The 72089-nt window shown below is 46.4% G+C and overlaps 2 protein-coding genes and 2 pseudogenes across 2 annotated transcripts; 3 read left to right on the top strand and 1 right to left on the bottom strand.

Annotated features, from left to right (window-relative positions):
• Positions 1-5172: 5172 nt before the first annotated feature.
• On the top strand, positions 5173-7662 carry LOC147971039 (uncharacterized; annotated as a pseudogene).
• Positions 7663-33571: 25909 nt separating this feature from the next.
• Positions 33572-40226, top strand: LOC125508323 (transcription factor LHW). Its single transcript, XM_048673006.2, has 10 exons — positions 33572-34330; positions 34894-35040; positions 35145-35226; positions 36132-36173; positions 36267-36326; positions 36727-38430; positions 38567-38668; positions 39151-39291; positions 39399-39524; positions 39707-40226. The coding sequence occupies exons 1-10, from the start codon at positions 34239-34241 to the stop codon at positions 39866-39868; spliced, it is 2658 nt and encodes an 885-aa protein (XP_048528963.1). The 5' UTR covers positions 33572-34238; the 3' UTR covers positions 39869-40226.
• A 4028-nt stretch (positions 40227-44254) lies between these two features.
• LOC125508322 (uncharacterized) lies at positions 44255-60888 on the bottom strand. Its single transcript, XM_048673005.2, has 6 exons — positions 60468-60888; positions 48917-48999; positions 46116-47717; positions 45818-46030; positions 45607-45731; positions 44255-45366 (listed from the first exon to the last, which is right to left on the bottom strand). Exons 1-6 carry the CDS (start codon positions 60468-60470, stop codon positions 44498-44500), a joined length of 2895 nt encoding a protein of 964 aa, XP_048528962.1. The 5' UTR covers positions 60471-60888; the 3' UTR covers positions 44255-44497.
• Positions 51616-51760, top strand: LOC125511801 (small nucleolar RNA Z247; annotated as a pseudogene).
• Positions 60889-72089: the final 11201 nt, after the last annotated feature.

The following is a 72089-nucleotide window of genomic DNA, read 5'->3' as shown; positions in this document are numbered from 1 at the left end:
AGTTCGCCTTGAATAAAACTCTTCCAGCAATGCCCAACCTTGGTTTTACCATTTGCCACCTAGCCTCTTTTTCCCTTGGGTTTCCGGAGCCCGAGGGTCATCTTATTTAAACCCCCCGGGCCAGTGCTCCTCTGAGTGTTGGTCCAACCTAGAGCCCCTTGCAGCGCCACCTCGGGGAAACTCGAGGGCTGGTTTTAGTTGTACAGATTGCTTATCCGATTGTGCCCTGAGAACAAGATATGTGCAGCTCCTATCGGGATTTGTCGGCACATTCGGGCGGTGTTGCTGGATTTGTTTTAACTTGTCGAAGTGTCTTGTAGACCCGAGATACCGAGTCTGATCGGAACGTCTCGGGAGAAGGTATATCCTTCGTTGACCGTGAGAGCTTGTCATGGGCTAAGTTGGGACTCCCCTACAGGGATTTGAACTTTCGAAAGCCGTGCCCGCGGTTATGGGCAGATGGGAATTTGTTAATTTCCGGTTGTAGATAACTTGAACCTAAACTTAATTAAAATGAATCAACTGTGTGAGTTACCGTGATGGTCTCTTCTCGGCGGAGTCCGGGAAGTGAACACGGTGTTGGAGTAATGCTTGCCGCAGGTTGTTCTCTAGTTATTCGTTCGCGCTTTGCCTTCTCTTCTCGCTCTCTTTTGCGAACAGGTTAGCCACCATATATGCTAGTCGCTTGCTGCAGCTCCACATTTACCTTGCCTTACCTATAAGCTTAAATAGTCTTGATCGCGAGGGTGCGAGATTGCTGAGTCCCTGTGGCTCACAGATTACTTCCAAACCAGATGCAGGGCCTGATGACTCCATTCCAGATGACGCGCTTGAGCTCAAGTGGGAGTTCGACGAGGACTCACGCCGTTACTATGTGTCTTTCCCTGATGATCAGTAGTGGTGCCCAGTTGGGGCGATCGGGATCGTGTCGCATGTTGGGTTGATCTTTTATTTTGGCACCGTAGTAGGGCCATGAGTGATTGGATGATGTAATGCTATTTATGTACTTTGTTTGACGTGGCAAGTGTAAGCCAACTATGTATCTTCCCCTTTTATTATCTATTTACATGGAATGTTGTGAAGATTGCCTTACTTGCGACATTGCTTTCAATGCGGTTATGCCTCTAAGTCGTGCTTCGACACATAGGAGATATAGCCGCATCGAGGGCGTTACATAAAGTATCACGAAGCAAATGGAATAACACATTAACCAAAGATTCACTCGAATGTCATTCGTGTACTCATAGGGATCGATATGGACGTCCACGATTCCGCTATCGGTCATTGAACAAAGGGGTTTGTCCATGTCTATGTTTTACCGAACCTACAGGTTCACAAGCTTAAGGCAATCACGGTATGCTGACTGTTAGTAGGACGGGAGTAACGAGGATTTATTTGTGAAATATTTTTGTTAATATTCTAAATAGTTTCGAGAGGAACAGGAAGCGTTTATGGGTCATCGGAAGGGTTTCAGAGTTTATGGACAATATCGGGTATTACCGATAAATAATATATGGGTGGAAAATATTTTTGGAGATGTTAAATTAATAATAAAAGACTCTAATAATAGTTAGGAGGCTTTTATATTTAATTAAATATCAACAAGCCTTAAAATGCGAAAAGGTGGAAGGAGAATTGGGCCACAAGGGCCCAATGGGGGAGGCGCCCCCTTTTCCCACTTGGGGAGGGCGAATTGGAAAAGGGGGGATTCCTCCTTCCCCTTGGGCCGACGCAAGGTGAGGGAAATCCTTCCCCTTGTGTGACGCCCCCCTTCCCCCTCAACCTATATATACTAGACGGGTTTTGCACTTTTGAACGCACAAGTTTTTGAGCCTCCTCTAGTTCTTTAGTTCTAGTTCTATTTGGTCAATTAGAGCTTGAACTAGATCCTCTAATCCTCATAATTAGAAGCCCATTGTGGTTATATTCTCCTCCCTCTAATTCTCCAACGATGATTAGCTCTGAACGGTGAAGCGCCGCTGATCGTGAAGACCGTATGCTTGCAACTTGTAGAGAGGCCGTGCTTTTGGCCTTTCATTCGAGGGACTATTCGTGGGTGGTTCGCGGGATCGTTCATCTACGGTTATGAGGGACTCTAAGTATGATCTACACTGACCCATCTTCTTCCGCTGCAACTTGGACTCAGTAATGATATGATCCAAATCATTCAACGCATGTTCATAATGTTCCCTGTTGATCGTAGGGCGAATATTTTTTGTTTTCTACTATGTTTCCTAACAAAATGTCTCCTTCAACACGTTCAAGAAATTGAAGTGGTTCAACTTGTATGTTGAGGCGCGAGGGCCTCAAAATTAGCTTTCTTGTGGTGCAAGATGTGCACACGAAGGCTGAAGACCGAGGAAATTTTGACTCAAGCAAATTAAGACCAATGGTATTGCTAGTAATTCTTCTCATTATCCCAATTACAGGATGACCTAGGCGATCATGCTAGGTTTGGGGCACGTTAACATTGTGAAAAATTACTTTGTATGCAACAAAGTCAACGGGTTTGATATATCATATAGTACAACCAGACGAAAAAGAAGGAATTTGTTTTCATATACCTGCTTGGCTGCTTGCCAAAACATATCCATGATCTTTGGTGGAGAGTAGATACTCTTGTTTGTTTTCTTCATGAGTTTCGACGTGAAAACCCTTTTTGTGGATATCTCGATAACTTATCAAGAGTATGTGATGAGTCGGAATACATTAAAGCATTCTCAATTGTCATATGTGTACGACCTGGGAGGATAAATATGACACGTCCATTGTCATCGAATATCGTATCGCATCCATCAATAGTTAAAATATATTCATTCCCCTTTTTTAGACTTTGTAAATGTTTCGTCTCCCTCAGGTTGGAGTTTGTGGTGGCGCAGTCCACAACGCATAATCCCCTTCCATCGGATTGCCCCGTAGAGAACTTGAGCGATTTCTCTCTTTCTGTTTTTTGTGCTCTCGACAGAGCGGTTGATAATGTGTTCAAAGGCAAAAATGAGAGAAGTAGAATGGCAAATGAACCGTTGAGATAGTTTATTACAATATATACGCCCCAAAATTATGCGATGGCACAAATTAGCGTCGATTGCTAGCGAAGCGACACTGCATCTTTTTAGGGATATCACGCAGGTCGGTTCTGACCAGAGAATATTCAACTTTAGTTAACCGAGTTTAATTAAGTTGTAACATAAATCCCACAAAATGGTGGTGTGGGAGTTTCTTTAACATGGTACAAAAGCATATGCTACACACATACACTCACCTCTATGAATATACACACGCACACTTTATCCCTACGAGCACCTTCGAGATACAGGCGACACAATATCTTGAGATTCACGAAGTCACAACAAGCATCTCATAGTCAACGAAAATGTCTCCTCCCATTGAATGACATCGCCGAAAAGCCTGCAATAAATTCAGGAAAATATGAGCACCAATGTCAAGTCTATGGATTAAACTCTGGTAGGCTGGTTTCGTCGCAAAGAACCTAAGCATTTGAGCTACGCTCAGTTTACGGTGTAGGTTGAGATGGGTATTATGTTTCGTTCACACCCCAAATTAGACTATATGATCATTTCCTCTTGCGTGAACATCCGTCTAAAGTTCAACACCCACTAGAAGGGTTGGGCACGCTTCGCTGCATCGTTTGTTGTTGTGATTTCACAAAGATAAATTTTGGTTTGGCGCTTCGGGAAGATGGTGAAGTGTTTCTTTTTGTAATGTAGTGTTTTGGTGGGTTTTTTGGCGGTGCGATTCTCTGTTATCTGCTAATCAATTCTCTGTTATCTGCTAATCAAACCATACTTATATGGAGAAGTTTCTTACGATGGTGACCACATGTACTATATTGATGCTAAATTGCACATGTTGGCGTTTTTTAGGTGATGAGAGGATGCGCGGGACTGATGTGTTTTTAAAGTCTGACTGTTGTTGATTAATTTGAGAAGTGCTACTTTAAAATCATGAATCAAATCTATAATTGAATATCTCAACTGAATGAATGAGATAGGTCCTAGAGAACTGATTGACCTGGTCAAAATCATGATGTATCACTAGGTGAAAAGGATTTATTTTTTTACGAAAGGGGATGTATCACTAGCCAGACCTCCTGGACGGAGATGACAATATATTTCTTTGGATTTCATGCCATGTTACAATTAGTTAGTTTTAAAAGTTATGTTGAAAATTGATTAGATTTTGGAAACTAGGCAGACATGCACAACTTTTTCTCTTGCAAACATGCAAAACTTTGCTGGCTGGTATAATATTCAAATTGGTTACCTCAAAGGCATTTTGGTACTGCAGACAAGTTATAGTACCCAAATAATTTTTGGTCGACGTTCTTAATTTATCCCATGAGCTCACCTCAACTTAGTGCACCAGCTGGATGAGCTGCCAATGACACTAAACCACGTCACTACAAGGATGAAGTGACCATCTAATCTGGCTTCTCATAAGAGCCAAAGCAGCTTTCTCTTATTGCAAATGATGTGACTAAGCTCAATAAACGTTCCTTTCAGAGAGAAAAAAGAACTCTGCATACGCCTCTACTTTTTTGCTGATCAATTTTATATGTGATTTTCTGATCTAGTGGAGCTATTCTAGAAGCAACACATCCACATCAAAGAAGAGTAGGATTAGTTTGCAAGCCTCCACTAAGGAGTCAGCATAATCTTGGATTAGTATTTCGCCTATCTTGGGTTAGGCCACCTCTCATTAAATAAAGGAATGCCACACGTTCAAGAATGGAACGTGTGTTGCCATTATAAAATGAAGATTCAGCGAAAAGGGCTTGTCCCATCATAAAGAATTACAATTAAACTGGAAAACTATCATTTTCGTGAGAACGACATGTGATCTCTGCAATGTGCGTGCGTGCGTGCGTGCGTGCGTGCGTGTGTGTGTGTGTGTGTTTTGGCGAGGTAGAATGTGTGGTTTCTCACGCAAAAGATTCACCTTAAGAGACCGGATCTCTTTCTTCATATAATACCACCGGAGTGAAAAATACCATTTTTTTTAAATACGGAAAATATTACACCTTCGAAGTCAGCGCCACCCCGCTCCCCGCTCCTAGCCCCCTGCTCCTAGCCTCGCCGGTGGCCGCTCCGGCCCCGGCGTCCACCTCCCTGCTCGCCTGTCGGTGTCATCCACGACGCCCACGATCTGGCCATGGCTCTCGCTGATCTAAACTTCGACGTGGGGCAAGATTTCGTCGCTGAAGTTTGGAGGAAATGGGGAGTCCCAATCAACTATGAAGCTGATAAAGATCATGAGGAATTCTTCCTAGTGGCTGAATTTAAGAGATTCCAAATCCGTCTCACCAATGAATCTGTAAGCACCATCCTTCTTGCTTTCTTTGGTGGTCGTGCATCTCTTTTTAAGGTCGAGCGCTTGCAAAATTGGTCGTTTAAATTTTCGGTCTCATCTAAAGAGGTGGGTTTTTCAATCATCAAAGGAGGTAACATCTCAACAGCCTTACTCCATATCAACTTCCTTCTTTGGGGCAATGGAGGTCCGAACTCGAGCTGGGAACTTGATCAATACCTCCAAGAAAAAGAGGATGAGTGGACTCACATGTTTCACAAGCATCCCCGCAAATCTTATCTGCAAGCTCTTAGATCTCCGGCGATCTATTCGGATTCAGTCCCCAGGAACATTGGTTCTCCTAGGACCCATGAGAATTTTCCAAACCGCACGCCATCTTCGGTGCCTGCTCGATCATCGGACATCAATGCCTTCAATGGGCACGTTAATGCCACAAAGGCGGGATCCTCGCAAGTTCAAAAATTGTTTTGCGTCTGTTGCCTCCTCTCGGGCCATAACAGGCCCAGCTGTACGAATCGCGTTAAGTGTCGGTCTTGTAAACGTTGGGGCCACATTGCCAAGGATTGCCACTCCTCGGCCCTTCATCAAAGCCCACCACATGCTCCCAGCCCGGTAGCCCACCGGACGATTGAGTTTCCAAGGCAAGATTACACTATTTCCGTGATTGTGACAACACAGCCATCCCATCAACCGACCAACCAGGATCCTCCAGTTAATGCTCCTCCGCGCCCTTCCCCGATACACAGCCACCATCATCGGACTACCCAAAACTCCATATCCCAGCGTCTCCTAGCTGCGGTCATCCAGCCTGCGCCGCCCAACCCCTCCCCTCTGTCGCCACCAAATCCTTCAGTTCTGACCACCAACACCACTTCGCCCATGGCCACATTCCCCTTTGATCCGACACCTTTCCTTCCTCCTAACCATCAGAGCATTTAGGTGGCGGGCCAACCCGCTAGGGTTCGTGTCATTACTGGTGCGGCCCCTGCCACGCATGAGGACTGGGCGATTGCCACCATTGTGCCGATGCCAAATCTGCCGGTCGCCTTCAACACCATTCATGAGGTACTCATTGATTTTCTGACAGAGAGAGGACTGGGGTTTTCTGACATTGAGCCTTGCCCATTCGGACAAGCTTATGTTAGATTCAACAGTGTCTTCGATAGGGATGCTCAAGTCACGAATAGTCCACATCTCTTCACAGATGTTCATGTCATCTTCCAGAAACACAATCAAGGGCTAAATTGGAGAAGTTTGGTTCTAAATAGAGATGTTTGGATTTTGCTCTGTGGTTATCCTTTTGATAGAAGATCTATTCAGGAATTTAGCAATGCATGCAACAAATTTGGCAAATTTCTTATGTGGGATAGAGTTAGAAGCACTAGGGCCAATCTCATGGTCCAGGTCAGAGTCGAGAAGTTATCAGACATTCCTGTCAGTATTGTGTTTGGGGAAGGAGATAGATTTCAGTCTGGCTCACTTACTGTTCCTGTAGTTATTCTGCATCACCAGATTCTTGGAGCTATTCCACCTGATGAAGATCCCATCCCACCTCATAGGAACCCACATCCAGTCCCTCCTCAAGTGAATTTTCACCCCAATCAGCATAATCACTTCATGGGCCCACTCCAGCAGCATGAGCATGATGATCTTCACCCCCAAAATGATCTGCGTGAGGTTAACCTGCAGTTGGCACTTAATAATGCTATTGTAAACCAAGCAGTGGAAGATCCTGAAGTTGATGAGGCATAGGAGGCACCCATGCCTGGTTGGGGCCGTTGGGCTATGCCCATTGACCAAGAACTGCACCAGGGTGAATTTTTGGCTCTCAATGACATTATGGAACCCTTTGATGATGCACCTGCAGATGAAGGAAATGTCAACAACAGTATTATTGTTTCAGATGGTCCTGTTGATCACTCAGCTAATTCTTCAGAATCAGCCAATGGTCCCTTGGCGCCAGTTTTACTTGGAGTTCCAGATTTGAATGTGGCCATTGAGCCCAATGGGCCTGGCCCATTACCACAGGTGCCTGCTCTCCATGCTTTGCTCCAACAACCTGAGCCCGTGGTGGAAATTAAGCAACCTGCTCTGTTGAGGCAACCTATTATTGACTGGAGCTCTTATCTTATCTTTATTCAAGAAAGGGAGGTACAAGAGGACAGATCTTTGGATCCTATGCATTTAGAATATCAAACTGCTGTCAAGTTGGCACTAAACAAGGAAAATTCACCTCAGGGTTCAGAACAGGCTGCACCATCTACTGTTCCTATTCCCATTCCTTCAGAGTTGGCTACTGCTGATGCAATTGCACCTATGATCAGTCAAGCATAGGATTATGTACTTGAGAGAGTCATTCCCCCACTAGAAACTGCACGTGAGATTTCTGAAGATCTATCTGCTCCACCTGGTTTCCCTGTTCCTGAGTACATTAACTAGGCTCATACTATATGCTCAGGGACAGTCCATAGGACTGACAAGACTGTTCAGGATGCACCACAGGACATTGCCACTGCAATTCAGACAGAGGTGGATCTTCTTGGAACTTCATGAGCTAAGATTTGGAGAACCCACTTTGCTCCTTCTCCTCACAGCAAGGAAACTATTCAGGTTTCATCTGACTGGGTAAATTTTTTGGCAGTTAATTTCTTATCAACAGAGAAGTTTGATTGGGCAAAGACTTTTGTTACCTCCAAAGTATGGACTATCATTGTGCAAGGATCCACTTGTCCTACCTCTCTACCTTTTGTTATCCCTGAGAAATGCCCAGATCCTGTCAATCTCACAGGCTCTTCATTTCTGTCTGTCGGCGTTCTGGGAACGGGGGTCCCCAGACTTGCCTGCCTCCGGCGTGGCTCAAAGGGGGGCCCAGCACGGCCCATCTTCATCAACATAGACCCAAGACCCACGCGAGGGGCCAAGCCTCGCGGGGCGGACGACACGGAGCTTCCTCAGGCACGGCCTCATCAGGCTGGCTCGCGAGGAGGCGGAGAGATCAAGGCGGGGTACCTCATGAGGTGCCCGTGACGCAAGCCGTGACGACCAAGGGCGCCAGGCGGGCGCCAGCCCGCGCAGTGTCCTCCTTTCCTCTTTGATGCAAAGGGAGCAAGCACAGGCGAGAGCATCAAGCAAAGGCACCCGTTTCGGTGCAACGAGACCAAGACCAGTCCAACGGCAGGGAGGAAGTCATTGTGGATCCCAAGCCAGCGTCACCACCAGAGTCTTTGGTAGGCGAGGATCAACTTTAGTCAGGATAAGTGTACCAGATGTTCCCCTTCAAAATGGCCAATTGTTGGCGCCCTTCCCGCTCAATATTTGGGAAGAGGCCTAGGGCCTTTGCCTATAAATAGGACCAGCCACCCACAGGGTAGGGGTTTTTTTCGATCAATCGGTGGGAGATCGAAATCAGAGAGAGAATCAAGAAGAGAGAGAGAGAGAGAGAGAGAGAGAGAGAGAGAGAAGGGTGACTGAAGTCCTCCTAGCAGTTCGTCCCCCCCCCAGCCAAGAACAGACCCTTGCGAGGCTGTTCTTCCTTGTATTGCTCATCATCATCAGCCCAAGAGGCAATCCACCACACCACACACTGGAGTAGGGTATTACACCACAACGGTGGCCCGAACCAGTATAAACCCTGTGTCTCTTGTGCTATTCTTTCCATAGCTTAGATCTTAGCGAGGCGGAGGGGTGCAGGTAGGTAGGAGGCGAAATCTCCGCGCGCACCCCAGTGTTCGAACCTCAAGGGTCTTCCGGAACCCGAAATCCGACATTTGGCGCGCCAGGTAGGGGTGCGCCGGAATCCACCTTCTACCGCTTCGTGCCCCGTCGTGTCGTCATCGCCATGTCCGGCGACCAGGCGGGCAACCCAGATCCATGGGCAGCGTGGCCCGCCCACGCAGAGCCGCTCGCCTCAGGGGCCCCGTGCCCCAGGCAGCTCGCGGTCCGCAGGGTGCTGCGGGCCGCGGGCGACACGGACAGGCTTCGACAGCTCTCACACCGTGGCAGGCGCAGTCGGCAGCAACTGCCTCCAATCACGCCGCGACCATGACACCGTACACCCGCCGGGAGCAGGCGAACTCGAGGGCCGCGCTCATGGTGGCCCGAGAGCTGCTGCAGTGCAGGCTGCTGGAGGGCGGCCGCGACGTGCTGCTGGAGCGGGTGGCAGAGCTCCTGGGCTTCGCCGCCTCGGGGGCTAACCCCTTCTGCACCCAGCTCTCATCTCAAGCCCAGGGCGGCCCGCGCGGGGGCTCCGCACGCGCCCGCGGACTCCAAGGCTACTCCAACGCCAGCGAAGCTGTCGGCACCGGTCCGGCGGCGGCGCCACCCCTGCTCCCGGTCTGCGAAGAAGAAGGACTCGACGCGACCCACGGCCCTAGTGGACAGCCGCACTACCACCCCACGGTGGGCGCGTCAAGCAGAGCTGCGTGGCACGCGGAGCACTACGGCATGGCCTTCGGGATGACGGCGCTAGAAGAATACGTGCCCCCCATGATGGACCAAGGACACCCTCACGAGGGCGAACAAGGCTCGCTCCTCAGCCCAAGCTGGGGGGACGAGGCGACAGAAGCTGAGCCCTTTCAGGAGTCCCGGGACGGTCCCACTAGCCACGCTGGAGGCAACGATTATCGGGTGCCGCTAATTCCTCAGGAGCAGGCATACGCTAATCATGGATCGCAGGAGGTGCAGGTCGCCACAGCGAGCAGCTGCCCCGCTCCTACAGTCTCCTACCCCTCGGGAGGAGGGCGCAGGGGGCTGCAGGAGAGGGGCCGAGATCCGACATCACCACCGCGGCGTTCGAAGCAAGGTGTTCTCAGGAGGCAGGCCCTCTGCTGGGGAGGTGCCTCAGGGCCTGCCCCTGACGGAGGACCCATGGTCGTCGGGGGAACCGTTGGCGACCGCTCTACCCCATCGGCGGCGTCCTGGTTTTCGGTCGTTGTTGATGGCACTAGAGTGTGGCGCAAGGCGGGGCCCTCGTCTGGCGATATGAAGCAAGGCCGGTACCTATGAAGACGGCCCAGTGCCTGTGAAGCTCGCCGCCCCGTGACACTCTCACGTAATAATGAGTGGGGCTGTACACGCCCCGGAGTCTCAGGGGTGCCGGCCTCAGGCCCTGGGGCTCCCTCCCACGCCCAGTGGCAGCACTTAGCTCCGCGTTGGTGAGAAGACGTCCAAGACTAGATTAGGTGCCGGACGCGGCCTTTTGTCTGTTTTCGTTGCTTTTCCCTTTGGTTGTCACTTTCCCCCGCTGGATTCAAGTTGGATTCAAATTTGAGATTTGTGTGTGTTCGGGGAAGGGGTGCTTAGTCTCGTTCGAGCAATTTCTCGCGTTTTGGTTACCACTTCGCCTCAGCTGTCTCCCCTCGTGATCCCCTCGCGAGCCGGGTCAGGCCTAGCTTGCGCGCAGCCCAGACTGCCACCGCCGCGTCCTCTCAGGAGGGTTTTTTACTGCAGATCCTACGGATTCGATCAGGGAACACTCGGGACACCACAGCCTCCCACAGGCTACCTCAGGGCCCGCACGGGACAAAGGTAAACTAGCCGACCAGCGCGTCGCTTAAGCCAACCACTTGGCGCGGGTGCATGGGCAATGTAGCGTCTACTAATACGATGAACACAAGTTGTACATGAGGGGCTCCCCCTCCCAAAATGCTCTCACAGCCATCAGGCCAAAACCTGAGTTCTATTCATGCAAGGTAAGGAAGCAAGAACGATGCACAATCAGTCGGATAAATCCCCCAATGCGTCCTCAGGAGCACCACCCGAACCGTTGCTGGCGTCGCTGAACTCGCCATCGCTGTCCGCGTCGCCGCCAGCAGCGTTAGGGCCGTTCACCACACCACCCTCGTTGGCAGCCACGATCACGTCGTCGTTGTCTGAAGCGAAGGCCCTGACAAGAGCATCCACATTGTCTTCCACCCAGTGTGTCAGGTCGTCTCGGACGGCCTGGGGGACTGGGGCGATGGCGGCGTCGAAATCGAAGTGGGGATCTATGTTTCGGAGATGGCTGAAGACGCGAGAAAAGGCGCGCCCGAGCAGGGCACGGCTCCTCTCCTCCACCAACCTGTCAGCCCTGACCGACCGCGCCTCCAGCTGCGTCATCACGTCGGTGAAGAACTGAAGGTTGCCGGCGTAGTTGACTGCGTGCGGCTCGCCAACAGCCGCCTCGCAGATGTTGCCCAAGGCTGTGTTGGCTCTCTCCCAGAGCGTGGTGAGCATGGGGCCGTGCTCATGCTCCAGGATCCGCCGCTGACGTATCTCGTCCGCATTCTGGCGCGCGACGGCCTCAGCCTCCTCCACCCGCTGGCGAAGAAGGAGTACCTCGGCCTGGGAGGTGGTTAACTCACCTTGCGCCACCTCAAGGGCGGCCCGGAAAGCATCGGCCCGCCGCGTCGCTTCCTCCAGCTTGGCCCTCAAGGCAGCAGTGCTACCTTCAGCCTCGGCCCGGATCAACCCCAGCTTCTCCTCGAACTCGTGCTCGAGGTTCAAACGCGCCATCGCCACCCGACGTCCGACCTCCTCCAGGACACAGGCTTCCTCTGCAGCGACACCATCCTCCGCCTGCGTCACCAAGCGCTCCCTCGTCTCCAGATGCTCGTACTCGCGGGTACGTTCGGCGGCTTGCAGCGTCAGCGCCTCCTCACGCTTCTGGAGCTCTGCTGAGTCGCTAGAGGCCACCTTCATCGACGCGAGGGCTGCCTCGCGCAGCTCCACCTGCTCCTCCAGTGAGTGGCACCAGGCCAGGAGCTCCCGAGCCTGCTCCTCCGCCGCCTTTCGCCGCCGGTCAACTTCCCCGGCCTCTTCAACGGCCCAAGATCGGGCCTCCCGAGAGGCCACCAGCGACGCCTTGGCCTCTGCGTCGTCAAGATCGCGCTGACGGCGCGCAAGGGCGATGGCGCCCTCCAGCTCGCGCCTCTCTGCAGCTAGGCGCAGGCCCTCGGCCTCAAGGCACGCGTCTTCATCAGCAAGCTCCTCACCAAGCAGGCTCACCGCGTCAGCCGCCCTTCGGAGGAATCCTTGGCGGAGAGCGCGATGCTCCCGGGCGCGCTCGAGCACGTCTTCCACACCATCATCTACCCCAAGCAAGCGCCGGGGGCCACGAAGCCGCACTCCCCCTCCGGGCAGGGGGCTGGGGGCTGGCACCCTCGCGACGGCCGGGCACGCCATGCCAGAAGCCCGGCCTGGAGCCAGCCCGTCCCCAGATGAAGAGCGCAGGGAGCGCCTCAGCCAATCACAGTCCACGACTAGGCGAGAAGCCCACGGCAGGCTGGCTATGCCACGAGAAGGCCCGCGAAGGAGGATCGCGAGGTGCGCAGGGCCACGAAGCGCCTCGGGACGGTTTGCCTCTCCGATCGCCCTCACTACAAGGGCTCTGCTGCTCGGAGCGCTTGAGGACAGTGGAAGGGGCGAAGCCAAGGGGGACGGCACCTCAGCCGTCTCCGCGAGCTCGGCTGAAAGGGGCCTGTGGAGCAAGGATCAGTAAAAGCAACAGAAGGATTGGGAGCCGGGAAAGAAGAAGGCTTACTCATCAGTGGCGAAGTACTTCCTACGTTTCAGCAGGCGACAAGGGTAATCGTCGCCCAGGGCCTCCCTTCTCTTCCGGAGGGCCTCAAAGTCCACGCGGAAGCGGCCCAAGAGTTGAGCGCGGGGATCAACCTGCGACGAAGACGGAGCATCAAGGCGATCCGTGTCAGGGGCGCCTGCTTGTTGCGCGCTGCCAATTGCCTCACCAAGAGAAGCGGCTGGAGCCTCAGGAGCCTCAGTCGCAGGCGCTGAGGGCAGCTGCTTGCCACCCTCAGCCTCAGTGGCACGGGCCCCAAGAGCTGCTCCCTCATGAGCATCACCCGGCGCTGTCACCCCACCGGGAGCCCCCTCGGCCTCTGGCGCCTCATGCCTCCCTGCTCGCCACTTGAGGGAGAGTCGCCTTGGCCAACTGGAAGGGCGGTCACCATCACTGGGTTACCACGAGGCCCCTGGAGGCCGGCGGGGCGCGGCCCCCACTCATCAAAGATAGGCATCTGATTCACAAAATCGCCCCTGCTCTGGCAAAGGTACAGTAAGGCCCCTCCCTGCTGGATGCTGCCAGGGTTGGGGTCCCCAGTCAGGGTCAAGAGCGCTGTCCTCAGCACTTCAGGCGTCAGGTCCTCTTCCTGGAGCCTCATACGATCATCGCACCCGCTGAAGGCCCACATCCGGCGGGAGTAGCGTTGGAGAGGAGCAACGCGGCGTAGCAGGAACTCCTTCACCACCTTGGGCGCTGTCACGCCAAGCGACCTCAAGAACGCGAAGCGGTGCCAAACGAAGACGAGCCGGGGGCTCTCAAGCGTCTCCTGGCCCCAGCCCGAATTGGGGACAGCAGGAGAAGTTGGCTCTGATAGCAGGAGGCTGGGCACCCCTGCATCCACATACAGCCACCGCTCGCGGAACCCAGCCGCGGGCAGAGGGAGCCTGAAGTCAATCCCGGAGGCCGCTGTCTCAAACGCGGCAACGAAACTCACGCACGCCCAGCATTGGGTAGGGTCGACAAGGTGCAGAGAGAAGAAGTGGCACAGCAAGGCAACCGAAGGAAGGATGCCCATCATAGCCTCGCAAACAAAGGCGAAGACCGAAAGGAGGGTGATGGATTCAGGACCCAGATGCATCATGTGGATCTGATAGCGGGAAAGCACGGCGTTGAAGAAATCAGAAAAGGGAGGAACCAGACCCGTCCATAGGGCGTCGGTAAAATACGGGACCTCGGTGACTATCCTGTCGATGGAGAAGTGGGACGCAGGCCACGCCGTCGTCCTCCCGCATTCGTTGAAGATAGTGGCTAGAGCCGAGCTGACCTTGCCCAAGCCCTTGGCGGGGGCCGCCAATGGCGGCGGGCAAGGCGGAGGCACGGGTTTCTTCCCTCTTCCCTTCTTCGTCGAAGCCATGGCAATGGGAAGGGAGGGAGGTTCGAGATTGGGTTGAAAACAGAAGCTAGAGTTCGAGCGAAGGAAGGACAGAGGGCGCTCGAGCAACAGAAAGAGGGCGGCTGTGTACAACTACGAGTCCGCCTAGCATGGCGCAAAATAAGGGGGCGTGGGGGAACAGTGCCGCCCACGTCCAATCAACCGCCACGCGGCGCCCAAGGCCGCAGGCTGTTAGGGTCCGCGGCGCTTCGCTCTTGCCCTTCCGCCTCCCTACACGGTCAAGTCCGGGCACGCCTTGGGCCCGGGGGCTACTGTCGGCGTTCTGGGAATGGGGGTCCCCAGACTTGCCTGCCTGCGGCCTGCGGCGTGGCTCAAAGAGGGGCCCGGCACGGCCCATCTTCATCAACACAGACCCAAGACCCTCGCGAGGGGCCAAGCCTCGCGGGGCGGACGACATGGAGCTTCCTCAGGCACGGCCTCATCAGGCTGGCTCGCGAGGAGGCGGAGAGATCAAGGCGGGGTACCTCACGAGGTGCCCGTGACGCAAGCCATGACGACCAAGGGCGCCAGGCGGGCGCCAGCCCGCGCAGTGTCCTCCTTTCCTCTTTGGTGCAAAGGGAGCAAGCGCAGGCGAGAGCATCAAGCAAAGGCACCCGTTTTGGTGCAACGAGACCAAGACTAGTCCAACGGCAGGGAGGAAGTCATTGTGGAGCCCAAGCCAGCGTCACCACCAGAGTCTTTGGCAGGCGAGGACCAACTTTAGTCAGGATAAGTGTACCAGATGTTCCCCTTCAAAATGGCCAATTGTTGGCGCCCTTCCCGCTCAATATTTGGGAAGAGGCCTAGGGCCTTTGCCTATAAATAGGACCAGTCACCCACAGGGTAGGGGGGTTTTTCGATCAATCGGTGGGAGATCGAAATCAGAGAGAGAATCAAGAAGAGAGAGAGAGAGAGAAGGGTGACTGAACTCCTCCTAGCAGTTCGTCCCCCCCAGCCAAGAACAGACCCTTGCGAGGCTGTTCTTCCTTGTATTGCTCATCATCATCAGCCCAAGAGGCAATCCACCACACCACACACTGGAGTAGGGTATTACACCACAACGGTGGCCCGAACCAGTATAAACCCTGTGTCTCTTGTGCTGTTCTTTCCATAGCTTAGATCTTAGCGAGGCGGAGGGGTGCAGGTAGGTAGGAGGCGAAATCTCCGAGCGCACCCCAGTGTTCGAACCTCAAGGGTCTGCCGGAACCCGAAATCCGACACTGTCTGAGCAGGCCACCTCTACAGAAGCTGACCCAACTGAAGTGACATCTGCCTCCTCCACTTCAGGGCTGCAGAACAAGAAAAAGAGGAAGGACAAAATCCCACTGGTTGACACAGAGGTAAGGAGAAGTTGTAGACTCCTAAAGCTAGCTAAGGGTTATAAACAATTAGTATGTTTGGATAAAGATTGCCTTGCTTGTTCTACTAAGCCACCCACTATCTCGGCTAAAGTGGTTAAAAGTCTGAATACCTCTTTCTGCAAGGTGACTGACAAAGACACCACTGAAGAAATCCTGTCCAAAAAGCCCAAGAAGTCCAAGGGTGCATGCACACTGCAGGAGGGAAGCAAGAACTCCAAGGAGCCTGGGAAGAAATGGATATAACTCCATTCCCTCCTTTTCTCAGTAGTAGTCTTGTGGGTGCTGAATTGGCTGCTACAGTTAGTATCCAGTGGATGGTGTTAACAAAATATTTTTGTGATAGACTTCTCATATCTGCTGCTATGTGTATCAGTATGAACTTTGGAACAGTTCTGTTCTTTTGGGGGACTATGGAAAAGGGGCCATGCTTTTATCTGTATAAGATGCTACTATCTCCTATGTATGACTGTTTGATGGGTCCCTGCAAATTTCTGTTATAGTTCTGCACTTCTACCCATCATGAACGGAGAATGGAATATCCTAAATTGGAATATCAGAGGCATTAATGACCCCAAGAAATGGACTGTGATTAATAACAAAATTGAAGAGTCTCAATGTGCCATTGTATGTCTTCAGAAAACTAAAAGAGAGACTTTTGACAGTTCATATCTCAAGAATTTATGTCCAAGGAGGATTGGTAAATTTGAATATCTTTCCTCTGTGGGAGCGGCAGGTGGTATGCTTGTTGCATGGAATGAGCATATCTTTGGGGGGCAGGTTATTCATAGTGACAGCTATGCTCTCTCTATCCAATTCACCTCTAAGCACAATGGGGAACAATGGATTCTCACCAATGTATATGGGCCATGTGAATCTCAAGAGAGACTGCTTTTCATTGACTGGTTCAAAAACTTTCACATTCCAGATGATAAGAGTTGGATTATTTTGGGGGATTTTAACTATATCAGATACCCTCATAACAGGAATAGAGGGGATGGTTGCATTGAGGACATGCTCACATTTAATGAGGCCATTAATCAACAAGCTTTGATTGAAGTTCCACTTAAGGGCAGAAACTATACCTGGAGTAACATGCAAGATGCTCCACTGTTGGAAAAGTTGGATTGGTGTTTTACTTCAGAATCATGGACCTTACAATATCCTTCCACATTTGCTTACCCATTGGCCAAGACTACCTCTGATAATGTGCCCATCAACATTAAAATTGGCTCCTCTATCCCTAGATCCAACATCTTCAGATTTGAAAATTTCTGGATCAAACATCCCCAGTTTAAATAGGTGGTCAAATCTATCTGGTCACAAGATGTGAATGAAGTGGATAGTGCTAAAATTATTGCAGCCAAGTTCAAGAGATTAAGAAAAGGGCTTAAGATTTGGGCCAGACAACTCTCCGACCTGAAAAAGCACTATTGCAGATTCTAATTTCCTTATACTCTGCTATGATCATTTTGAAGAATTCAGACCACTCACCACAGAGGAAACAAATGGGAGGAACATCCTTAAGGATCATATTGCTCAGCTACTGGATCATCAGAGAATTTATTGGAAGCAGAGAGCTACCATTAGGCAAATTCAGATGGGGGAGGCAAATACTAGATATTTTCAAGCCAAGGCCACTATTAAACATAGAAATAATTGTATTGCTATGCTCATAGATGAATCTGATAATGAATTTCATGATCACCAGGCCAAGGCTGCCATCCTGTTCAGAGCTTTCAGAAATAGGTTGGGAACAGAAGTACCTTCTGAAAATCCCCTCAATCTTCATGAGCTACTGCATCCTTCAGTTGATCTAGCAGAGCTAGAACTCCCATTTACAAACAAGGAGATTGATGAGGTGGTCAATCATATGCCATCAGACAAGTCACCTGGGCCAGATGGTTTTAATGCTACTTTCCGTAAGTCATGTTGGGATATTGTGGCTGTGGATTTTTACAGACTCATTCATGATTTCTACAATGGCAATGTCAATATACAAAGCATCAATTACTCCTTTATCACTCTCATCCCCAAAAATGATGCTGCAGCTAGACCATCTGATTTTAGACCCATCTCTTTGCTCAACTGCACACTCAAGATCATTACCAAGTTGCTGGCAAATAGATTGCAGAAAGTTATCCTAAATTTGGTCCACACCAACCAGTATGGTTTCTTAAACAATAGATGCATCCAGGACTACCTTGCATGATCTTATGAATATATCCACCAATGCCTCCACGGTAAAAAAGAACTGGTCCTATTGAAGCTTGACTTTGAGAAGGCCTTTGACATGCTTAATCATGAGACCATCATTCAGATCATGAGAGCTAAAGGTTTTGGTCCAAGGTGGATTCACTGGATACAAATGATCTATAGGTCTGGGTTTTCCTCTGTACTTCTCAATGGAGTTCCAGGTAAACAGTTTCTCTGTAAGAAGGGTGTTAGACAAGGTGATCCATTATCACCCCTCATCTTTGTGATTGCTGCTGATCTTCTTCAATCCATGATGAATGAAGCCATGCACAACAATTTAATACAATCTCCATTGGTACACCATTCATGCCCTGACTACCCTATAATTCAGTATGCTAATGACACTATTTTGGTGGCCAATGCTGATAGTAGGCAGCTGGAACATATCAAAAATCTCCTACTCCATTATGCTGCATACACTGGGCTCAAAGTAAACTACTCAAAGTCAACTCTCATTGCTATCAACACCCCCATGGACAAGATGGACACACTTTCTCAGTTATTAGGCTGTCAAATTGGAACTTTGCCACACAAATATCTGGGTCTTCCTTTGTGTCATTCTAAGCCCAAGATTGTGGATTTTCTCCCTATGTTACAAAGGATTGAATCAAGGCTACTGAGCTGCTCTACCTTGCTATCAACTGGTGACAAATTAACCCTCATCAAATCTGTCTTCACCAGTATGCCCACTTTTTTCATGTGCACTCTTTGGATCCCTAAAACAGTGGTCAAGCAGATCAATTCTTATCTCATGAACTATTTTTGGAGAAAATTTGGTACCGAGGATAGAGGAATGGTTTTGGTTTCTTGGGATAAAGTTTGCCTGCCAAAATCTCATGGTGGCCTGGGAGTCCTTGATTTATATAAGCATAATCAGGCTCTGCTCATGAAATTCTTGCACAAATTCTTCAACAAAGATGACACACCTTGAGTCAGGATTATATGGGAAACATATTATCAAGATGGGCTGCCATGTAACAAATTGGTGGGCTCATTCTGGTGGAAAGGCATTCTGCAGACATTGCCTGAATACAAGAAGCATTCTAGATGTATTCCAGGAAAGGGGGAGACTATTCTACTGTGGCACGACAATTGGTCGGACCTACCACTTCATCTAAAGATGCCTGAGCTTCATTCTTTTGCCATCAACAAAGATATCACACTGAATCAGATGCATGAGCATCAGGCACTGGAGAACTGCTTCCACCAACCTCTATCACAATAAGCGTTTACTCAATTAAACATCCTTCGAGATCAACTGCATGGTCTGACTCTCACTGATGACTCTGATAAGTGGACATACACTTGGGCCTCACCAAACTACTCTGCAATGAAGATGTACAAACATTTGTTTGCCAAGAATGGGGCTCACTTCATCTTCAGGCAGCTATGGAAATCGAATTGCAGACTAAGACACAAGATTTTCTTCTGGATGCTACTCTATGACAGAGTTAGTACAAGGAACATGCTACACAGAAAAAACATGTATTTGCTAGACTACAACTGTGCTCTTTGCTTGGACAGGACACAAGAAACTTTAATTCACTTGTTCTGGGACTGCCACTTTGCATTAAACTGCTGGAACTGTATCCTCCCAAACAGACAGAGGGGTATTTCGACCTACGATGAGATTGGAATGATGGTTACGCTTCTTCCCCAGGATTTGGCTATGGAGATCATTATCATGGGTTGCTGGGCCATCTGGATGGTCAGGAATGATAAGATTTTCAGATCTTCACCTCCTAGTTTGAACTCCTGGAAATTCTATGTTCAGGAAGGCATGCAACACATCAAACTCAGATCAAAGGAAGCCAAGGCCGCAAAGATAGACCAGTGAATTGAACAGACTTTGTAATTCTTTTTATTATGATACCTAGAACAGGCATTGGGTGATTTGTTGTGTGGTCTTGTACTTTGTACTTTGTTTATATTATATAAAATACCATAGAACAATTGTTCTACGGTCACAGGGTCAAAAAAAAGTGAAAAATACCATTGAGCGAGGTACAAATGTCCCTGATGCCCGCTTTTTATTTTGTCTTCTGATTTTTTAAATTTTATATCTTTTAAATGAAAATTTCCCCCGCAAAAAAATGAAAATGTCAAAGTAAGTTCTATTTTCATATTCATGTTTTTTGTCGGCCAGCGATTTCAAATAAGATCCATTTTGAATATATTTTAATGACTTTTAAAAAATATGTTAAGTTTTAATGTTGAAACTTAGTACAAGCGGACGAATAAAAACCAATTATTTTGTGTCTACTACTGACGAAAAAATTGCTTGAAATTATATCTCTAAAACTGGTTGAAACTTGGCAGTTTTAGATCCAAAAACCGCAAGTTTCATCGTTGAATTTTTTTGAGGGATTTTTTATTGTGTCCTCGTGCGGGCTTGAACTACAACGTAAATCGCGAGGTAAAATGAGCGGGGACGGGACTTGACAAGTGAGTGCCCCGCACCTGTGTGTCCCTGCGCATTTCAATCGTACCACAATATTATAAATACTCACTTCTTCACATATTAACTATATTAAGAAAGACCGTGCGTGAAAAAATGACACACGCATATGTCAAATTCTCCTATTTTTCATGGTCCGGTTGTGGACGGATTTGAAGAACTACAGAGAGCGTGATGAGGACATGACTATCTTGGATACGACCAAAAATATTGCATACATGCATATTTGTCAGGTAATTTCTAGTGCAAACTATTTAATAATCTATTTATGTTATCCAAAACTTGTGTTTTATCTAATTATAGGTGTATGGAACATTTGTACAATCCACATATAAAGACAAGGAAAAAAAATAGAAGTTTAGGTGCTGTTCAAAAAGTCCTCTCACGTCACTTTTGGGTCAAGAGAAAATAGAGTCCAAGTCTCTCACGTTTTAGATTCAGATTCGGACTGCACAGACATACTTGACTCAAAACGCCAACAACTTTTTCATACAGACTCCGAATTGGGTTTTTCTTTCTTTCTTGGAAAGTAGATTTCGTGTTCTTTCCAACCCAATTGGAATCACCTTCAAATTCGTCCGGAGCATTGAGATATCGACGAAACAATCTAACACTGCAGTAGAATCCGAGTCAAATAACAAGTACAAAGGTGTTGCACCACCTCCACTTGGGCCCATGAGCCTTGTACGACCTATGGTTAGTTTTTAGGCTGCCTTGGGACGTCCTTCCACCTCCTTGACCGCCACCCCTTGCTCCTATATAAGTAGATTTATCTAGTAGCTTTTTCCTTGGGATTTGTTTAGTTAAAAGTTAGCCATTGCAATTTCGTGTACTTCGTTTGTGTCCAACGACCAGACCAAGACCGCTTACGGATCCCCACCTTTATCAATACTTCATCTATATTCGCAATATTCAGATTGCATTATCATATTCTTGCTTGTTCTTCGATTGCTTACAGGAATAGACCTTCGTGGTCAGGCTGACCGTGCTTCCGGCATCGTCAGTAACATCAGGAGATTGGTTTAGCGATTGCTAAGGCGCAACGTTGTGCACGTTTCTAGTCGAATCATCAAAGCCGTCTCCACCAAATCGATAGTTATCATCTCATCAAAAGATCGAGACACCCTCGCCTCTATCAAGTGGTATCATTTTTGAGGTTGCTCGGTGAGAATTTCCAGTTTTTCCTTGTTAGATTTATTTTCTTACCTATTGTCCAAGAAAAAGCCACAAAAAAGTTAGATCTATTCATCCTTTGTCCAAGCCAGTCTGAGCCTTTGCAATTTTCCTTTCATTGTTTGTGTAGTTGAATTATCGGTTGCATCGTCGTGTCGAGTTGCTGGTCTTAGTGTCTAATTCGTTTAGAGTCGAGTTCTGTTCACATTAGTCATGCCACCGCTGCATCGCTATCCCTTCCGCTGTCCATCACCCATCCATCAATTTCCACCACATGCTGCCCATTGTTTATTGTCGCAATCATCGTTGAGATCGTTCACATCTTTGCTTGATCCAATGTGCATCTTATCTAGTTTGTTTTGGAAAGAGGGAGAGAGAAAAAAAGAGAGAAAAACGAAAGAAAAAAAGTCAGAGAAAAAAAAGAGAAAGAAAAAGAAAAAAGAGTGAGGAAAAAAAGAGAGAAGACAAAAAAACAAAATTCGGTTCTATCTAGACTCAATCTCGTAGTTGAATTCGGATTAGAATCTGTTTTGTGCACTGTTCAGTAAAACAAGCATAACTTTCTCATACGAAGTCCGTTTTAGCTCCGCAAGTACTCAAATGAAAAATAGCGACGAGACGCATCTAAATAATTGCAAAAGCTAGTTCAATATTTGACACCTCAAAATCGGCTTCTAAATAGGTCTTTTTTCCCTTCGAAGTTCGCGAACACAGCTTGTTCCAGTTTTTCAGGCTAGTTTCACAATTTTTTGACTCCTCGTATCAACTCGGAATTAAGTGATTCTTTTTGCGTTTAAAAGCTTGAGTTAGTAGAGTTCTTTGAAAAAAGTTATCAAAGAATTGGCTCAAACTTTTCAAGAGGAAAGTTGGAGAGAGAGTTGTTGTATATCGTGTTTGGCAGTTGTTTTTCATCATTATCTTTACTGCCATTGTGATTTTCACTTATATCTTGCTGCCCAAAGCTATTTAGTATTCTTCATTGATGCTAGTTGTGCTACGTCGTGACCTCATTAGTGTTCTAGGCTCGCGTCTCTAGTCCGGTCTAGCCTAGGAACAGCACAGTATCGTCGTTGAGCGTTTATTCAACATTGCATCTCTGAATTGATTATTGTCAATCTTTTGCTACCATATATAGCCAACCCAGCTCCACATATTTCTACATCGTGTATATGTATGTTCTCCTGGAAATCGCTTTACACAATCTTCAGAGTTATTTGACACTGCTGGTTGCCTTTCACCACCTGCTGCATGGTAAGAACTTGTAAGATATTGATATCTGCTTTATTGTGAGCACTTTACAATCACATCCTAGTAGTTCATAGGAACATTATTCTCGAATTTTGTTTCTTGTTTCTACTAATCATGGCAGGTTCCGAAGATAGAAGTTCTTGGGCGATGGACACATCTTCACCATCACGAGAGTTGGGACAACACACACATGCACATGGTCAGGTTATCTCTTTGCCGTCATTTGAGGGTAGATTTAATCCTGCTATTTATCTAGCTTGGGAGCTTGAAGTAGAACAAGTTTTTACTCACCATGATTTTTCTGAACTTGAGAGAGTACGAGCTATCACTAGAGCATTTAATGGTTTTGCTTCTGTTAGGTGGAGTGTACATTGTAAGAAAAACATTGATAACCAACCCACAACTTGGAAAGTTTTGAAAGTTGTAATGAGACAACAATTTTTTTCTCCTTACTATCGTCGTGAATTGCTTCGCAAATTGGAACAATTAAAACAAGGTAGTAAGATTGTTCATGCTTACTACCAAGAGTTCAAATCTTATATGCATCATATTGACATGGAAGAATCCTAGAATGATACAATAAATAAATTTTTTGGTGGTTTGAACCATGATATCCGTGCAAGGTTTCAGTATATTCCTTGTTGCACTACTGGTATGTATGTTCGCGTTTGTACCTTTGAGAGACAGATACAGGAGGATGCATTGGGTGACTACAACAACTACTATTCCAGTTCATGTTCACCACCGTCGGTTGGTTCCTCCACCATTGCACCTATTAGAGCATCCCCAACTCGGATTGTGAGCGCGACATCATCTCAAGTGTATGATACGTTGTCAACGTCCGTACCTACATCAGCTACGTCTTTGCGACAAGGTAACAATAAAGGTATTGATGATATAACTTCACATGAGAATGATGCATGCCTAGTTAACTTGAATGCATCATGTGTTGAGTTACCTGTTGATTTGAGCACACCACCTTGTCTCTTTTATTAGCCACATTTCAGATTAAGCAACGTCGAGGACGGCTTTGTTTTCAAAAAGGGGAGGATGATGAGGACATGACTACCTTGGATACGACCAAAAATATTGCATACATGCATATTTGTCAGGTAATTTCTAGTGCAAACTATTTAATAATCTATTTATGTTATCCAAAACAAAAATACTTCACACACTTTTGTGTTTTGTCTAATTGTAGGTGTATGGAACATTTGTACAATCCACATATGAAGATAAGAAAAAAAATAGAAGTTTAGGTGATGTTCAAAAAGTCCTCTCACATCACTTTTGGGCCAAGAGAAGATAGAGTCCAAGTCTCTCACGTTCTATATTCAGATTCGGACTACACAGACATACCTGACTCAAAACGCCAACAATTTTTTCATACGGACTCCGAATTGGGTTATTCTTTCTTTGTTGGAAAGTAAATTTCGTGTTCTTTCCAACCCAATTGGAATCACCTTCAAATTCGTCCGGAGCATTGAGATATCGACGAAACAATCTGACGCTGCAGTAGAATCCGAGTCAAATAACAAGTACAAAGGTGTTGCACCACCTCCACTTGGGCCCATGAGCCTTGTACGACCTAGGGTTAGTTTTAGGCTACCTTGGGACGTCCTTCCACCTCCTTGGCCGCCACCCCTTGCTCCTATATAAGTAGATTCATCTAGTAGCTTTTTCCTTGGGATTTATTTAGTTAAAAGTTAGCCATTGCAACTTCGTGTATTTCGTTTGTGTCCAACGACCAGACCAAGACCGCTTACGGATCCCCACCTTTATCAATACTTCAACTATATTCGCAATATTCAGATTGCATTATCATATTCTTGCTTGTTCTTCGATTGCTTACAGGAATAGACCTTCGTGGTCAGGCTGACCGTGTTTCTGGCATCGTCGGTAACCTCAGAAGATTGGTTTAGCGATTGCTAAGGCGCAACGTCGTGCACGTTTGTAGTCGAATCATCAAAGTCGTCTCCACCAAATCGATAATTATCATCTCATCGAAAGATCGGGACACCCTCGCCTCTATCAGAGCGTCTCAATGTCGCTCTACTGTAATCTTTACAGATGTATTCTCTACATTAAATATATCAGTAGAGGATAAAATACTCCCTCTGTCATTAAGAGGGATTTTCTTTTTCAGTGTCAAAAACGTCTTACATTATAATGAGAGGGAGCGAGTACATTCTATTTATAATTGTCTATGTCAGTCGATGCAAAGATGAGATAATATTCCTTTAATATTCTGAAAAGAAGCGGTTTGAATTACTATTTGTTTTGTTCATTTGGAATTAGTTAGTCGTGCTATGTCCTGTTGCTTTTGGCTCACCAAAATGGGGTAGCAACAAACTTGGACGGAAGCTCAAGTAAACACAAAAGTTCACACGTGTGGGCCCGATCAAGAACTAAAGCATAAAGCATAAGGCCATCTCAACGCTGACCCTCAACTTGTTCACATACGTCCAAACCGCACGGTTCGAAGGTGCTGTGCCAACCAACATGGTTCTGTGTTAGTTCGTTTGCCGGTTTGGATATGTTTTTTTCGCAAACCGGAAACAAAGTTGGGAGGGCTTTGCGGGTGCCCGAACCTCTACCACGCCCGCGTCTGACTGCCCTGACCCATAAAAAAACCTTGCGCCTCTCCCGCACTTTTCATCGAATGCCCGCGCCGTTTGTCGCGCCACATTTATGCTGACCCAGAGCACGCAACGGCCAGCATTGATGCCTGTGATTTGAGCGAACAGGTGGGTGGCACTGGCGGACGTGACCTCTCAGGCGTCACCACTTCAATGCAGACACTGTGTCCCAAGAAACCAACTCCGGCCACTGCGCTACATTGAAGCAGGCTGACCTCCCTTTTGCCTGGTCTGGCCGCGGCTATTTAAGTCGTGCGCCGGTGACGCAGAAAGCCACACTCCATCTCCTCGAGCACTGTCCCCCGTCCTCTGAGTCACCATCTCGAAGCACTTCCTCCTCTCCGATCCCAGCGGCGATGCCGAAGTCCTTGTTCTCGTGCCAGCAGGCGGAGGCGGTGCAAGTTCTTCGTCCGGTGGTTCTTGGAGTTGCTGCCCTCGCTCCCTGCGCCCCTCGACATCCACGGCGCCTAGCTCCTACGGCAAGGAGGAGATCGTCATCTCCTCTGGTGACGAGGAGGACCAGATGCCGCCATAGCAGAGGCCGTTGTGACGGATGGAGAATCCGTCTGTCAGATTGAGATAATGATGGAGCTTTCGCTCCGTCACATGGGCATGTCACCACCATCGCTCGCACGCATCAAGGAGGAGCCACCGTCCCCGCCGCTACACCGTGTGAAGCGCGAGTCGGTGTCCCCCCTCCAGCGGGTCAAGGACGAGCCGACGTCGCCCTAGCGCAACTGCGGCGTCCAGATCGGACGCCGCGTCAAGGATGAGCCGGTGTCGCCCCTGCCCAACCACGACATCTAGATCAAACGTCGGGTCAAGGACGAGCCAATGTCGCCCCCACACCTGGCACGCCTACATTGACATGCCTACTTTGCCGTCGCGCCACCACGGTAGCGCCGTCGGAAAGAGTTGTCACTTGCGATCACAAAGGTGTGGGGCCGCATCCTCCACTACCTCCGAGGTGCCGTCAGCGGTCCCTCGGGCTCTAGAGTTGTCGTCTTCGACGAGGAGCGCGTGACAAGGCAGTAGGCATGGTACGACCGCCGCAACGCCGGCCACCACTCCGCCTTCGCCAAAACCGATGAGGCGCCAACCTGGATCTGCGTGGACCGCGATCTCGTGGAGGCCTAGGCCCACGACCAATCGCTGACCGTCATGGAGGATGTTGCACGGGTGACTACGCCTCGACGGGGAGGACATTAGTATCGACAAGGAGTGGTCTATCAGCAAGACCGATGTCGTCGCCGCCGCCGACGGGGCAAGGGCAAGGCTCCACGACTAGGATTGGCATCGCCCGCGGCGGCCCTCCACACGACGCATGGGAACGGCTCCTCCGTGAGCACTAGGCAACGACCGAGCAGGGCTATCGCGCCCCCGCGCCCTTCCGCTGCTGGAAGGGCCACTCCACGACGAGGACGGCGATGGAGGTGCCACCGGCCAGCCCGACTACGCGTACGAGGTCACCGTTCGCTACAAGCTAGTTTAGTTTTTTTAGGTTTTATTAGTTGAACATTTGAAATATCGTCCGGTTTATGTAAATTATGTCTGAACTTAAATGAATTCCATCCAAAATTGTTTGTATTGCGAGCGGACATTTACGCCAAGCATTGGATGGTCGTCTCTCGTATCACCGTCTGGTGGACCCATCCGCGCACAAATACTATGTCCGTCTTAGGGGGTCCATGTTGGAGATGCCCTAAGACCGTGAGATGCAATTTTGGCCTGTTTGTTTCTCTGGCCCACATTCAACCCTCCGATCCGCCTGCCCCGACTATTTAAACCAGACAGTAACATCCCAAAACTCAACCCCTTTGAGCCCTTCTCTCAATGTTTGAGCCACCATCCTACCACCTTCGCATCCTCGTCTGTCGTCCACCGTCGCGATGACCCGGTCCTTTGGTATGAGGTAAAGGAGGCTCACGTCGGTGTGCTGCACCTAGATCATGGTGAAGGTCCATGACGTCGAGGCTGGGGCCAGTCCCACATTGGTGCATGCCAATCTCTGAGCTCTTCGGAGAACTCGGAGGAGGATGAGGAGGAGGGCGCCCCCATGGCCATGGAAGAGATGGAGGACGAGGTGAGCCCAAGTGAAGGAGTTGTAGGTATCCGCATTCAGATTGTTGCAGACGGGGTAGCACTACAACTTCCAGCTCCTGGAGAGCATCGACTGGCTGAGGACCAGCTGGAGATGGAGCGCGTGTCCGAAGCTACCTTCACGATCAAGGTTGGGGCGGACCCGACGATCGACGTCAACCGGGCCGTGCTCGCCTCCATTCTCATCGCCGTCGCGAGCATTGGCAGCTCCGCATCGACAAGGCAGAGCACAACCGGCTCTTCGAGGGGCGGGAGGACAAGGACGACGAGGCTCCTAGCACAACGATGATGCCAAAAGGGCATCTGTCGTCACCTCTGCCTAGTCGCGCTGGATGTCAACGTCGACCAGGCCAGACAGTCCCGCGTGGGCCTGTCTACCTCACCTACAGCGGGGAGAATTACATTTTTTTAGGGTAATTTTTTAAAAGTTGTTTTCAGGGTTATTTGGGTATGTAAAAATTGATCCGAAAATGAATTGAAAATTGGTGTTTGTTTTATTTGGTAACTACGGTTGAATGACCTTCGTCCGCCAAGCTGTTCGCAGACGTGTCTAAGGACATTTAGTGTTGTCCATTAGCATATGTCTTTTCGTACTCTTACTGTTAAAATATATAATACACTATGTATATGTTAATTTAAAAATTACCCCACCACCCCTCAAAAGCATACACGACCACATAATTGCACTCAATGCTCACCTTTTGAATGCCTCATATTGACATATTTGTAATTACTCTCAAACGGTGAGGGGCATAACCGTCTTTGTCATAGCACTAAGATAGAGTTTCAGGGTACAAAAGTGTGGTTGTTTTTGGTACATGACAGGTCATTCGTTGGATAATACTATAAGCTATCCGGTTTGTCTTCTTTCATAGGATTCTGACGAGTAGTTATGTTATGTGAAGCTTTTCAATTTAAAATGAATGCTACATGGTACAATCTGACGAAAGCTTCTCAAACTGATTAGTTTTTTTGGTAGAAAGAGAAGAATATATATAATTATTTCTATCTTTTTTTAATCCAAAAGATAGGCTAATTAATCATACATTGCTTGAAGCTTGTGGCACAGGATGGTGCTTGCAGTTTTATATGAACTGTCAAGTTGTGCAGAGGTACGTACACATTAACTAATCTGTTATCAGTTAGATCGAACCCACTGTTTGGTATTTTGGTCGACGATCATAGTTGGCGCAGTTTCTCAACTTTGTATTTTTTGCTCGGATTGTACACAATAACACTGATGCTTAATTTTTTTGGATTTATTTCAGACTTTTCGATAATGTTCGTTTAGTGGGAAAAGAATCCCGTGGACTATAAGGTGTCTATAGTGATTTTGTCAATCTTAAAATGGTGTGTTGGTTTATTATCTTGGATGTGCTCATAAGGATGTGTTGTTCTACGATTTCAGGTTCAAAAAAAGAGAGGATAGAATATGCATGAGTGTGTTCATAGAAATGAGTGTATGTGTGTATGTGATCATCTGCGGTTGTACCGTGTTAAAGAAAATCCTCCATAGTGTCTATAAGTCAGTTTATTGTTTTTCTTAACAAGGAAGTACTTTTTTGTTGTTGTTTTTTGTATGGAAGTTAGTATTGTTAGGGCATCTCTAATGGCAAACCGTAAATTTTCTTCCGCATCCGTCCGCAGACCGGGGGGGGGGGGTGATTAGTTCACGGACACAGATGTGAGAGGCCGCCATCCAACGCTAGCTGCATACATTGCAAACTCTTTTTCAACAAATCGGATGAAATTCATGCGAACAAGGCCGGATTTCAAACAAACATGACATATTTCATTACATTTCGAACATGTAGAACAAAAAAAGGCCCGACCATAAACCTATCCTACGACGGTGGGGCCCGGCATCCAAGCCCGTGTCGTCTTCCATCCACCGTCTCCATGAGCACCGGCGATAATACCGATGAAGTGAAGGTGCGGTCTCCGGCGAGGAAGAGTAGAACATGGGAGACGGACCGCCCCACATGGGACACCAGGCCCTACCGCCTCTCGTGGCCTACTCATCTTTGAAGGAGTCCGTGACCTGTCCGTCACCGGTGGATGTGAGGTCCACGGTGGAAATGGTGGCGCCAGTGCTGTCATCGTCCCACTGGGTCGCCTGATGGTTCGCCGTTGGCGCATAGGAGGCGCAACTAGCGTTGTTCTCTTTTGTGATCTCCTGCAACTGAACCTCCGTGGCGGCCGCTTCCTGGCGAGCGGCGGCTTGAGCACGGACGGAAGCGTAGATGGCACGCTGCTCCACGACGGAGTTGGGGGTTCATCACGGCCTCCTCACTCGCTTGCTCACTGTAGATTTGTCAGTCTGCCAGTTGGTGCTACTCCAAGAGGAACATGTTGTACCATTTTTCATCATGCGCCTGCCGGAACGCCGACAAAGGCGCCGGCGCAGGCTGCACCTCTGCCATGGCGGCGTTGTAGTGCGCCTGCTCCATGGTGAAGCCAACGTGCAGAAGGCGCGGGAGCCGGGCGGTGTCGTCGGAGCACGTCTCCATTATGGTCTCGTCCTCGTCGTCAGAGACCTCGGTCGAGCTGGCCGGCAAGCCGGCCTCGATCCGCCTGGCACCGTGGCTCTGCCAGGCGGCGGCGAGGGCAGCCACGACATGCTTCATCTCCGTGGAAAGGCTCTCCCACAGAGCTTCGTCGCGTGTAGTCATGGCAGATGCAGTGCAAAGGAGGAGGATGGGGAGGGGCTTGTGTTATGGTGTGGATTTAGCCGAGTGTGGCCGCCTTTAAATAGCGGGTTCCGGTGAGGCGAGACGTCCGGTGCGTCAATGCGCGGCGCCGGGCTGGGTTTCTCGGCCAGCGAGTCTCGTTAATGTCGGCATACGGACAGACAGGAACATTGATCGGGCATGGTAGATATCCGTCCTGTCCCGTCTAGTCACGTGTCTCCGGCATTGAACAGACGCAGACACTGCACGCGCTTTGCGGGCGGCGCCCTCGACCAATGTGTCGCTTCAATGGTGGTGATAGTGAGAGGTCGCGTCTGCCCTGAGCCGTTGTAGGATCGAAAGTATGTCTAGAGGGGGGTGATTAGACTACTTGACCAAATAAAAACTTAACCTTTTCCCAATTTTAGTTCTTGGCAGATTTTAGCTATTGTAGGACAAGTCAAGCAATCATCACACAATTCAAGCAAGCATGCAAAGAGTATATTGGCAGCGGAAAGTAAAGCATGCAACTTGCAAGAATGTAAAGGGAAGGGTTTGGAGAATTCAAACGCAATTGGAGACACGGATGTTTTTCCCGTGGTTCGGATAGGTGGTGCTATCCTACATCCACGTTGATGGAGACTTCAATCCACGAAGGGTAACGGTTGCGCGAGTCCACGGAGGGCTCCACCCACAAAGGGTAACGGTTGCGCGAGTCCATGGAGGGCTCCACCCACGAAGGGTCCACGAAGAAGCAACCACCCACAAAGGGTCCATGAAGTAGCAACCTTGTCTATCCCACCATGGCTATCGCCCACGAAGGACTTGCCTCACTAGCGGTAGATCTTCACGAAGTAGGCGATCTCCTTGCCCTTACAAACTCCTTGGTTCAACTCCACAATCTTGTCGGAGGCTCCCAAGTGACACCTAGCCAATCTAGGAGACACCACTCTTCAAGAAGTAACAAATGGTGTGTAGGTAATGAACTCCTTACTCTTGTGCTTCAAATGATAGTCTCCCCAACACTCAACTCTCTCTCATAGGATTTGGATTTTGTGGAAAGAAGATTTGAGTGGAAAGCAACTTGGGGAAGGCTAGAGATCAAGATTCATATGGTAGGAATGGAATATCTTGGTCTCAACACATGAGTAGGTGGTTCTCTCTCAGAACATATGAGTTGGAATTGTGTATGTGTTCTGATGGCTCTCTCCACGAATGAAGAGGAGGTGGAGGGGTATATATAGCCTCCACACAAAATCCAACCGTTACACACAGTTTTCCAATCTCGGTGGGACCGAATCAACAAACTCGGTCGGACCGAAAAGGTAAACCTAGTGACCGTTAGAGATTTTCGGTGGGACTGACATGCAACTCGGTAGGACCGATATGGTTAGGGTTTGGGCATAACGTAATCTCGGTGAGACCGATTACACAAACTCGGTGAGACCGATTTTGGTAATTAGCTAACCAGAGAGTTGGTCAGGCAAACTCGGTGGGACCGATTTGCTCTTTCGGTGAGACCGAAAAGTTACAAAAAGGAAACACTAAATTTACATTGCAATCTCGGTGGGACCGATTCGCTCTTTTGGTGAGACCGAAAAGTTACGAAAGGGAAACAGAGAGTTTGCAATCCCATCTCGGTGAGACCGAGATCCCTATCGGTAGAACCGGATTGCTAGGGTTTGGCAGTGGCTTATGACAAGTGAAACTCGGTGGCGCCGGATAGAAAGAATCGGTATGACCGAGTTTGGCTTAGGGTTTAGGTCATATGTGGATATGGGAAAGTAGTTGAGGGTTTTGGAGCATATCACTAAGCACATGAAGCAAGAGGCTCATTAAGCAACACCTCATCCCTCCTTGATAGTATTGGCTTTTCCTAAAGACTCAATGTGACCTTGGATCACTAAAATATAAAATGAAGAGTCTTGAGCTTTTGAGCTTGAGCCAATCCTTTGTCCTTAGCATTTTGAGGGTTCCACTTTCACATCCATGCCATGCCAATCATTGAGCTTTCCTGAAATAGTTATCTTGGAATAGCATTAGCTCAATGAGCTATATGTTGTTATGAATTACCAAAACCACCTAGGGATAGTTGCACTTTCAGCCGTCTTCAATGTTGAGCGTCGCACTCTAGAGCGGCATGAATGCGGTCAATTGGCGCCGGGCGAGGACGCACGCGGGAGAGGGAGGAGGGTTTTTGGTGGGCCAAGGTGGTCAGAAGCGGGCTTGTGATCGGTCCGGACTCCCGCAAAGCCCCCATGTTTGTCTCTGGTTTGCAAGTAGAAATCACGTTCGGACCGCCTCGCGGACCTATACAGGACCGCGTTGGATGGCTTCCGCATCGGAACGGTTGTGGGAAATTTACGGGTCTGTCTTGAAGATGTCAAGAACACTCTTATATTATGAAATGGAGGGAGTAGTTTCAAACAATTAATCTGGTAAATATGTTTTGAATACGACCATAGGGTTATAGTTAGATCAAACATTAGTTGTTAGCGGATGGTGGTGTGTTGGAGTCGGCAGGCAGATCAGTGCGTCGAACCGTGGACTTGGTGTCATCTGAGCTGGGTCTCTGTGACGACCGTCGATAGTCACTGGGTTATGTTCCCCTGGTACACCGGGATTGGGGGAGGGCTATAGGCGTGGGCCCCCATATGGTGGTGGTGCCGACCCTGACTCAGTGGCTGATGCCGGGCTTTTCCTTTCGTGGGTTGTGCTCTGTGAAGCGGGCGGGTGGCGGGATCTCAGGGTTTGAATGCCGGGGCGACGACCCTGGGTGGTGGTCCACATGGTTGGCTTTCCGGCAGGCACCGTGGTGGCGGTTGTGGCTTTGTTTCTTGGTCGTGTGTGCAGCAAGAGATATTGCGGCGGGTAACTCGGGCGTGCTTTGTCTCTGGCAGCGGTGGCGACCCGATCTGGACCTGGAGACTTGATCTCGTCGCTCTTACCCTTAAGATTTCACGGGCACGAATGGGTGCCTGAGCGAAAGATCTGCGCTTGATCGTCGACAACGGCGACGCCTGCGGGCGCCCCGTTCTCTTCTTAAAGACGTCGGGACTCCTCTTCGTATTCGGCTCCGGGTGAAAACCTCTGTCCATTTTGGACTCCGCGGCGGCGCTTCGCGTCGTGTTCCCTTTTAGGGGCATTGTTGTGGAGTGTAGGTGTTGTAGGATGTAGGGTGGCGGTGTTATCAGCTCTTCCTGTATTCTTTGTCGGTCGGTCGCGCATGTGTGTTTCGGTCCTTGGGATCGGCGTTGTTAGAGGGTTTTCATCACTTATTGTTTGGCCATGTACTTTTGTGTGGTTGCTTTATAATAAAGCAAGGCGAAAGCCCTGTTTCAAGAACGGTGTGTTGGAGAGGAGCACTATTTAACCTAGGTATAAATACATAAAAGGAGGGGACGAGGGTGATTAGCTGGGGGAATGCCCATCCTGCCCCTCGTGGAGGGAATGATGCCCGCCTCGGGAGCCGCGAAGGCCAAAGGAAAAGGAGGGGCAACCAAAGAAAGCGACAAAGAAAAAGCCAGAACGAAATTTTACTCACACACTCACACAAGCCAAGCACACCCCAAAGAGGCCAAAGACTCCCAGACCAGACCAGAGTGAGAACCCAAAGCGAAAGCGGAGAAGGAAGAAAGAGATTGACGAGGACGCGCAGCGGCTGTAGCAGCAGCAGCAGCAGCCAAATCCAAGACCGCATTGCTCGCTCGCCCGCCGCCGTGCGGCTCCGACGCTCCTCCGGGGACCCCGCGCCATTCTCCTGCCGGGCATCTCTGCCTCTGGTGCTGCGCCGTGGTCCCGAGGTCCCCACCGACGCTGGGACCAGCGCCCGCGGCTGGTGGCGAGCCCCACTGATGTCCGCTTGCCGCGCGCCGGCGGCCAACGGAGCAAGTGTTGACGTTCCTGTTGCGGCAGAGCAGAGGGACGGCGGGGTCCGCGCGAGGCAGGCCGGGCGCGCCGGCTCTCGCTGCGCCTAGGGAGGCAGCGGCGTCCTTGCTCGTCTTTTCGTCGCCCTCTCCCCCCGTCGAAGAAGCTAGGGTTTGCTCGTTAGGGTTCCGTTGGGCTGTGGGGCTGCGGGGATGGCGGTGGGGGAGGCGCTGCGGCGGCTCTGCGAGGAGGTCGGGTGGTCTTACGCCGTCTTCTGGAAGGCCATCGGCGCTGCTGACCCCGTGTAAGCCTTCCATCCTTCTCTTGTACTTTTTTTGTCACAATCTCCCCCCGCTCGATCTTGCGGAAAATCTCAAAACCAGTGTCTTTTCTTCATTTTTCTGGGTTCAAAGTCTTCTTGAACATTCCATTTCAGCTAGATTTGTCTCGTACGAATGAAACATCCGCGAGGAAGATTCGTAGGATGGTATATTCCTCAGCAATTACTAATAAGGGACTCCTTTCCTCGTGGGAAAGATAGTGCCTGGAAAAAGAACGCCCGTACGCTCGTGTGGGTGTTCACTCATGCTTGCAAATTTAGTAACGCCTTTACAACAAGGAACATGAACCAAAAAGCTACTACCGCCTTGTCTGTGCAAGTTCGTGTTAGCTCCTGAGGCTTAAAAGAGCGTGAATGCGCGAGATGTTGTTGCAATTCCGTGCAAGCTTTTTTTTTTTTGGGGGGGGGGGGGGGGGGGGGGGAATGGGGACACGATGTGGGGATCATGGAGGAATGCTAAATGCAATGTGGGAATTTGGGTTTTGTTTGATGATTTGCGCGCACTGTTTTCCCTTGGTGATGTGCAGGCATCTAGTGTGGGAGGATGGCTACTGTGGCCACGCATCTTGTCCAACTGGATCTGAGGCTTTTGAGGTTGGCTGTGAATCAGGTGGCACTGTGTGCACCCTAGTTAGGAAGGTTATGGCATCGCAGGTTCATGTTGTTGGAGAAGGGTAAGGAAGAACCGGGAACATCATTTGTTTGTTACTAGCTAGCACAATGTTCTTGGTTGATTTCTTTTATTGATGGATAGATGCTACATTTTCTGTTTTTTCAGTACCATCGGCCATGCTGCTTTTACTGGGAGTCATCAGTGGATTATCCATGATACTGCCAATGATCACAGGCTCAGATCCGAGGTATAAATTCTTCTTCTCCGTTCTTGTGAACTGATATAAATATAAGGCATGTTTGGTTTGTAGCCTAAGGTTGCCACACCTAACATTAGTCGTGCCGCAAAACCTTAGGCATGTGTTTGGTTCAGTGCCACACTTATGGCTTGCCACACTTTCCTAACTACATGGTCCACATGCCATAGACTCATTTATTTGCCAAATCTTGCCACACTTGTGGTGGCCATTTTGTTCGCCACATTTTTTGTGGCAGCCACAGTTTGCCTAAGTTTAGTTGTGGCAAAGTAGTCATGAACCAAACACGCCCTCAGTGCCACACTTATGGCTTGCCACACTTTTCTAACTACATGGTCCACATGCCATAGACTCATTTATTTACCAAATCTTGCCACACTTGTGGTGGCCATTTTGTTCGCCACATTTTGCCTAATTTTAGTTGTGGCAAAGTAGTCATGAACCAAACATGCCCATAGCCCTAATTCAGTTTTGTCTGGTTCATTTTTGCTGTTGTGTCATTAATAGCATGCTGTCCAGGAATTTATGTCATCGCAACAATCCTTGTGGGGTTATTTTGTCCTCACATATTTGTTCCTTCTGTGTTGAAATTTTGGCTTGTAGTGAGTTTGATCTATTGTTCTGCCGCATAAGTGGTCACTGGATAAGCTAGTTGCAAAAGCACACAAATGGTATTTGAACAAGTGGAAATCATTTAGAATTTCTCGTTAACAACTTAACATGATTTGCCACACAGGCTTGAGCTAACCATGATCTTTTTCCATAATGATTTCTAATTTTCTTTTAATAACAATGCAATTTGATTTTATCAGTTGCTCTGGCTGTTTTGGTTATCCCCAATTGTTATGTGTCCTTTCATAATGGAACAATAAGCTGTTGTCTTCTGGTGGTGATAGGTTGCTGCTGAGATGAACTATCAGTTCAGAGCTGGCATTCAGGTTAGTAGAATTTCGCCCTTGCATGGTAGATTATTTACTGACTTTTTAACTTCTGATCTCTTAATAATTTATACTTGTTCTGTTGTTCCGCAGACTATTGCAATAATTCCTGTGTTACCACGTGGTGTACTACAGCTAGGCTCTACTAGTGTGGTAAGATGCCCTGCTTTTGACAATGCATATCATCATACATATCCCACTTAACATGTCTTGAAGTTTATTCTTGTTTTCAAGTATGGGCCATGAGGTAGAACAGTGATACTAATTTGTGAATATTATGTAGTTGACTGGTCAAATATTCTGTCCTTCGAATCCTTATATAAACTATATTTGCGGTGAGGTTCTAGGAAGACCAAAGCTTCTTGTGATTGGAGCGGTGAACTGGAATGAAAAAATGATATATAATTGTCTCTGTTATATATTTACTTATTTAGCATTTTGAGAACTGCATCAAGAGGACTTGCTCTGGCGTTGTACCATTAGCACTAGGACTTAGCGCTTGTCTTTGTGGTTCCAACATGTTAGAGCTCATAAAATGCTTAATTTATGACAGGTTATGGAAAATACAACTTATGTGCTTCAGTATAAGAAGCTGTGTTCTCAGTTAAACAATCGATCAAGTATGGTTGCATCTACTTCAGTTAAAAATGATTCTAGCCAGAAGGTCCAGTCACGCTCTTCACATGGTCTTCTGAGTGTCTACCCTACAGATGGTTGCTCAAAAGCCTTCAGTGGTTCTCCAGCGACTTATGAACAATGCTATGTTCCTGATGCGACGGCAGTGTCAAGTAGTGCATCAGTAAACATAGGGAGAAAAGCTTCCTTGCTTAAGGTGGCACAGAGAAATGGTGAAGCTATCAGAGACCACAGTTTATATGCTCCTGATGTGAGGTTCAGACGACAAACTCCTTACTGTGACCGGAGAGTTGAAAGCACCACACAAAGCAGTGTGGTTAGCTCAGATTTTCTCTCTTCTACCTCAACATCAGCAGAAAAGCATCCACTGTTGATGAATGATGGACAATTGGAAATGGGAAACATGGAAGAAGCGTCTGATACCAGAAATCTTCTGCTAAAATCTCTTGCATTCCGGAACCTGCCTCCATCCCATGGAGGGGGTGAGGTGTTAGATTTTCTAAACAGTCATGGAAACTTTGATTTTCTCCCTGAAGGTAATAGCATAGTCAAGTCTAACTTCCATGACTGCTCAGCAAGTCAACTATTAGACCAAAGATGTAACTCTACTTCTGGGATGATAGGGCACAAACCGGCTATTTCATATAAAACCCCCCAATCTGCTCAATTCATTATGAGAATGGGGAGTCCCAAAAGAAACTCATGTCATGTTGTTGCAGCTCCATCCTCTGGCTCCGAAGTTCAAACTTCTAGTGAATTTAAAACAGACATTTCTCAAGATAATCAAGTGGATATTTCGGATCGTGTTTACCAAAACAGAAAGGCTAAAGAAGTAAATGACTCCAGTTTTGCTGTAAGAATACAAGGTTTGAAGAATATGGATCGGCAGAAGCTCCCAGACGTTTCAAGTGAGCGATCTTCCTCACTTCTTGTGGATCCAACTGCAGGAAATGATTTGTTTGATATATTTGGTGCTGAATTTCCTCATCTGTGCCGCAATGTGGATGGCGATTCGACCTGGAACACTGCAAAACCGGCTAGCTCAGGAAAAGATGCACTTGAATCCTCAGTTTATCTCGATACCTCTCCAGTATTTGGTGCACTGGACGATGAGTTCCCCTTTTCTGGAATCTTCTCACTAACTGATAGTGACCAATTATTGGACGCAGTTATCTCCAGTGTCAATCCTGGTGGCAAGCAGATCTCTGGTGACAGTGCCTCTTGCAGGACTTCATTGACAGACATGCCTAGCAGCTCTTATTGTGGCTCAAAAGTGATGAAGCAACACGAATCATCTGGTGCTCCTCCTTTGCTAGTCAAGGATGAGTTGGCTGTATCAAATTTTGTTAAACAACCAAGTTTTCTAGAGAAGACCGAGGATGGTTGTCTTTCCCAAAACAATGGAATGCACAAATCTCAGTTACGCCTTTGGATCGAGAGTGGACATAACATGAAGTGTGAAAGCGTGTCAGCCTCAAACAGCAAAGGTCATGATACACCAAACAAGGCAAATCGAAAGAGATCTCGACCAGGAGAGAGTTCTAAGCCCCGGCCAAAAGACCGCCAGCTTATTCAGGATCGTATAAAGGAGCTCCGGGAACTTGTACCTAATGGTGCAAAGGTACCCTCTAGTTTGACTTCTGCATTTTATGGTCCTTTGGTGATTATTTTTTATTTAGATATCACTTCACTTTAAAATGCTCATGGACGACTTGTAGCATAATAACTGCTATTCTCATGTCATTTGTTGTCAACAGTGTAGCATTGATGCTTTACTGGAAAAGACCATCAAGCACATGGTTTTCTTGCAGAGTGTGACAAAGCATGCTGACAATCTCAAAGATTCTAATGAATCTAAGGTATACACTAGTATTCTGCGTCTGAGCCCAGGCTCATCTGCACCTGATGAACAGTAAATTCAAAAAAATAGTAAAAAGTTCAAAACAATCTGAAATTATTTGGCATCGAAGATGCTCCAACACACTAGCTGCATGCAAAATTTTGGGGCAAAATGACATTCGAGGAGCTCTAAACACGAAAAAAATCGGCTCCGAAGTGTTCTTTTTCATAGTTTCTTTGAGACCAGTTTTTTTTCCGAGAGCTCCTCGAATGCCATTTCACCACAAATTTTTTGCACGCACATAGCGCATTGGAGCATCTTCAATGTCGATTCTTTTGCTATTTTATTTGAATTTACCGTTGGCACCCCAATGCAGATGCACCTGGGCACCAAATCGCCGCACTCTAATTTCAGTTATTTTTCGCTGCAGTTTATTCCATGAGAAAATAGTTGCAAACCCTGTATAATCTTTTCCTGTGCTATTTGATAATCTTCAAACAGATACTTAGCGGTGACAATGGTCCTCTTTGGAAAGACTACTTTGAGGGTGGTGCAACTTGGGCCTTCAACGTCGGCAGTCAATCTATGACATGCCCAATCATAGTTGAGGATCTCGACCGGCCTCGTCAGATGCTTGTGGAGGTAAATGATTCTGCTATTGTTTGTTCTCTGTATCCATCCTGTTAATCTCAGTTCACATATTGTTATATATACATACTTCCCATTTGTTGACATCAGTATGTCTGCAGATGATTTGTGATGACAGAGGAATCTTCCTGGAAATAGCCGACTTTATCAAAGGTCTTGGACTAACCATCTTGAGGGGTGTGATGGAAGCACGCAAAAATAAAATCTGGGCACGATTCACTGTTGAGGTAAGTAGTTCAATGTTATTAAGATCCCTTGGTTGGGTCAGATTGCACGGATCCATGCACTTGTACAGATCATCCTTGGATTCTACGAGTTGCAACATTTTCTTCCTATGAATTTAATTGTCAGTTGCTTCCTTCCGTGCCTGCTTTTGACAGGTGTTCCTTATTTGGTTCCATTTGTGCAGGCCAACAGGGACGTGACTAGAATGGAGATTTTCCTCTCACTCGTGCGCTTGTTGGAACCCAGTTGTGATGGGAGTGGATCAGGAGAGAACCAAGAAAATGGAAAAATGCCTCTTGAGATTGCGCAGCACCAGATTATCCCAGCGACAGGCCACCTTAGATGAGTGATCGAGCATGGGCAGCATCAAGGCACCTTTCAAGAGCTAAGAGCAGGGGTTCAGCTCGCTTCTGCAATGACTAGCGTTGTCAGCTCACGACTAGCTGGTTTCTTGTGACGTACCACGGATCTTTCTCACAACCGGGCGTGCAGAAATCCTAACACAGTAGAACCATGAAGGCATCGACAATTGGTTTAACAAAATGATCACTAGGAAGTGTTTGGATTGTAAAATCTTTGTTCCTGTTTTGTTACTGATGTTTCTTCTATTAGCGAGTTTTGTTCTGTTTACTGAATGACAATTCTAGGTTGATCTGTCTAGCAGGAGTTTTACTATTGGCAAATCACGAGGCTTTGTTTTCAAATGTGTCATGCTGTCTTACTGGACTTGGAATACTTTTTGTTGTGCCTCTCCTAAGAGCATCTACAATTGGACTGGACAAAATCTGACCCCCTAAACGTTCCCGAGCATGCACTGTTCATATCTAAATCCTCGTATTCATGCAAAGCCATGCACGCACTGCTCATATCTAAATCCTCATATCCATGCAAGCCCATCATATGGCATCAATTCGACAAAGCAAAATAAATCACAACTCAACACATGCCATAAATAAAATTCAACAATTCAGGTGATACAAGAATGAATCATCTGCCTCACTTTGCACGTGTTGATCTCTTTCATGTGGAGCCACTTGCTTTCTTCATCCAAGACACTGGCATCTAACATGATTCTTGAATCCTCCGTGTCCTTTGCAAGCTTCAACCTCTCTCCGTGTAGCTCAATTGTTGTATTGTCTTCTTCTTTTCAAGTTCTCATTTTACATTTTTCTCATCTTCTACAAATCTATCTTCTTTCTCTTAATGCTTAACTTCTCTTTCACCCTCTCCTGGTCAAATAACATCCCGATGATGATATCACTATCACTGTTACACCCACAACCCCTGCTGCTACACACATTGGATCAATTACTAGTGTTCGCGCACGTCAATTGAATTATCAGGTACTTCCTTTTTTTGGTAATGATTCTAGTGTTCATGAGAAATTGAGAATATCATGCTGCTTAAATTGGACACATTTGTTTTGCTTACAAATGAAGGGCCTGGCATGGGCAAGAAGGATGAACATTGGGGAATGATCAAGCGTGGAAATGAAGGCGTGCGTGAAGGGAATAACAACAGAGTTGGCCTTCTTTGGTTCATAGGATAGGAATTTTATAGGAATAGGAAAATTATAGGAAGTGAGATGACATGCATGTCAATTCCTATAGAGAAAGATATGTCATTTGATGCATAGGATAGGTTTTTTTCCATTGAGTCTAGGCTAATGTTTTTTTTCCTTCAAAACGTGAAGGATTGATTCCTATCCTACATAGGACTAGAAATCCATTCCTACAAACCAAAGGGCTTCAAAGGAATTTTTCCTTTGCAAATCCTATCCTATAGAATTCCTACAAACCAAAGGAGGCCTTACCAGTGGAGATTTCAACCGTTTGAAGCAACCATGATCCAAGGACATGGACGAAAAATACAAGATGGTCTTTCATAAATTTCATCCATAGTTTATTATAGGTGTCGCGCCACCTTATTTTTGGGCCAAGCCATGTAATTTCAAAATACCTTTCCGTAGGCTGTTTTTAAAGTCCATATTATAGGGGAAACGACTAAGGAGGTGTTTTAGTCACACCTTGTCAAGGGGGACGAAATCCCCTCTCTTCCCTCTATAAATATAGCCCTTAACGCGTCATTTAGACTTGGGATTTTTAAGATTAAAATCGCCATAGCTGCAACTCGCGTCTTTCGTTTGTGTTCAACGACCAGACCAAGACGTTACAAAACCCCACTTCGATCAATAAAGCTTACCTCTTAAATCCGCAGTATCCAGATTGCAATCTCAGTTTCTTACTTGTTCTTTGTTTGCCTGCAAGAAATAGACCCTCGTGGTCAGGTTGATCGTGCTCCGGCGTGGTCACTAATCTCTTAGAGTTGGTTTAGCGATTGCTAAGGCATGACATCTTTGCACGTTCCTAGTCGGGTCGTCAAAGTTGACTTCCACCAAAAATGATAGTTACAATCTCATCGAAAGACGGGACACCTACGTCCCTATCACATCCCCTCCCTTTGCACATACAAGAAGAGCAGGTCCCTCTCCTCCTTCTCTTTGACGGAAAAAATGTCCGTCCATGTGGCAAACACTTTGCTTGCCGCGGCGTCACGCGCGTCCCTCTCCTTCTCCCACTTGTTTCCCATCACATGTCGGTTCCTCTTTGGCATGGTCGATTGCCCGTCCGCTCCTCCACTTTGCTCATCATCGTCATCCAATCCAATAGATTGTCGGGAGCTTGAGCCATCGTTTGTCTTCAACTTCTTGATGGTTTTTTTAAGCTCATCAAGGGTGAGTTGCCACTTTAGTTTCCATTCAATTTCAACCAACAATGGGACAAAGTGAATGGCTTGTCCTCAGTTTGGTTGTACAAAGTGGCCGCCAACCCCAACTAGCAAACAAGAATCACTCAAGATAATGCAACGAAGGGAGCTAGCAATACAAATGATGATAATGTGAAGCATGTCAAACCTACATAGCTATGGACTCTAGTCCCACTTTGGTTCCGGCCAGCCACTCGTGAACACAAACATCTAGGACGGTGGAATCAGATCGCGGCGCGAACGGGGAGCAAGGGTGGAGGAGGGCAACGAGTTGGACGCGGGTGCAGGGTTGTCGATTTGGTGGACTTGGTCAAATTTGGAGCATATTTGAAGTAGGTCCGACTCGTCGAATCCAACGTGGCGGACGCGTCCAAGCATCCACAAATCCGCCCCACATATGGGCTGAGTTTGAGGGTGCCGGACAACCTGGACGTTTGGGCTGGTTTTGGGGGGTCTAGTTGGGTGGCAATTTTGTGACCGGGCAGTGATTGAGCTGTCCGCTGGGCGTTTGGGGAGGGTTTGAGAGATCCGGTTGTTGACGCTCTAAGGGCCTCTTAGATTCACATGTTTTTTTTCCTAAAATGGAGGTACATGATTTAGACCGTCCATTCATTAAGAAGAAGAAAGTTGCCTAATTAATTTACAGAAAGCATACTCAAGATACAACACACTCCTGCGAAGAAAACCCGTCAAGGTTTCATATTGACATCATCGTCATCACTTGTCCTGGAGCAAGTGACTTCGGCTTCATTGGAAATAACCATGGATGAAACCAGCATCGGAAAGGCCATGAGAAGCAACACGAAGGCCCATGACAAGGAATTAGCCACACGTGTCGGCAACAACGCAGATCCGATAGACGGCGAGCTACGAAGGAGAATTATACAAGCCCGACGTCGTGGAAGATCATCGGACATACCACTTGCCACTCAGATCACACCGTCACAATTTTGACTTCATATCAACAAACAACCCAAGACAATTCCGGTAACATGCTCAGAATAGCCGACTAATAGGCACAATGATGTCCCGGTCTTTCAGTGAGAGGTCTCTATCGGTTTAAGTGGAGTAGACTTTGACCATTCAACTACAACGTGCAAAGACACCGTTCCTTACCAGTCACTAAACCAATTTCGAAAGGTTATTGACCATTGCCGAAGCACGATCAACTTGGTCATGAAGTCTAATTCCTGCAAGCAATCGAAAAACAAGTAACTATGATTTGCAATCTAGATGTTGCGAGTAAAGATGAAATATTGATGAAAGTTGGGGTTCCATACACGGTCTTGACATGGTTGTTGGACACAAATTAACGAGGCGTTTGTATCGGGAAGCGCTGCTTCTGAAATTTTCTCTTGAATACGCGTTTTGTTTGGTTCGGGCACAAGCGAGTACGGAGCAAAGGGGATTCTGTATCCGGCTGGATCGGTCGTTTTCGCGGATGTGAAGCCCTGTATAAGATAGCGGCGTAACAAAAAACAGACCGACCGAACCAAACAACTGCTACTGTTTTACAAAAGCGCTGTAATCGAAAGCGGGGGTTTTCCACCCAACCAAACGTGTTGTAAGTATATGAACTAAAACCACGACACTTATTATGTATCGGAGGGAGTAGCAGTCCAGTCCAAGACCTTTGCGACATCAGAATTTGACACATAAATCAGTCGGGACTTCTGCCATGTAGGTTGCCCTGTGCCCCTATATATGCAGCCCTCTTCTTGGGCGACTTACTCCTCAGCGGCCTTCCCTGCCCTGCTAGTTACACCCAGAATGCAATGTTACTTGAAGGAATTAAACACCCTTAAAATACTTGAAATAATTACGTCATATACATCAACAACGCATCTAATTAGCCGTGGGGGGCTTATTGAATTATTAATCATTATCAAAAAGCCAACTCACTCTCCAGACCATTATTTGAACGCCAAATTACTAGGAGACGACGGCATCGTCAACAACACATCAGTTTAGCTATTAAGGTTAAATAAATATTTTGAAACAACACATCAGTTTAATAGCTTAGCTATTAAGGTTATTATTAATACAAAAAAGTAACTCACTACAAGAAGAAAAGGCATGGCCAGCATCATTGCAAACGAATGCACTGGGAATAACAGAGAAAAGACTGGCGGCTTGGTAGACGACAATCCATTGCAATTCCAGCAAAATTGTACTCGGCCAGGTTCGTAAGGAGCCTCGGCAGCAAATATTACAGGATTGACCCAGACGATGCTCGGGAACGCGCACTAAGGCTCAGGTCAAGATCTACCTCCTTGCTAGTTTCTACCCTAGGAGTCCATCCAATATGCTCCTGCCGAACTGGGAACAGTTCCAGGCAGGCTTCAGAAGCCACATCATCATCCAATGGAACGAATCCGATGGGCTGGCAGCGCTCCTGCATAGGCGGAGACGCACTGTCAGGTGCCAGATGTACTTGTGCTCCAGTATTACTGCCTACTGCAGATCCGCCGGTCGCAATCTCTTCAGCCACCGAGAATAACAGCGCACCTTCGCTGACCATCTCCTGGATGAGCTTCTGCGCTCTGGGTGTCCGAGCCGTGAAAAACCCAAACAATTGGGTCACGGGAGGCGCTGCCCCACACTCGGCAGAATCGATTGAACTGGGAGTGGCTGCAGCAGGTCCCGCAGAGTCAGCTGATGGCTTGGTGAAGTTTTGCTCATCTTGGTGGTCCACTTCTTCAGGCACATCTGGTTTACTGTCAGCTCTTGGTTGTGTGAAACAGTTTGATCTAGCCTTTGGTGGGTTCGGCTCTGCGGATGACGAATTGTTGCCAGGTGAGTGAAGGCCCATCGTAGCACTCATGGTCGCCTCTTGCCCTCCACAGTTCTGCTCCACCAGCAATTGATTCTCAACATGCACGACATGCTTCACAGTGGAAGTTTCATGATCTGGTGACTCACATTGTACTTCATATTGCCGGTCCATAAAAATGTGTTCTTGTATCTCCCCTTCTTTGGCACATGCTGAACCATCTTGTTCTTCAACTGGATGATCTTTGTCGGACTCATCTTCCCTATGCTTGAACATCCCCCACAGGTAGCGTTTGCCCTGGCACACTGTACATAACACATTTTGATCAACGACTGGTAAAGCCATGGTCTATGTTGCAAAGCAAAGCTTATCCAATCATTATTTTGTTGGCTCAAGAATCGACCTCTAAGTAAGCAGATTGATAATAACCACATAACCGTGTTCAATCTCAATTTAAGCATGTTGACTATGTGGAATGGAATGCCATGTGTAGCATATGAAGACAATGCAGAAATAAGAAAATTAATCTCCAGTTGGACACGTACAATGATATTGCGCTGGCAACATTGTGGAGGGGAAGATTAGCAGCTCAGCGACACCAATAACAGCTTGTAAGACAGCACCACTATCAATGCTTTCCTCCACTGGACCATCCGATTCTTCATTTGGGCTAGAGATGAGGACATGGGACCTTTAGTATCACAATGAGCTGAAGAAAAAGATGCCGAGAATCATAAAGGCAAACACATTACACACCTCGCACTGGGCGGGAAGAAATACAATGCAATGTCGCCGTCAGTAGGTCTTGAAGTCCTCCAACTCTGTGGCCAGGCTTCCAACTGAGGGAGCTTGATTACTTTAACTACTGGTTGCAACGACCTTGACAATTCCCGCACGAACACACAAGCTGTTGTCGACAGGTGTGCAGTCAACGAGATATATACTTCGTTGTTTATCTTAAGTATTCCACTGTTGACATGAAAACAGAAGAATGGGGAGACATCAGTATTTCACACAATAATAATATAACTATGATTGTTGAGGAAAAGCAGACCTCCAGATAGGTTCATCAGTGGGTTGTGAGTACATAGAACATTGCTGATTGGCAAACTCTGAATCAAATGCCATTCTGGACACGAGAACAGGATCCGTTGCAACTAAAGTTTCTGATGTCAACTTTGAAGCATCATCAAGAGCACATTTACGATTACTGGTACCTATTAAAACCTCTTCATCTTTGTTATCTTCATTCGCCTCTATATTTCTCCTCCGTTTCTTCACAGGCTGAGTAATCTCACAAGATTTTGGAATCAAAATATCTAGGTGTACAGCATTGAGATTTTGACCATTCAAATCACCAGTCTGTACAGCTTGTTCGGCACAATCTTCCATTCCTATTCTACGCTTGCTCAGTGATCCATCACACTCAAGCGACCGATGATTATAATCTTCTGACTGCACATCCTCAGCCTCTTCTTCATCATCGTCCAGTACAATGAGCTGTATTTGCTTCCCTTGATTGTCCTTAACACAATTCTCCACGGTATAAAAATGTTCCGCTGATGTATCACTGTCCTCCAGAAGAACGATTTCTTTCAAATTGGTTCCTGGGAAGGAACCTGAATCCACCCTATCCAGTAGTGTTGATGGTACACTCTGATTTCCCCGTGCTACGACTGGTGTAACATGACCCATTGGATTTTCAATTTCAACATTCCCTGGCGACAGGCAGTCACTGTCCTTTGAGGGGTTCAATTGCCTTGCATCACCTAGAGGAGGTTCAAATTCATCCAATGGGTTTTGGAGATTGATTTGTTTTACCCTTGCTGGCAAACAATTTGCAACACAATCATTGTTTAATGTATGAACACAATGTCCATGGTCAATCTGCTGATTCTCCTCTTTGCCTACCTTGGATGTTTCAATGGTCATGACTTCACAGGAATGAAGTGCCTTCCCACTATCACAAGAAATATTGGGTACACGCTGATTTCCCCGTGCTACGACTGGTGTAACATGACCCTTTAGATTTTCAATTTCAACGTTCCCTGGCGACAGGCAGTCATTGTCCTTTGAGGGGTCCAATTGTCTTGCATCACCTAGAGGAGGTTCAAATTCATCCAATGGGTTTTGGAGATTGATTTGTTTTACCCTTGCTGGCAAGCAATTTGCAACACAGTCATTGTTTAATGTATGAACACAATGTCCATGGTCAATCTGCTGATTCTCCGCTTTGCCGGCCTTGGATGTTTCAATGGTCATGACTTCACAGGAATGAAGTTCCTTCTCACTATCACAAGAAATATTGGGAGCATTGCAATCTCGTGTAATGGTCTTGTTACCCATTGGTTGCATATCTGACCCCTTTTGTTTGTGCTTCCTTAGCAAAGAATTCTTGCTTGACGAACATTTCTTTCTTCGAGATTTACATTTAGACTTCTCTGACTTACTATTATGGTTTCTACATGGCCCTGCTTCCCTGGTTGACCTCACACTTAAGGTACTTGCCCGGCGTACTACAGAACCAGAACGAGCATGTTTTGGCGCCTTCTGCAAAAATCCCTCATAAGTAACTTCACCATGCTTTGGCAGGCATTCATCACAGAACCAGCGTTCTACTAATGATCCATCAAAAAGAACCTTGGCCAAACAGTATCTACAAAATGATTACTCACAATAAGCAAAGAGCAAGTAGCACTTTTCCGGAAACCAACAAAAGATAAGAAGCGTAGTAACAGAACTTATTGGGTTTGTCCTGTAAACAATGTATGACATCTGATGTGATCAATAATAAGTTCCCATGAGAACATTAAAACTTATTGGGTTTGTCCTGTAACAAGCATAACGTCAAGAAATAAAATAGATTTGATTGAGTATTGATTTATACTTCCACCATGAGTGCAGCCAAAACTTTTACGGGACAAGTGGTGAACAGATGAGCAAGCTATGAATGCAGCCACCTATTTTGCAAATGTTTCAACAATCTAACTAATTTGTTGCAGCAGCTATTGAAAACATAGCACCATGATAATATATTGTCCAGAAATCAACAGAAGCAGACATGAGTTGCAACTTGCAAGGTCTAAGAAACATTCATATGTGAGGTAGAAGTTCCGCAATCATCCATGCATTATGCATCCAGGAAACGTACAAAAAGAACTTGGAAGTATCTGTCCACACAGTCACTATTCAGAGATTGCTACATAATTATATCATCATAGGTAAATTAATACTAAGAAGTGACAGCACATATTAACTATATGCTCCGGAAAATAGACAGTGCAACACATATTTTAGCCTTGTTAAAGGTAAAGGCATGTGATGTGCTATTAGTTCCCTTCATGGAAAAGTTTGGTTCCTGCATTGATAAGTTTTAGCACTTTAGACTCCCAATGATTAGTGTTGCTTCAAATTGTACACCATTATTTGCCAACATGTTTGAGTGCAAAGCGTTAGCACACTACATCACTTCCTGGATGTATACATTTTAGTATTCCTTTTCTGACAAAAAATATTATGCATGTACTCCCTCCGTTCACAAATATAAGATGTTTTAGATCTTTCAATATGGACTACATACGGACTGAAATGAGTGAACAAACACACTAAAATGTGTCTATATACATCCGATTCACAAATATTAAAACATCTTATATTTATGAATGGAGGAAGTATTAAACATCTTACAGAAAAAGCATTTTAATACACAGGACAGGTCTGGAATTATCATCAGACTTTTCTTACATTGAGCTGACTACTTAGTCTTTATACAAACAGCTATCAACGAAGCATCTATGCTAAATTGCTGCATGCTGTATTTAGAGGAAAATAATTATAGTGGATAAAAAATCATACTGGTGCATGGCACACTTGCAGTGATCGCAAGATAGCAAAAGATGTCCATAACCAACATCTCCACAGATTTCACATACAGCAGCCTGCATGGTGATAAAAAAAATGTTAGGGAAGTTATACACAGTACTATCATAAAGAAACAAATAGAATGGTGAAAAGGTGAGGAGAACGGAGAAAACAAAAGGAATGAAGAAAATAGAAAAGGAAGAAAGGTCTATGCACAACAAACAGAATGGAAAAGGATAGAAAACATGAGGAAATGGGAAAGGAAGTAGGGAGGATTATGGAGGCGTAGACATGAATAGATTAAGCAATTTAGACAGCAAAAAGCCATCGATGGGTATAGTAGTTAAATACCTTGAGGCCCTGCTTCAAACTATTTTCTCAGATCTAATAAACTTGTGAGTTTAGCCATAAATTTCTCAATATAGTCACTTCAATATGTTGCAAGGGAAAATATCTGTGCTTTAAATCACGTTCCTTCACAGGCAGACGTAGGGAATTGGTATTTTGGCATTAGCAGGCTCGCTCGTAGGCTATCCTACACATAGTTGGTTGCCACATGATACATTTCAGTAGTTTCAAATATTAGGCGTGCGCACTAATATGTAATGACCTTATATTCAAACTTACGAGTATAGATTGCGACCCAACACTTCTTTTTTTAATGCTATTGTGATCCAACACATGATAGACGTACATTGTCTAAGAAAAACTTAATGTACAATGTTTCCTTACTTGTAAATATCTGTAGAAACTAAATTAATTACCTTATCCTTTCAAAAATAGTTGTCACATTTGACTTAGGCAGAACTACGCGATCATCGGGGTTTCGTGCAAAATCACCAAAATCACCAAAATGCCTTCATAACTACTACCTCCTTTTCAGTTTAGTAGGCCTGCGCGTATCCCTAGATTAACAATTTAACCAATATAATACCAGCAATATCTCCCAATTTTATACCACTTGAAATTTCTAATGATATATATTTTGTGATATATAAATTGTATTATGTTGGTCAAATTGTTAATCTAGGAATACACGCAAGCCTAATAAACCAGAACGGAGGTAGTAAAACATATGCCATGGGCCTACAAAATGTATCGTGGAGTGGGTGGGGGTGGATAAGTGTAACTTGTGAAATGTGACTTTGTGAAAGGTGAGGTGACATGTATTTGTGACCAAATCACATGGTCAAAAGTGTAAAGTAAACATGAAATGAGGGACTAACAGTCAAGAGTATCTTGAAGAGCTGGCTAGCCCTACCGGCTATCAGATCCATATGACAAGTGAATGTGAACGGATAGAGCAACAATTAAGAGTGTACAGAAAATGCAACCAATGTTTACAGGACAAATTTGATGCATGTAGCATAGAGTAGCTACTAGCTACTGAGGCTACAAAAGTAGTTGATTTGGATTTGAGCATGGATGGTGCTCAACTGCTGATTACAAATACTTGAAGTTGATCAAAATCACTAGAATACAAGTATGTTGTCATATATCATACAAAACAGACATACCGTAAACCATATATAACAATAATCAACCAATCTGCAACCGTAAATCCCCGAGACTCTAAAACAAAGTTTTATACCAAATAAAATAGCTCCATATTTCCATGCCATTGCAAATGGGCGGCGGCGGAGGTGCTCCATTCCATGTTTATGGGATGGAGATGTCCTATTGGAGGAAGCAGGAGCGATTGCTACTCACATTTACTCCTTCTATAAGGAGCTCCTCATGGCAAAGCCACGATCCAGGGTTTCTTTGGCTGCTGACTGCTAGCCGGTGGAGGCCAGGACCTTAGCGAATGAGAATGCAGAACTTACTCTGCCAAACTCGCCAGAGGAGGTTGGTCGAACAATTGCTGAGATGAAGGCTAATTCGGCCCCCGGGCCAGATGGCCTCCCGATCTCCTTCTTCAGGAAGTTCTGGGCGCAACTCCGGCTGATGATTATGATAATGTTCCACCAATTTTATATTGGGACATTGGACATGTCCCGCTTGAAATTTGGTGTCATTACCCTAATCCCCAAAATAGTTGGGGCGACAAATATCCGACACTTTGGGCCGATCAGCCGATCATGGTGATCAATGTTCTTCAACGAATCGTATGTAATGTGTGTGCGACGCAGTTTGCCCTCGTGGTGGAACGCCAGTTCGCTTTTCTGAAGGGGCGTCCTATACATGGCGGAATTTTGGCTCTTCATGAAATTGTTCATATGGAGTGCCAGAAAGGCGTATTCCTTAATCTCAACTTCCAAAAGGCATATGATCGCCTTGACTGGTCCTTCCTCCGCCTAGCCTCAGAGTGGAGGTGGTTCAATGACCATTGGTGTTGTTGGAACATGCAGTTGATCATGAGCGGTAGCACAACACTTAACATCAAAAGGGAGGTGGGCCTATCCCTCCCCCCTCCTCTTCAACCTTGTAGTTGATGCCCTTCCAGCCATCCTGGATAAGCCTAGGATGGCATGTCACATTCTTGGTGTGGTTGGGCACTTCTGGGTGTGGTTGGGCACATTATTCCTGAAGGTGGTGTGACCCACCTCCAATATGCAGATGACACCATTGTTAGACTTAATTATGTGTCCGTTCATGTGAACCGTCCCAGGCATATGAGGGATCGGTGGTAGGCTCTAGAATATGCAGTGGAGTTTTATGGAAGGTCTTTCCATCTCCTCAACCTGTAACGCTTGATGGATGACGATGATCTGGTGTCTCATTTGTTGGCTGGGCTTGACATGGAATATAATCCTCTGGTGGCCTCGGTGTTGGGGAGATCAGCAACAGATCCCGTCTCCCTCAATGATCTGTACGCCCAGCTACTCAGTTTTGACACCCGTATGGAGATCCTTCAAGGAGGCCGCAGCTCCGTACTGCAAGCTAACTCTGCCGCTCGCTCTGGACGTGGCGGACCAAGCCAGCGTGGCCGAGGAGGACGTGGTGGCCGTGGTCCAAACCGTGGAGGCCGTGGTGGCCCAATGTAGCGCCCCGAGACCGATGTGCCAGGTGTCTTCCAGTTATTCGCTGTTGTTGCCTTGTCATTGCTTGCATGTCATGCTTTTCATATCATGTCATCATGTGCATTTCATTTGCATACATGTTCGTCTCATGCATCCGAGCATTTTTCCCGTTGTCCGTTTTGCATTCCGGCGCTCCTATGTCACCCGGTGTCCCTTTCTACCTCTTTTCGTGTGCGGGCATTAAACGTTTTCGGATTGGACCGAGACTTGTCATGCGGCCTTGGTTTACTACCGGTAGACCGCCTGTCAAGTTTCGTGCCATTTGGACTTCGTTTGATACTCCAACGGTTAACCGAGGGACCGAAAAGGCCTCGTGTGTGTTGCAGCCCAACACCCCTCCAAAGTGGCCCAAAACCCACCCAAAACTCCCTCTATCATCTCGGTTGTTCGATCACGATCGCGTGGCCGAAAACCGCACCTCATTTGGACTCTCCTAGCTCCCTCTACCTATATATAAGTGTCTCCCTCCGTTTTTCTCGCGCAGATCAAACCCTAGTCTACCACCTCCCCGCGCCGCCTCCCCCGTCCACTCCTGCGCCGCCACGTCACCGCCGCCATCTTCTCTCTCCCCAGCCCTGCCGCCGGCCCGCGCGGCCCGGATCGGGCCCGCGGGGCCCAAACGTCGCCGCCGCCACCCGAGGAGAGCGCCGTGCCGCGGCTCCTCTCCCGCCGGCCACCGCTGCTCGCCGGCGCACCCCGCCGCCTCCGACTATCGCCACCGCGCCTCGCCTCCTTCCCGCCGGCGCCGCCCTTCGCTGGCGTGGCCCCGCCGCCGCGGGCCTCCTCCACCGCGCCCCGGCGACCACGCCTCCACTCCGGCCACCTCTCCGGCGCCAGATCCGGTGAGCCCCCGGCCACGCCAACCGTCTCCGTCCCTGTTCCGGCAAAGCTCCGGCGAGATCCCGGCTGCCTCGGTTTCCGCGCCCGATCTGGATCCAGATCCACCTCGGTTGACTTCTCCCCCCGAAACCCTAGTTTATTTGCATACTTTGACGCATCATAATTTCATCATCGTGGCTCCGATTCGTGCGTGTAGCATATCAAAATGTTCGTCTCGACGAGTACATCATTTCATGTCATTGCATCATTTTCATTTGAGCTCATCTTGATGCCCGAGATGCTGTTGGAAGATGGCTATGTGATGATTATTTCAGATCTGTTTCAGCAAATGGACTTTTGTCATTTTTGCCATGATTAATGTGTGCATGCTATGATCCTGAGCTCTACATGTGTTTTGTAGAATGCCATGCCATCTTTACAGGGGTGTATGTCATGCATTTTTATGATCTTTGTGGTGACTAGCACAAACGTGCAAAGTAGCTTACTCAATGATGCTGATTTCAGGGACTTAGAATTTCACTAAGTCCTTATCCTGATATTGTTTTTATGCCATATGTTCATGTTGTTTCCTAGTGATCCGTGCCTCTTTTGAGGATGATCAGTAAGGATGTTTTGTTAATATTGTGGTGCTCTATCCATCCATGTCCTTGTTTGCATTTATGGAGCACCCTAGCTTGAGTCAATCGAGCTCTACTTTTGCTATAAAATGTTCCTGGCAGATTGTTAACATGTTTAGCGATTTTGCCGAGCTTGTTGTTGATCCATACATGCTATGTTGTTGTTCTTACCATCTCTAGTTTCTATGCCATGTAAATCTGAGAATGGTTTCATACTTAAACCATACTTGAACCATACCCGTACATGTATCTCTCAAAACCATACTTGAACCATACCCGTTTAATGCTATTTTCAGCCCAACCAAAACTAAACCATTTATTTTTTCACCCAAACCAATTTAAACCCAATACATAACCGTGGGTTTAAACCCAATACATAACTATGGGTTTGCTTCAATGTATATATGATTGCACAAATCGACATGTTAAGAAGCAAAAAATGACATAGAAAAGGCATAAGTGCATCTACAACAATTTGGGAACAAAGTTATCGTTGAGATACGGTCAACACACAACAAGAGTCAAAAAGACAATGCCCACAGCTGAAAAGCTCACTGACAAGTGTATTGAAACCAATTGCTTAGCTAAAGCACAAGCAAACACATTCGATTTGCATGTGGTGTTTCCTCATAATACAGAATTACATAGTGCATCGTAGCATGTACGCGGATCAAAGATACTCATTGTCGATGCGTCCTTGCTTATTGCACATAACCAATGCCCAGAAACCGGTTTGGACCCATAGTTTATAGCCGTTAATAACCAAACTGTTTAAGCCCATAACCAACTATACCCAAATTGGTTTCTTCACATACCCAAACCAAAACCAAACTAAAAAAGATTCAGCCCAATAAAACTATAACCAATCAAACCCAAAGTAAGAACCGAACCGTTTCACCCAGTTTTTTAATAACCATTCTCAGGTTTAATGCCATGTCTATTTGCTGGGTGTATGCTTAGTTTGTCATGCAATGCCTCGTAGTGAGTGCATCGGGCTCGTAAACATGCCTTCTCGTTATCTGTTTTGCATGCTCCAGTTTTTCACTAAGTCTGAATCTGTTTATGTTTTTGCTATGTTCACATGCTTGCAATTGTATTTTCTGATCCCTTTTGGCTCATGGTCACTAAAGGACTTTTGTTACATGCTTTGAGTAGCTTCATGCCATGCCTTGCTTTGCCATGATATGTTCCTGTAGCATGTAGTTACCGTGCTCTAAACATTGCTTCCTGATGATAAATTCCTGACATGCTGTTAATTTCACCAAGTCTGAAACCTGTTATCTTTTGCACTTTGCCATGCTTGTTTGAACCTGTTAATGAGTGAATTAGCCGTAGCTCAGTGTTCATCTTTTGTCAAGCATCATGAGTGGATCCCTGCCATGTATTTTGTTGCCATGTTTGAGTGTTGTAGCATATTTATCTTGATGCATTTAGATGGCTACTTGCTGTTTATCGCAAACCGGTGCCATATTTGTTTTGCTTGCCATTTCCAAACCGTGCATCCGATTCCGGTGATCTTTATATCGATTTCGACCGAAATCAACTCCTCTTTCCAGTGGCACTCCTGGATTTCCAAGTTGAGGCCAGGTTCAATCTTTTTTTTCCAAATCATGCATATGCACCGCATACCGCATCCCGCATATCATACCATGTTCATGTGTTGGTTGTTTACTATGTTGTGTGCTTCTTTCCGGTGTTGCTTCTTCGGGTTGGTTCCGATAACGTCGCGTTTGTGAGGACCCGTTCGACTACATCCGTTTGTCTTCTTCATGGACTCGTTCTTCTTCCTTGCGGGATTTCAGGCAAGATGACCATACCCTCGAAATCACTTCTATCTCTGCTTGCTAGATGCTCGCTCTTTTGCTATGCCTATGCAACGATACCTATCACTTGCTTATCATACCTCACATATTGCCATGTCAAACCTCTAACCCACCTTGTCCTAGCAAACCGTTGTTTGGCTATGTTACCGCTTTGCTCAGCCCCTCTTATAGCGTTGTTAGTTGCAGGTGAAGATTGGAGTTTGTTCCTTGTTGAACATGGATATTTTGTTGGGATATCACAATATCTCTTATTTAATTAATGCATCTATATACTTGGTAAAGGGTGGAAGGCTCGGCCTTATGCCTGGTGTTTTGTTCCACTCTTGCCGCCCTAGTTTCCGTCATATCGATGTTATGTCCCGGATTTTGCGTTCCTTACACGGTTGGGTTATAATGGGAACCCCTTGACAGTTCGCCTTGAATAAAACTCCTCCAGCAAGGCCCAACATTGATTTTACCATTCGCCACCTAGCCTTTTCTTTCCCTTGGGTTCTGCAGACTCAAGGGTCATCTTTATTTAAACCCCTGGACCAGTGCTCCTCTGAGTGTTGGTCCAACCTGTCAGCTGCCGGTGGCCACCAGGGACAACTCTGGGCTGGCCTACCAGAACCTTGGACAATCCGGTGTGCCCTGAGAACGAGATATGTGCAGCTCCTATCGGGATTTGTCGGCACATTCGGGTGGCTTTGCTGGACTTGTTTTACCATTGTCGAGGATGTCTTGTAACCGGGATGCCGAGTCTGATTGGAATGTCTTGGGAGAAGGAATATCCTTCGTTGACCGTGAGAGCTTGTAATGGGATCTGTGTAGCATTTGGGGTAGTCTTCTTTTATTTTGGGTTCCGTAGTCGGACCTTGTGTGTATCTGGTTGATGTAATGCTTTATTCATATAATTGTGTGAAGTGGCGATTGTAAGCCAACTATGTATCTCTTTCCCTTATGTATTACATGGGTTGTGTGAAGATTACCTCACTTGCGACATTGCTTTCAATGCGGTTATGCCTCTAAGTCGTGCTTCGACACGTGGGAGATATAGCCGCATCGAGGGCGTTACACCCAAGGCAAGGTCAAGGTGGAGGCCGTGGGAACCAAGGCGGACCGTCTAAGCAGATGTGCCAAGTCTGTTTCAAATTCAGCAACCACACGGCACTTGACTGTTGGCATCGTTTTGATCCAGACTACGTTCCTGATCATGGACGTCAAGCAAATTCCATGATGACCTCCTACGGCGTTGATACTAATTGGTACATTGACTATCAGAGACCACATCACCGGAGAACTCGACAAATTAACTATCAGAGACCGGTACCACTGCCATGACAAGGTTCACACCGCAAATGGTGCAGGTATGGAAATTAGTCACATCGGTAGCGCTACTATTCATACCCCAAATAACAAACTCCATCTCAAAAATGTTCTGCATGTTCCAAAGGCAACAAAAAGTCTCGCCTCTGCTCAAAAACTTGGTATCGATAACAATGCTTTTGTTGAAATTCATCCAAATTTCTTTGTCATCAAGGATCAGGTCACAAGGAAGGCTCTTCTTCAAGGCAGATGTGAAGGTGGTCTTTATCCACTCAAGTCATCCTCTCCAATGTCAATAAAGCAAGCCTACGGTGCCATCAAACCATCATCGACGAGGTGGCACCATCGCCTAGGGCATCCGTCTTTGAAAATAGTTCATAAAATTATTAGCAATAATGAGCTTCCTTGCTCTCAAGAGTCGAGCATTGAGTCGGTTTGTGATGCTTGTCAACAAGCAAAAAGTCATCAATTGCCCTATCCCAAGTCTACTAGCATATCAAGTTCACCTCTGGAATTAGTGTTCTCCGATGTTTGGGGTCCTGCACCAAGCTCCGTTGGTCGAAACACTTATTATGTGAGCTTCATCGATGATTTCAGCAAGTATACATGGATTTATCTCTTAAATAAGAGGTCTGATGTGTTCTCCATTTTCTTAAATTTTCAAAGTCTTGTTGAACATAGACTTGGTAAAAAAATTCTCACCATGCAAACCGATTGGGGAGGCGAGTACAGAAGATTAAACACCTTCTTTCAAAAAATTGGCATCACACACCATGTATCATGTCCGCATACCCATCAACAAAATGGGTCGGCCGAACGAAAACATAGACATATAGTCGAGATGGGACTAGCTCTTCTTGCGCAAGCATCCATGCCACTAAAATTTTGGGATGAGGTTTTTGTCACCAGCACATACCTCATTAACATTTTACCTAGCAAAGTCATCAACTATCAAACGCCCATAGAGCGTCTCTTTTCCATCAAACCAGATTATTCATCGCTTCGAATTTTTGGTTGTGCATGTTGGCCACACCTGCGCCCATATAACTCTCGCAAACTCGAATTTTGTTCAAAGCAATGTGTTTTTCTTGGCTTCAGTCCTCAACATAAAGGTTACAAGTGTCTTGATATTTCTACTAGCCGAGTGTATATTTCTCGCGACGTTGTCTTTGATGAGTCCATTTTTCCCTTCACAAATCTTCACTCGAACGCCGATGCACGACTCCGCCAAGAAATTCTACTTTTGCCTCCATCTCTTGTTAATTTTGGGGATGGATTAGTAGGCGCTGACCAGACATACTAATCCCTCCACCAGGAGTCTCACGTCTAATGTGCAGGTCACGCAGAATAGCAGTACTGAAAATCACGGAGAAAACACTGCAGCAAATTCAGAAACGGGGGATGAACACATGCCACACGGAGTGACGGAGATGCAGAAGATCAGGGCCACGATCCCGGAACAGATTCGCTTGGATCCGCTGTCAGCGCGCGATCCGAGGGCGATTTTCCCGCCCACCACGCCCGATCCGAGGCGACTAACTGATAGTTGATACCATCAACTTCAAGTTCCTTCTCCTCTGCTTTCAGGTCATGTGTGGCCTTAGAGATGGGTGTGGCGGATCATGGGGGTTGGGGGGAGGGGGCTTGTGGTTGCAGCTTAATAAAACGAAGTATCTATAGTGCGGCCCTCTTCTTACGTGTGAACATAGGAAAGGGTCTCAATTCTGGAAGTATATTCAGTCGATCAAGCATGAGATTCAACTGGCTTTTCGTTTCTATAGGAAATGGAGATGACACCCTCTTCTGCGTGGACCCGATGATGTTGGTTTCCTCAGACACTAAAAATGGGAACTGGAATGTCTCGTTACGACGAATATTTGGCCCTGAGGAAACTGTTGCTTGGCCTGCCTTTCGGCGGCCCTCCCACCGATGCTTACGGACCATCCAGACGCCATATGTTGGCGTTTGACCCCTTTGGGGTTCTTCTCTGTTGGCTCAACATATAGCGCCCTATGTCATGTGCTGACTCTTGCGTGGACCACATCTTTGTGGAAAGCGCCCCTCGGTGTAGATCAAGATCTTCATGTGGCAGCTTCTGCGTGATTGCCTTCCATCGGGGACAGAGGTTCTCAAGCGGCATGGCCGACATCAAGCAGGTCTTTCATTTTTCATTTCGTTGGTTGTTTCTTGTTCCTTGTGCTTGTAAGCTTTTTGGTAGCGCTTTGTATTTGTCGTTTTCTTTTCCTTGTAAGATGATGGTCGTCATAATTCCTGGCCGGTTGAGAGCTTTGTTAATTCAAAGTCGAGCTCGTCTTGAGCCTTCGTTCTATAGCATTCACCTGGGACCAAAGGTGCTCAGTATGGGCACCACCTAGTGCATTGGTGAGCATAGAACCACCGTGTAGTGCATTGGTGAGCGTAGAAGTATCTCGGCAAAACAAGTATCTCGCAAAAAAATTTATAACCTTCTCCAGTTGTAACAGATATATTGTTTGCCTATATTCTAGGTTTGGATTGAGAAAATGCCAAGCATAACAGGAAAAGGAACAAACTATGTGTATTCTTCGTAACCATATCGGGATAAACTCAATTTATCAAATTCCAATGAGACCTCTTGAAAAACATCTATAAAACTATCTATTCGAATGTGAAAACACATACTAGTTACCATACGATATCCGATCTGAGTGTGACTGGTCAGTTGGTCGGATATCATGCTACATACTGGCAATCAGAAAAATAAGGGGAAAAATCATCAACATCCTGATACTTGTTGGTATCTACATGGCCTTGAAGAGGTGGAGAGGCCCAACCCACAAAGAGACAGCAACAAATGAATGCCTTGTTTCAGTATTTCGAAATCCTATAGGAATTCATAGTAAGGTCCTGTACAGTGCAGGTGCCTGGACAGCTGCCCCAATAAAAATATCCAGTTTTTTTTTGTGCACATCAAGATAAGCCGGTGCTTGGAGAATGAAACGAGTGCTTGAGTTTGCTTCGGTCCTGTCCTGGTGCTTGCCAAAGTAACCATCCCTTTTCCCATACAGTTCTAACATGTCTACTTAACGTAAGCACCTATGTGCATTGCAAGTCAAATTTTTATTTGAGACGCAAGGATTGTCTCTCCTAAGGCCCTGTACAGTGCAAGATGCTTAGGGAAGGTGCTTAGAGAAATAAATCAGGCTTTACTTAAGCGTCTACCCTGTACAAATAGGCACTGGTGCTTCAAAAAAGCCGGTTTATTCTTCTAAGCACCTCCTTAAGCACCTACCATTGTACAAGGCCTAATAAGCCTTGTACAATGCAAGGCGCTTAGGGGAGGTGCTTAGAGAAATAAACATTAGTTTCTTTAAGCACGGTGCTTATTTATAGAGGGTAGACGCTTAATTAGGTATCTCTCGTGTAGAAATAGGTACCGGTGTTTAAGAGAAACCCTGTTTGTTTTCTAAGCACCTAGCATTGTACAAGTCCTAAGTACTGGTGCATAAGCACCCAACATTGTTTAAGGGCCTCCCTAAACACCTAGCATTGTACAAGACATCAATTTTGTGCTTTTCTCATTCTTAAGTTTTCAATTTCCTGCAATCCAAAAAGGCCCTTAAACAGATTGGCCTTTCACTGGGCCGAATAGGATTTGCGTCCACCACAACAATACCCAAGTCGACAATAAGCCAACATCTCTATGCACAATCGATCAGAAAAAACATCTCTGTTTTAGATTACCAACGAATCGGCTCTGGCTCTGGTGTGAAACAAAAGAAGAAGAAAAAACTACTACTCCCTACACATTTTTAAATATTTGTCTTTCTAGATTTCAACAAGTGACTACATACCGAGCAAAATGAGTGGATCCACACTCTAAAGTATGTCTATATACATCCGTATGTAGTAGTTTATTTGAAATCATGAGAATAAGAGATGAGATAAGAGCGCGTACCATGTCGCACCACCTTCCGCCGCTCCAAATAATCTCCCCGGGACACAAGCACAACGGCTTGGGCGTCCTGAGCTCGGACGAAATCAAACCTCCCAAATCTCCAAGAAACTGGATTCAACAGAGACCTCGGGAATCCATCCAGCACATTCCCCGCGCAAAACCCATCCTCTCCACGAAACCTTCAAAGATGGAAACGGGGTCACATCGACCTCAAGAACTTCTTTTAATGGCCGAGAGATTTTGGAGGCGAAACCCCGCTTCTCTCCGGTTGTGCTTGTGCTGGTGAACCCAAGGTTGCAGGCTGGGAGCGGGGGAGGGAGAGGCCGCGTGCGTGACACAAGAGAGGGCAGCAGCAGGTGAACGGAGCAATAATGGCTTCCTTCCTGGGACGGAGCAGTAGGATTAGGATGATTAACGGAAGCTGCGTGACAATGCCTTCGTATTTATAGGGGCTTAACGCCTTAGCGTAGGTTAAGGAAGGCCCGGAAGGAAACCGTCCACGTAAACCGCGGCGATAGACGAGATCGGGCGCGTAAAATGTGGTTGAATCCCGATTTTGATGGTGATTGTGTTGGGCTTATCTCTATTTTTAATGGATCAGTTGATAGTCTCGTATGGTTTATTTTCGTCTCATCACTTTTAACCGTTTTATTTCGCTGGATTTTTTTCGTCCCTTTTTCCATCCCATCGGTTTAGTTTCGCGTCATTTTCACGTACAACGAAAAAAATCTGAATGGATCAGAACTTTTCATTCTGACGCAAGTTATTGACGAATGTTTTTATGTGAAAGAATCAATCACGATCAATCTCTAAATATCAAATCTAAATTAATCAATCTTACCTTAAATTGCTCAATCACATTAATCTCTGCTCCTCGCAGTCCATGCGTTGTTTCTTTCGTTCGCTTCCATCACCTCTCTTTGTTTTTTTTCTTGCAGCAATCTCTATTCCTAATGGACGAGTTGGTTGAATAGTCTTATCATTTTCGTCTGGTTTTTTTTCGTCTCAGCTTCCACCACCCGCCACCTTGCACTGGTTTATTTTCGTCTCACCTCTCACCACTCCTCCTTCCATTTTTATCTTCGGTTACTAAACCCGCCAACTGATTTTTCTTCCTATCCCACCGATCTTCTCTCATTGTTTTCATTCTGTTCCGGATCTCCGTCCCCCAATCCTTTCCAATCACTCTCAAGTCAGAATTTTCTTCCAAATCTGACCATGCCTATCTTGTTTCCATTCCATTTCCAATCTCCTTCCCTCAATCTTTTCCAATCATTTCCAATTCAGTTTTTTCTTCCAAATCTGATCACACCCAATCTAGATCTCGAGGGTTGCCTCCCGTTCATCCCAGCACGTCCCTTGTACCAGCCATGGAAGAGAGGAGGGAGAGAAGATGGGAGCGCAGTGGCCTCTCTTGGCCCTGGCGGGAAGGCATTGGGAGGAGCCCGGGAATGGGCGGTATGGCGAAGGTCGTGGCCATCGTGGTCGCGGCAGTCGTGCTCATGGCGTGCGTGTTCCCGGCCATCTGGAAGTACCGACAGTAGGCCAGCACCGTTGCACGCACACGGACACGGTCACTCGAGTCATCCACGGCTACGCCGCAGGCCAACGGCTCCGCGAGCCTTGATCCAGTATCTCTGTCTTAGTGGTCTCCGAGAGCGTCTCCGACTGGGGCAACAACCTGCTGCCGGCGGGGAAGCAAGTCGCCTTCTGGGGCGGGCGGGGCAACAACGGCAGGGACCAGCCCTTGTCCGTCTTTGGGATCCCGAAGTACCATTACAAGTATGGCAACTACTCCTCCGTTGCAATCTTGGTTGTAGTATTAAGATCACATGATTAGTGAATTGTAAAGTTGAAATATATCAGCTTGACTATCTAATGCATTTGATCTAATTAAGGATAGTACGTTCATGGCAGCTCCAGAAATGCATGCATGCAACTTATACCATGATCTTATTGTAAATGTTAGTGTTGGTGTGGGTAGCCAAAAGCAAATTAACGTCTTTCTGATTGCTCCATGTTAATGTGTCGGTTGTTCAGGGATCTGCAGAAGGCTACCAAAAACTTCACAACGATTCTGGGCCATGGATCATTTGGTCTTGTGTACAAGGCTGTAATGGCTACTGGTGAAGTCATGGCTGAAAAGGTTCTTGCGACACCGCTGCTACTTGGTGCCCGCCGCACCCAAGGCATCGGTTGCCGTCCCTGTTCTCCCGGTGGCCCTCTCGTCATGCGTTCACTTGGTCGAGAGTTTGTCACAGCCGCTGAGGAAGAGGTCGGTGAACTCTATTTACTTTTTCTGGTCTCACCTTAGCTATTTGATACCCTTCAATTGTGTGTCGCATATGTGCAGTCTAATTCAGAATTTTAAAATTTACATGTTAGTTGCAGAGTGGCTCCCAGGAAAATTACTCAAATTTATCCAATGGGTAATGACAAAGTAAGAATGGCGGGTCCACTGCTAGCCAGCTCCGAATATGGAGACAAATCATGATTCTTTTCTCGATAACCATCAACAGAACTCCAAATTCTTGATATTGAAATGAAAAGTGAGCCGACATCTATGCCATGTTAAGCTTTGAGTTCAGCTACTTCTTATGTGTTTCCCAAAGCAAAGCTGATGTTTATGTTTCAGTTTTTTCTGTAACCATTTATCTTTTTAATTGTTCAGTCGTCCCATAATATATTTGTATTACTACCCTTTATCAATACTCCATGTGTTCATTCCAAAGCAAAGTTGTCCAGCCAAGCTACCTGCTTTTCTGTTCTTAACATTTTCACTTAATTTTTGTCACTCTTGTCTTGTTGATATGGTATGGTGCTAAATACTTGAGAAATATCTTGCATGATATTCTTCTCTTCCTACGTGCATTTATTTATCAGATTGGAGGAAAGGTAGATTTAATTTCAGTATACTCTATGCCAAGAGACACTCTAATTTTGCTTTCTTACACATATTACTGCATGACCATAGCAGACCATTGCAATGCGGCAACCCAAATTTCAATTCAACGGTGTTCTGTGCGCATCAGTAAGTTATTTATCTTACTTTCACTTTTAAATTTCGTGCTGAATCACTACAAGCATGTGTTCCTGTCTCCTACATGTCTCTAAATTCTAAGATTTGGCCAAAGAGCAACCAGTGCTAACAGTTATTTGCTTGCAAGAACAAGTTGTGTTATAGAACTGTTTCCATGGTGCCCATGTCAAGTGTTGCAGTGGATTAAAAAAATTACCCTATGAATATTCTTTTTGTTGTTGTATGGAGTATAACCATAAATTTGGTGCTCTACAGTGGTGGAGTAAATGAGCCAGGATTAAGTTCAAAAGGTTGTCTTAGCCCCTACAAAGGCTAAGATTTCCCTTTAATATTTAAGCTTCTAGGATATACTATAGCCACCGAATGTTACGCCGAGCAAAATTAAGTTTTGAGTTGCGGGAGAGGGAAAGGGAGAGGGAGAAGTGTGTGTGTGTGTGTGTGGTGGTGGTGTGTGTGTGTGAGAGAGAGAGAGAGAGGCGTTGGAAAAAGGGGAGGGAGAGAGATGGAAGGTGATAGATAGAGTGGGGGAGCGAGGGACATATGTAGGGTGTGAAAGAGGGAAACTGACATATTACAATCAGAGAGAAAGGAGAGATAGAGAGAGCTTTAGTGTGAAATTTAGCACAAATGCATCGTTTCGTGTCAGAAATTAAAAGTGTGTGTTGATGAAGGGGGAGGGGGATTGGGAGCCAGATATGTCACTAATTGAGGTGGGGTGGTGAACATGGACTGGGGTTGCGGAGATAGTTGGTTGGGAATGAAAAAGATGTTGAGTGATTTATTTATAGAAAAGTAGATTGTAGAAGTGCATTAGAAATTTGTAGGTATATGTTTACTCGATTAAATTTTATATATATACTTGCTGAAATATCGTGCAAATGAAGCCAAAGACAATATTTCTGATATTTAATGGGAATATCTTAAACGCATCAATTAGATCTTAGTTTGTAACATATGCTTATTTATATTTTTGATGTCAATGTATACATCATCGAGTTACATTATGGGTGAATTGAATTTCAATTATTTTTTGATTATTGCACACTATCTTTTGTATATATGTGAAGTATAATATACATTATATGTGCAATCAGAAAAAATCTATGCGAGCAAAATTTGATATACTTTGTATTCAATGATGCAATCGAAAAAGACAAATTAAAAGCCCGTGGCAATGCACGGGCGTTCTACTAGTGTATCATGATGATTCGGTTAACGGCGGCTGATCCCTCTACGGGGTTGGTTTTTATTCTTTATTTTTTATCAAAGGCATATTTTTATTCTTTAGAATTAGGAAAATTACCCGTGTGTTGCAGCAGGAAACACACTATTGAAACATTGTCATGGTCCCTAAAAAAACATTGTTATGGGTGTGCAAACATGCATGAAAAAAATAAAAAGATTATATATGTTTTTACCTCCTCGTCGCATCTTTTTTTTAACATCCTCCTCGTCGCATCCTGATTGATGCCTTTTTACTATTGTGTACAGTGATGTGACAGTGTACACACCATTGCGTAATATCATATCCGCCTCAGGAGTATTGTACATTGTATTTTTCATCTATATATGTTCTGTAAGAAGTAAGATCATGGTTCGGATAAAGTTGTTCAGACTAACTAACCACTGCTCGTCATATAATATCAAAATAATCTATGCATAATCGGACTCGCCAACTATGATGTTAGTTTCTACTAGCAAAAGAGCCCGTGCGTTGCAACGGGAATAAAGTAAATTTCAAAATTCATGTGATATTGAGGAGTTTATCTGTCGTGGTGAAATATTGAGCTATATCTCTCAGTCCGTTAAATTCTTCATTGTCTTAATATGAATTCATATTTTATACTTGCCCACTTCAAAGATAAGACGGTCGGTTAGAAAATAAAGAGTTTACAATGATTGATGCTCTTTTGTTAACATTGTCGTCAACAGTAGGAGCAAACCGACTGCATCAACGCAGCCATGCTTCCCTTGACACCAACATCACAGCCTCAAGGAGGACCAGTATTGGAGCATGCAAAGCCGGGGGAGAGATGGTACGACAGAAGGGAGTAGCCACATGAACGTGGGGTATGGAATGACTAAGGACATGGTCACATGCTTCTCTCTCCCCTCTCTCCATAGCCGGCGTGTGGAGCGAACAATACGTGGCCCCTCCTTCACCCAGTTCAAGCAAGATGCACCGTCGTCGTACTCTTTCAACTCTCCATCCCTCCCTCCCTCCTCTATATTTCACACCAACGGCACTGGTAACATATAGAGTGGAAGAATATATTGACGGGAGAAACAAATCCTCATATGCGCTTAGCAACTTATTCTATTATGTTACCATTTCTCCTCCGTGTCACCATCGCCAATGATGCTTATATTGTCCATCCGTTCACGACTAACATGATCAATCTAAAGTGATGTGCTTGTGATCATACTATGGCATAATGCTCGTGCGTCGCTATAGAGTAAACACTGAACAATGGGTCCTCTTCCTCGTGCGATGGTGAAGGGTGCCACCGTGCCAGCAGGTCTAGCATGGCCGACTTCTGCTAGGCGGCACATGCTTTGTCGAGCACCTTAAAATCATGAGGCCCTCCTCGTTGATTTGGCGTATATAGTAAAACATGTTATTGATGCAACTGGGGCACCACCGATCCACCGGTCACCTCGGCAAAGGAAACATATTGTTGACTGGGAGCAAATAATAATAAGAAACATATAAATCAAAATAGCTATCTTTTTTACGCGATGAGAATTTTACTTACCTTTTTTGCGAAAAGAGAATTTTTTTTACCTTTGCTTTTCTAGGCAGGTCTATCAATTAATGCATGGCCGTTGTACGTTTTACATGAGTCAGTAGTATTGGATTTTTTTTCTTGAATTTGCATGCATGTTTACCAGCTATGCACGGCTGTTGTGCATGTTTGACAGTCCCTAGACGCAGGCAGTATGATCTCACGCAGCTCATCAGCAGCAGCCGCCGCCCCCTGTTGCCTGCCTTGCATCGCCGGAGCTACAACGGCGCCATGGCCACGGCCACGTAGTTGGCCGACCTGGAACACAATTCATGTATAGCCCACTGTTTCTCGCCTCACTGATCCTTCAGATGTTAATTTCCATCTCCTTCCTTGTGTGACAACATTCTAAGATTTTTGTTTCCATGTCTCTCCCATTGGCCCATATTATATTTCCACATCCTTCCTTCCTTTTTCCTCATATATGAGAATTTATGCCCTCTTTATAACTTTCCTTCCTGGACCATATCGAAATTGATTCTCTCTTTTATGACTTCTCTTTCTGTTCGTTGATTCTTCAGGAGGCTAATTGACATCAAATTATAAGCGTATATAAGTTGTTCTGATGCAGTATACGTAAGCGAGGTGGGACTATTTAATAAGTTAAGAAATAGTCTTTTCTATAAACAACAATGATGTAACACAAATGGATTTGGGCTTTGTGTTAGTACCTCAGGTGGAGAGTTCGATCCACCACGCCAGCTCCTATTTTTGCCTCCTCAGATCGGACGGGTCTGATGGGCCGCAGCCCAGGCGCGTCGAGACCCAATGCAGCGACCAAGTGTAAGTTCGTAAATAGATTTTTGGACCATTAGAAATTTAGTACCACCTCGAATAAGTTTTAAAATTCAAAGTAAAAGCGTAAAATCACGGGAAGAAAGCGCATTGTGACGGTGAACCCACGGAGTCAATCCGTGCTTTATTATTAGGGAGAGATACTACCATCCTAATCCTATCATCCAGTGGTAGGTACCTTACATATCTCATATACTATCATTTGATATTATATATATACTACTTTATCATTATAAATATGTTCATATATTATATATAACATATTTCAAAGTAATTTACATGAAAAAAATTGTAAGTTGACCCATAGTTTTTATTATATTTGTGAAATATGTACATATTTGTACGTAAAAAGAACATACTCAAAATACGATGCATATCATCGAAAAAGTAGTATATATACTATCTAGACATTCTTATATACTACATAGTACACGTACATACTCTCTGATTTGATAAATACTACATACAACATACAAAACTCAAGTGATGGTAACTACCACTGGTGGTACAAAACTCAACTATGAGATGGCTAAGAGGTGGCTATCCTATCAACACTAGCACTAGAGGTGGCTATCAGAACCTTTAGTTTGCCTCAAGATTCGAACTTTTCTATGGATAAGGTTCCTATTTATAGAATTATGGATGATCGCATTTACCAAAGAGGAAGCCATGTGGGGGTCCTTTATGCGGCAGTGGACGAAAAGGGCAACCTAGCCCCTGCGGTGGCAGGAGTATTCATGGAATGGGGTAGCTCCTTTCTAGCTTTGGTTCTTGAGCATCGCCTATTGTTAGTAAGCCTATTGGATAGGTTTTGTTGCTTTGCTAATGGTGAAAGGTTCCATTCATCCCTGGCTATTTTTAGTAAGTATGACCATCACTTGGTTGTATGTCCAAGGAACGGTTCGGCACCTTTTAAATCACATGCACAAATAATTGCACATGTTCTTGCCGCCTCAGTTGGCACCGAAAATAAGGAACTAATAAATCTTTTTTTCATTTACTCTACTGGTTAGTTGTACTCATCAGGGATCAATAAATTTGAACAATGGCGTAATGTGTTCTTCGGCTATATATAGCTGCCGCTCTTTATCAGTACTAGTCACACTCACTTAGTACCTTCAGTGGGAGTTATGTGAGATGGCCGTGGAAGTAATTCAAGGGGAAGCATTTTCATGAGTATTGTTAAGGTTGAAGATTGTTTTTCAGGCATCATCATTAAGAAATCAGATGGCCTTTCCAAACGACCAGTGCTCAGGACATACTCTCTTTGGAGCAAACTGGAGGCCTTTGGACACGATGATTGACTAGCAGACATACACATGCACCACACATACGATCCATGCACTGGCCCTGATTGGCCCGTTTAAGGATTGATCCATCCATGCATGTTCAAGTATGGACCCATCACCTGGCACTTGATCGATGAGAGCAAAAGCATAGACGACAAGAGACAATATTTTTTTATTCCTAGTAACAAATATTATCACACTTCAATGAGTATTACTCGGGTTATAAACATACTAACAATCAACGTTTTGAAAGATAATACGAACGAAACGTACTAAAAGGAGAGGAGCTAATGATGGGGTGGGTGGTAGGATGGATGACACATGAAACCTGTAGGCTTTGAGCTTGTGCCTGAAATGGGAAGACGTGCAGCGCCAGAGCTGGTCTGTGACGCGTAGCAGCCTTTGACTTGTGCGTATGCAATAAGGGATACGCTGCAAGATCCTTTCTGCCACATCTCCCAAAAATACACATGAAATAATGACCTGGATAGCTTCTGTGACGCTCTCGATTCAATCGTACACTAATCATACACGCAAATGTGTACGATCAAGATCAAGGACTCACGGGAAGATATCACAACACAACTCTAGACACAAATTAAAATAATACAAGCTTTATATTACAAGCCAGGGGTCTCGAGGGCTCGAATACATAAGCTCGAATACATAAGAGTCAGTAGAAGCAACAATATCTGAGTACAGGCATAAGTTAGACAAGTTTGCCTTAAGAAGGCTAGCACAAAATCAACAACGATTGAAAAGGCAAGGCCTACTGCCTGGGAGCCTCCTAACTACTCTTGGACATCGGCGGCCTCCACGTAGTAGCAGTAGGCACCCTCAGTGTAGTAGCAGTCGTCGTTGAAGGTGGCGTCTGGATCCTGGGCTCCACCATCTGGTTGCGACATCCGAGAAGAATGGAAAAATGGGGGAAAGAGGAAGCAAAGCAACCGTGAGTACTCATCCGAAGTACTCAGCAAGCAAGGGTCTACACTACATATGCAACATTATCAAAGGAAGGCTGTATATGTGGACTGGGCTATAGAAATGCCAGAATAAGAGGGGGGAGAAGCTAGTCCTATCGAAGACTAGCGTCTTCTGGAAACCACCATCTTGCAGCAACAGGAGGGAGTAGAGTAGCATAAAGTAAAGTAGTAGTAGTGTTATCAACCTCGGCCAGAGATCCTTTCTTGACTCCCTGCGAGAAAGCAATCCCAGAGCCATACTATCCATTTCTCATATCCAGGTCTCATCTCAAGTATCAAGTTCTAGTTGTATCAATCGGGATACAACTCCAAGTGTCCGTTACCATAGGACATGCTATCGATAAATGTTTTCTTCCCTGCAGGGGTGCACCAACTTACCCACCACGCTCGATTAACTCCGGCCGGACACACTTTCCTGGGTCATGCCCGGCCTCGACCAAACAATATGCCGCAACCCGACCTAGGCTTAATAGAGAGGTCAGCACGCCGGACTAAACCTATGCCCCTAGGGGTCATGGGCCATCGCCCCGGGAACTCCTACACGTTGCAAACGCGACCGGTGAGCAGACCTAGCTACCTCATTAAAAAAGGCAGGTGCTTACCAGTCCAACCCGGCGCGCGCCGCTTAGTCGCTAACGTCTATTAAGCTTTGGCTGATGCATACGATGCAGAACGCCCATACAATGCCCACGTGATGGTTAGTGCTATCAGGCCAGAGGCCCCTCGGATCAAATATCCAAATCGTAGTGGATTAGGAATGCGCGGTAACAAGCAGAGACTCATGAAAGATGTGACCCCGTCGCCCCGTCTCGAGGACTTGCGGCAAGGGCTAAGAATGCCCGGCCACACCTCATAAGAATCTCGCGGGCACCTTCCAGGTCAACCCGACTCCACATCACTCGCAAATAAGCTCGCGCGGGTACCCCTCAGGGTCGACCCGTCTTTAGTAACAAGGTTCAGTGTAAAGTTATAGTAACCATAGTAACCGTGTGTCTAACACCAAGGGGAAAACTCGAGGAATCACCCCCGGTGAATTCCACTCAATGTAATCATCAAGGTGAATGTAAGAGGATCCACCCTCGAGGTTCACACTTGAGGGGTTGCACGACAGAGCCGTATCGGAAGTGGTTAAGGAGGAAATCACCCTCGATGACCATGAACGGATAGCTACACTACAGAGATCTCATCAGGAGTGATGTATGAGGTTCCACCCTCGGCACTCGATGGTAACTCTGCAGAGTCGAGCAACAAAAGGGGCGTGAAGTGATGTGAGGTGTCGGGCTTTGGCCTTCGATCCCGTTGAACGGGTCTTCGATGATGAAGCAGGGGCAACAAGGAAAAGGTGGGGGTCACTGATGGATCACTACCCAACCTATACTAAGCAGTTTAGGATAAGCAGGTAAGGTACAATGAGCAGGTTACAAAAGCAGGCTATGCATCAGAATAGGAGCAACCAATAACAATAGAAAAATCTAATGAAAGCATGTGAGAATGGAATGGGCGATAGCGGGATGATCAAAGGGGGGCTTGCCTGGTTGCTCAGACAAGAAGGAGGGGTCGTCGGTGACATAGTCGACCACAGCGGCATCGGCAGCCGCCACAGGGTCTACCAAAGAGAAGAGGGGGGAGAAACAGTAAATACATAGCAAACAAAGCATCACAAGGCATAACATGGCAATACACAACTCTAGGAGTGTTCTAACATAGTGTTGCACGATACAGGTGAAGGGGGAATTCAACCGGGAAGGTATTCCCGGTTCCGGACCTGTGTCAGACAGATGACCGGAGGGGGAAAGTTCCATGTTCAGATAGTTAGAGGCATCTGACAGGAAAACGGACTGCGTATTCGGATTCTTTGGATTTTTCTGAGTAACTTTCATATAGAAAACATTTTCATCCGAGTTACGGATTATTTTCTATGAATTTTCAAAGATTAAAGCATTTTCTGGAATTATCTAAATTAATAGAAATGGAATTATGATGTCAGCATTACCTCATTGTGACGTCAGCAGTCAACAGACCTGCTAACTGGTCAAACTGACAAGTGAGGCCCACCTGTCAGCCTCTCTGGGTTAAACAGTGGGTTAAACTAATCCAACAGACTAATTAGGGGGGCGGGCCCCAAGTGTCAGTGACTAACTAACTACTAATTAATTAACATATTTTAACTAGCAATTTTATTTATTAAAAAACGTTTAAGCTAGTGGGGCCCACATGTGAGTGACACCGTGTGCCCAGTCAGCATAGTTGACCACGGTCAACATGGTGAACTGGGGCCAGGGGGCCCATGGGTAGCGACCCAGAGGCGGGCCCCGCCGGTGCCAGGTCAGCGCTGGCGCCGGAACGAGCTCAGGCGAGCTCTCCGCGGCGGCCGAACGCCGGAGCAGCTCGGAAAAACACCACGGTTCACCATTTCGCGTGCCACGACTTGCGTTCGAAAGCTAGGAGGGAACCGCGTCGAGTGGTGCTGCTAGACTACGCTGGGGAGGTCGGAAACATCGCCGGCGTCGAGCTTGGCGGCGGTGGCTTTCGGGCGTGCTCATGCTCGTCGCGGCAGGGCACGACAAGGACTCTGGAAGGTGGCGTTGGACTGCCGGGAGCGTGCTGAGCACGATGTCGTGCTTGTCCGAGATGGACGGAGAGTGTGGACACGGCGATGAGTACGGTGGCGGAGACGCGCTACGGCCAGGACGGTAGCTACGGCTAGGGGCGCGGTGAGGCGAGGAAGG

The sequence above is a fragment of the Triticum urartu genome, chromosome 5A, assembly GCF_056163025.1.
Source record: "Triticum urartu cultivar PI428250 chromosome 5A, HENAU_Tu73, whole genome shotgun sequence".
NCBI lineage: Eukaryota > Viridiplantae > Streptophyta > Magnoliopsida > Poales > Poaceae > Triticum > Triticum urartu.
This window is presented reverse-complemented; position numbering and strand designations above follow the sequence as displayed.

What these genes read in the sequence shown, in the direction of transcription:
- LOC125508323 (XM_048673006.2), top strand. Translation starts at nt 34,239, where the DNA reads ATGGCGGTGGGGGAGGCGCTGCGGCGGCTCTGCGAGGAGGTCGGGTGG. An exon ending in AGTTCAGAGCTGGCATTCAG is followed by an intron (nt 36,174 to 36,266) that starts GTTAGTAGAATT and finishes GTTGTTCCGCAG; the next exon opens with ACTATTGCAATAATTCCTGT. An exon ending in TTGTACCTAATGGTGCAAAG is followed by an intron (nt 38,431 to 38,566) that starts GTACCCTCTAGT and finishes TGTTGTCAACAG; the next exon opens with TGTAGCATTGATGCTTTACT.
- LOC125508322 (XM_048673005.2), bottom strand. An exon ending in TTCTTCCCGCCCAGTGCGAG is followed by an intron (nt 45,732 to 45,817) that starts GTGTGTAATGTG and finishes CCTCATCTCTAG; the next exon opens with CCCAAATGAAGAATCGGATG. An exon ending in GTTGCCAGCGCAATATCATT is followed by an intron (nt 45,367 to 45,606) that starts GTACGTGTCCAA and finishes TGTTATGTACAG; the next exon opens with TGTGCCAGGGCAAACGCTAC.